Source organism: Triticum dicoccoides, chromosome 1A (assembly GCF_002162155.2).
Source record: "Triticum dicoccoides isolate Atlit2015 ecotype Zavitan chromosome 1A, WEW_v2.0, whole genome shotgun sequence".
In the NCBI taxonomy this organism is placed as follows: domain Eukaryota; kingdom Viridiplantae; phylum Streptophyta; class Magnoliopsida; order Poales; family Poaceae; genus Triticum; species Triticum dicoccoides.
The window spans coordinates 589087681-589139210 of NC_041380.1; the positions used below are offsets into that span (position 1 = coordinate 589087681).

At 42.4% G+C, this 51530-nt stretch overlaps 1 long non-coding RNA gene and 1 pseudogene across 3 annotated transcripts; one reads left to right on the forward strand and one right to left on the reverse strand.

Annotated features, from left to right (window-relative positions):
- Nucleotides 1-18755: 18755 nt before the first annotated feature.
- On the forward strand, nucleotides 18756-22033 carry LOC119293217. 3 transcript variants are annotated; one of them, XR_005142989.1, is made up of 4 exons: nucleotides 18756-19218; nucleotides 19318-19440; nucleotides 19539-21431; nucleotides 21733-22033. It is a non-coding gene; the product is annotated as an uncharacterized LOC119293217 (long non-coding RNA). The 3 variants fall into 3 exon arrangements; XR_005142983.1 differs by having other exon boundaries at nucleotides 19539-22033; XR_005142985.1 differs by having other exon boundaries at nucleotides 18756-19209; nucleotides 19539-22033.
- A 21411-nt stretch (nucleotides 22034-43444) lies between these two features.
- On the reverse strand, nucleotides 43445-46235 carry LOC119356396 (annotated as a pseudogene).
- Nucleotides 46236-51530: the final 5295 nt, after the last annotated feature.

The following is a 51530-nucleotide window of genomic DNA, read 5'->3' on the forward strand; positions in this document are numbered from 1 at the left end:
CGATCGGCTTCAGTTAGCAGCAGTAGCGAAGGAATCACTCGATCGGGTTCAGTTAACAGCCATCGATCGATCGCTCGGGTCCAGTAACGCGTAGCCTGCAGTGCAATCGCTCGGGTTCAGTTAGAGCCCAATGCCTCGCTCGGGTTCAGTTAGAGCCAATGCCTCGCACACACGCGCGTACATGTACGAGAGAAACACGCATCGCTCGGCCCCCGACCTCCCATCGTAATCGGGAACTCCCCGAAATTTTCCTCGCCCTCGCTTCTACCACGGTTTTTTCCGTCATGGACGGCCCAAAGAATGTCATGCAGCTGCGTCTCCGGCCCGCCCAAGACGAAAAGCCGATTTTATGTCATGATTTTTTGTCATAGAAGTAGGAGCCCACCACATCTATGATGATACCGGGTTTTGTCACAATTATTATCACAGAAGTGTCATATGTACGACAGAAAAAAATTGTTCGGCCCAAAATGTCACGGATGTGTCTTTTTTTGTAGTGGTGGTGGTGCATGAAAGGAGGCAAGGCGAGATGGCGGCTCGCCGGGGAGCTGGCACGACGAGGCGGCGCCGTGCTTTGTGATCTTTCGTATGACCAGGAAACGAGCTGAGGGAAAATTCATCCTAACAAATATGTGTTGAATGACTGGACGTGCAAAAGAAGGAAAAACATCAATTCATGGTATTTTGTCCAGCCATTAGTCAAAGGCGTGGTATATAGTCCAATATAGTATTATAAAAAGAAAGGTGCTATAGGACACTAGTACAGTGCCCGGGCGTTGCTACGAGCTAGAATGCATATAAATAAATCGAATAAATGATTAAATCAGTTCTAAGGTCGAAACTCATTTACTCCTCATATGTTCGTGCGTGTTCATATAAACTTGTGCCCAACTAGCTCCTCAAAATTCAACCATCTATACAATATGAGCTCCCCCAAATCCAGCCCATATGTGTGTGGGGGGGAGGGGGTGTCCATACTATCCACCATGTTATCTCCAACATGTGGTCCTAACACAAAACCCTTCCATTTTTCTGTCAGACCCTCCCCTTCCTGCTCGGTTTCCTGTGATAGCAGGACAATTCTCGCTTGAGCCCTCTCCCTTTAAACCGATGTTACGTACCTCACATTTGCCATGGCACCCTCACTTCTTCACTTCACACTTCCCCACGGATCATCCAGGAGGAGTCTTCTACCAACCGCCCCTCTATCCGCTCTAATCCCTTCCATCCGTATTCGTGTCGACCTGGCACCGCCATCAAGGGGGGCGAAGCATCCATCACTCGTGACGCCTTCGAGCCAAGAAGACACATCCGATGTCTCCTGAGCCATTGCCACGTTGTAACATGAAGTTGAATGTCGTCCATGACCACGAAACAAAAATATAATGTCCATTGTCAGGCATGCAACTGATACACCGGTGTGTCCATTATTGACTCTTGAAGTAACCAACCAATGAATTGAACCTTCTACCCTAAACAAAAATTCTACGACTTGATGGAAAAAAACCCACTCGCTCATGCAATTTGTTGCAAAGCAATCTCTAATGAAATGTATTTGCTACATTTTTAAATAGGAAAATTATGCTGATCAGCCAGCCATAACTCAACAGACCAATCCGAACCCACATTTTCTAAAGTAAAGAAATTATTTTCCTTGATCGATCAAGATGCCAAAGTGTCGTTTGTCCGACTGCTATGTTCCTACACACGCAGAGAAAATTATTTTTCAAATCAAGGAACTAAGAAAAGGAAGAATATCATGATGTTCATGACACTTACCAGGTCTGCCATGCTACCATGGCATCATTTTTTTACTCTCTACCCACATGCCGAGTTGAGAAATAATCTTCAGATATACCCACTGCTGACACACTCACGTACATAATGGCCCTTGGATGATTGATTTGGCTGGCTGTTAACATAAGCACACAACACATAAAATCAGTCAATGGCCACACATATGCATTGTTTACTTTATTCCAATTGTGATGCAATCGTGACACCTACTCGCCCCGTGCGCTCGCCCGTCACGGTAATTGCCTACTCGCCGCTGGTGCCAACCGCTCGACCTCGCCACCGCCGCTCACCACTCAGTCTCCACCTGCTGCCCATTGCCTCTTGCGCCACCCGCACGCTCGCTCGGCCCAATGTTGTGATTGGAATGCGGGACTGAAGGTAATCCATGGACAGGTTTTAGTCCTACTTGGCATCAATCTTTGGTACTTGTCAATCCATCTAACGCACAAAAAAATCGACTCTCAGACAGAAAAGTGATCTAACTCATTTGTCAAGTACCCTGCTCTAAAAACTCTATGACAAATGAATCTAGTAGAAGTAAAAATGGTAAGAAGCCCTATAACATCCCAAATTTTCAATTTGGAATGTTATACATTGGATCATCATTACATATCATATTTTATTTGCTTTTGGTTTCGATCCTAGAAAATTCTACGCAACTCAAGGACCCATGGAGAGAGTTGGGGATTTCATTATTTTCATATTTGAGTTTTCTTAAATTTTGAGAATAGGATCTTTTGATTTTATTTATTTTATCATCAATTATTTCTATTACAAAAATATGAGAGGGGGAATAAAATGACTTTCCCAAAATAAAGAAATATTGAGGATTTAATAAAAAATCAAATAAGATTTTATTTCAGAGTTTTTCGCTATTTTATTTGAATTTAGGAAAAATATGCGTTTTTCAAAATTGCATTTAGGCCCCAAATAAATGTTCACTTTGTCCGGCTTGATTTTAGAAGTCGCGAAAAATTTATTTCAGGATTTTTGGAGTCCGTTTAGTATTTCTTTTTATTTTTCTTCTGTGCCTTATTATTTAAAAAAAAACACGCCACCGACCTACGGGCCGTGTCCGACCGGGACACCGGCCCGACTAGCCTTTATAAGCCGGCCCACCCCCAGGCCAAACCCTAGCCCCAGCCTAGCCCCACACCTGCCGCCGCCGCCCGCGCCGCCAGCAGCGCCGCCCGCCGCCCGAGGTTCGCCTCGAAATCCGCGCCGCCATTTTTTTTAGAAAAACCGTTCGGTTTTTCCGTCGGTTTTCTTTAGTTTCCGTTTTTTTATTTAGATCGGTTTTTTTCAGTTTAGGTTAAATAGCGAGCGTTCGCTCGTTCGTTCGTTTTAACGAACGTATTCGTCGTTTAGATCCGGTTAACGAACGTTCGTTCGTTAATCCGTTCGTCGTTTTTCTTTTTCTCGGATTTTTCCGCAATTATTTTTGATCGCGATTTCTGATTCGATTTTCCTTTTAGTATAACTTTTCGCTCGTTTATCGGAATCAGGCGATTCAAACGCCTGGAGTTTCGTCTCGAAACCCTCTATCCGTTTAATCAACTCAAACAAGTTTTTGCTTCTGTAAAATTTGACTTAGGTCTAGATTAGTAAAACGAAGTTGTTTTCTTTTGCCCTTTGACTTTCGTTGCTTCGTTCGATTTGATTCTTTTTGCAAACCGGGGTTCTTAAGTTGAACTTTCTGGTTAGATCTCTTATTTGAGTTTTACCTGTGCATTAGATGAGTACTTATTGTATACTTGTTTGTTTGTCTGTGATATAATACCCGGAGTGCGCCGCCTGTTACTTCGAATCTCTAGGTTTCGCGGATCATCAGCAAGGCAAGTAACACTTTGATCATACCTCTTTTACTACCCAGTTTTACTACATTAGATCAATCCTCAAACATTGCATGATTAGGATCTAATCAAATTGTGGGATGGGATGTAGTTGAGGTAGTACCTATTACCTACTTTTATTATCAAACCTTTGGGAGTTACTTCTACGTTTGCTTATTATGCCATGCTATGCTAGTAGACGTGGATTGGGTGAGTGATATCCATGACAGATGTGAGATTGTTAAATTAATGGTTTATCTAAGGTGGCAACTTAAACACACATCTGGGTGGATTGAGGTACCTGGGTATTCCAGGATTGCCTGTTGTTTTTTTCTTCATGGACCGCCACCCAGGCTCAAAGGGATCATGAGATTATTCATACTAGAAACTTCCGTGTGCAGCCACAAGCCCATAGTTGACTAAGTCATGCAAACTCTTACAATGGTAGACTAGCAGATGTAGGGGATGTAGTTGGTACGGTCTATCACATCGTAAGGTGCTAGCGCTTCTGAAAGACTATGTCTCGGTCATCCGTTTCTCAAACACCATGTAGTGCGAGAAATCCAACGGAGGCGATCGAGTCTTGTGGGGAAAAGTGCGCAAACCTCTGCAGAGTGTACAAACTAATCATGGTTAGCCGTGTCCCCGGTTATGGACGTTTTGAGTATCTAGTACTTGGATATCATGTGAATCTCATCATGTTACTCTAAATTAATGTCGTTGGGTTTAATGATGATTACTTAATTGGGATTGAGGATGCTGTCAACCATTCTCAATGTTTAACAACCACCATGATAGTTAAATAAATTTATTCCTTTGCAGTAGGGAAAATTTGGCTTTATGCAAAACTGTAACCATAGAGCTTTCCACCAGCCATATATGCATGTAGTATAGGCTTTATCATTCATTACTCTCTATGTGTTACATTGCCAGCATATTCCATGTGTTGACCCGTTTTTGGCCTGCAACGTTTCATGTTGCAGACTTTTCAGACGACGAGTAAGGTGCCTATTAGGTCGTGGTTCTATACTCAGTGATGTCGTTGGAGTTGATGGACTCGCTTATCTTCCAAGCCTTCCGCTGTTATCGTTATTAGATGGCCTTAACCCATATTTATTGTAATAAGTTATCTTTTGAGATATTCGATGCAATAAGTGTGTGATTGCTACTCTGTTATAAATCCTTCGAAGTACTGTGTGGTGTCAGCATTACTGATCCAGGGATGACACCTGAGCACAGAGATCAGACTGTTTGAGGTCTGGTCGCTACAGAGATGGTATCAGAGCACACGCTGACTGTAGGACACGACCACTAAGATAAAGCCCTAGATCACTACTCCCTTCTCATTTCTGACTCCTCATCTTTTCTACTCTTTTAAGATGACGGAAGCGAGGATCAAGTTCACGCAACCGGATGAAGATACACCTTTTGGACGACACCTCAAGGAAGTCACTAAGTACCTGAACATCGGAATACCAAGCTTCACCGGGACCTACAACGCCACTTTACCTGAAGAGGAGCGCTGGAAGATTCAAGCTCAAGTTTCAGGAAGGACGTTCGCGCCAGTCACGGAGCCCATAGAGTGTGTTTTCAATGCACCAACCTGGAGTCTGGGAAAGAGCATGGCAGCTCACATAACCATGGGACGCATTGGAGAAGTTTATCAAGAAGACCTCAAGGACACTATCTACCAGATTTGCAGACGCCGAGATGAACAATGGGAGATAGTTAGCACCAAGAAGGATAGATCCATTGCAGATTTCATCCAAGAGTTAAACCAGCACATTCGACGCCAGGAAAACCAGATGTGCGCAGACATGATGGAGTTGAAGAAAGCAAAAGCCAAGATTATCGAGCTAGAAGGAGAGTTGAAGGCCACTCGCAAGGACTACATGGATGAGATCGTAACCCTAGTAAGAAAAAACGGCGATCTTAAGGAGAAGATTGAAGAACTCATGGGAAATCCAGCACCCGGAGGAGAAGATGAAGATTGCACCTGTCCAGAGAACTACATCATCATCGATGACACCGATTCCGATCCTAGTGATGATGATTTTGAAGACGAAGCTGGAGCAGATATCATGGAGTCTTCATCAGAGCAGTTTTTCTAGTAGACTACCATAAACGGTAGTAGTGTTCCACCATGTACATAGTATAGTCCATGCACTTTTGTGATAGTTCTAGACCGATTGTATGCCCTTGTTTGTTTGAATGAAGTGATTTATGTGCATTTGCCTCATGTGCATTTGGGTAGTGTTTTCTCTTTAGACCTCATTCTATTCTTAATTCTCATATTTTCTAAACCCTCAGATGCCTCCGAGACGTGACAATGGATTTGCTTTCCCACCGGAGCTTACTCAGTTGATCCAGCAGCAGAATGCTTTGATGCAGTTGTTAGTCCAGAACCAGAACAACAACAACAACAACAACAACAACAACAACAACAACAACAACAACAACAACAACAACAACAACAACAACAACAACAACCCACCACCGCCACCACCAGTTGATCACTTAACCCGTTTTCTTAGGCTGAATCCGCCGGTGTTCTCCAGTAGCACCGAGCAGATAGTAGCAGATGATTGGCTCCGCAAGACAGGGAGGGAGTTGACCACTGCAGGATGTACAGATGGGGAAAAGGTGAAATTTGCAACACATCAGCTTGAAGGACCCGCAGCAGCATGGTGGAAGAATTTTACAGCCACTTACCCTGTAGACACTATCACATGGGATCAGTTTCAGCAAGCTTTCCGCACTGCCCATGTTTCAGCAGGAGCTATGGCCATGAAGAAGCGTGAGTTTCGTAACTTGCGCCAAGGAGGACGGACAGTTGGCCAGTATGTGGATGACTTTAGTAAGCTAGCACGTTATGCCCCAGATGACATTGCTACGGATGCAGCAAAGCAGGAGAAGTTTCTGGAAGGACTGAATGACGAGCTGAGTATGCAGTTGATGGTAGCAAGTTTCAACAACTACCAGGAATTGGTAGATCATGCTCTTATGATTGAGGGGAAGCAGCAGCTGATTGAAAACCGCAAGAGGAAGTATGGATAGGGGAGGTATAATTCTGGAGCTCAGCAGAAGCCCCGTCTTACCCCTAAACCGGGAGTTCATTTTCAGCATACCCATGGAGGAGGTAGCTCGCACAACCATAATGGCCACAAGAATGGTAATGGGGATGGAGGAAGCAATGGCCAGAACCGTACCACCCCATCAACCCCAGCCAAGAGAGACCTGAGCCAAGTCACCTGTTTCAAGTGTTCAAAGACCGGACATTATGCCAATGAATGTCCTGAAGGCCAGAATGGCAATGGAAGCTCTGGAAAGAAGCCTAACCCTTTCAACAGGGGACAGGTGAACCACATTAACGTGGAGGAGGTTGAAGCTCAGCCTGATGCAGTAATCGGTAAGTTTTTGGTTAAGTCATTTACTGCACTCGTTCTTTTTGATACTGGTGCATCACATTCATACATCTCAAGGGGATTTGTGGATAAGTATAACCTGCCAACCCAAGCCCTTAGGTCACCCATCTTAGTAACCTCGCCTGGAGCAGAGTATATGGCTAGTCAATGGTGTGATCGGTTACCATTAAGGATTGGTAACTATGTGTTTCCCTCAGACCTAATAGTATTGGAATCTCAAGGATTGGATGTGATATTAGGCATGGATTGGTTATCAAAGTATGAAGGGAACATTGAATGTGCTAGTAAGACAATCTTGCTTACGACGCCAGAAGGAAGAAGGATCAAGTATGTATCATGGCATGTGCCGAAAAGGATTCAAGTAAATTCCTTAACAGGAGTTGTGCAGGAGGAAGTACCAGTGGTAAAGGATTTTCCGGACGTATTTCCAGAAGAGTTGCCAGGCATGCCACCGGACAGAGATATTGAGTTTTTGATTGAGCTTTTACCAGGCACCGGGCCCATATTGAAGCGACCATACAGGATGCCCGCAAAGGATTTGGTGGAGATTAAGAAGCAAATTAAGGAGTTACTGGATAAAGGTTACATTCGCCCAAGTTCTTCGCCTTGGGGATCACCAGTACTTCTAGTGGAAAAGAAGGATAGATCGTTAAGAATGGTTGTTGATTACCGCGGATTGAATGAAGTAACGATCAAGAACAAGTACCCACTACCGATGATTAATGATCTGTTTGATCGGTTGCAAGGAGCTAAAGTGTTTTCCAAAATCGATTTGCAATGAGGGTACCATCAGTTGAAGATTCGAGAGCAGGACATACCTAAGACAGTTTTCACCACAAGATATGGGCTGTATGAGTACACCGTTATGTCATTTGGTCTGACTAACGCACCTGCCTATTTCATGAACATGATGAACAAAGTGTTTATGGAGTTTTTGGATAAGTTCGTCGTAGTGTTCATTGATGATATTCTGGTTTACTCGAAGAATGAAGAGGAACATAAGGAACATTTGTGATTAGTACTTGAGAAGCTCAGAGAACATCAGTTATATGCCAAGTTCAGCAAATTGAGTTTTGGTTGAAGGAAGTAGGATTCCTCGGACACGTTATATCCGGAGAAGGAATAGCGGTTGACCCCACAAAGGTTATCACTGTGACCAATTGGGAAGCACCAACAACAGTTGGAGAGATCCGGGGTTTTCTTGGACTCGCAGGATACTACCGGAGATTTATTGAGAACTTCTCAAAGATTGCAAAGCCTATGACGGAGTTGCTGAAAAAGGATACCAAGTTCATATGGACTGAGGAGTGTGAGGCTAGTTTCCAGGAGTTGAAGAAATAATTGGTTACCTCACCAGTGTTGATTTTGCCAGACCAGACCAAGGATTATGAGGTGTATTGCGACGCTTCACGTCGAGGACTTGGAGCAGTGCTTATGCAGGAGGGAAGAGTTGTTTCGTATGCTTCACGACAACTGAAGCCTCACGAATTAAATTATGCCACGCATGATTTGGAGTTAGCAGCCGTAGTGCATGCATTGAAAACGTGGAGACATTTCCTCTTTGGAAACCATTGTGAGTTGTACACGGATCACAAGAGTTTGAAGTACATTTTCATGCAGAAGGAGTTAAACCTCAGGCAAAGGAGATGGTTGGAGCTCATCAAGGATTATGATATGAGGTTGCATTATCATTCCGGAAAGGCTAATGTAGTAGCTGACGCATTGAGCCGTAAGAGCCATGTCAATAACCTAATGACGGGAGAAATACCAAAGGAGTTAGCCGAGGATCTTCATGAGCTATGTTTGGAAATAGTTCCGAGAGGCTATGTAGCAGCATTGGAGGTTCAGTCAACTTTGATGGATAGAATCAGAGAAGCTCAGAAGACTGACAAGGAGATTGCTTCTATAAAGGAGAAAATGAGCGAAGGAAAAGCTAAAGGATTTCGTGAGGATGAGCACGACACCCTATGGTTTGAAGATCGTGTCTATGTGCCCAATGACCCGGAGATCAGGAAGTTAATTCTGCAAGAGGCACATGATTCACCCTATTCGATTCACCCAGGAAATACCAAGATGTATTTGGACTTGAAGGATACATTCTGGTGGACCGGAATGAAGAAGGATATTGCGGAGTATGTAGCAGTTTGTGATGTATGTCAGAGAGTAAAGGCAGAGCATCAGAAGCCAGCAGGATTGCTACAGCCATTGCCGATACCCGAATGGAAATGGGATAAGTTAGGCATGGATTTTATCATGGGATTACCCAGGACTCGTTCAGGCTATGACTCGATTTGGATTGTAGTTGATCGATTGACGAAGGTAGCTCATTTCATCCAGTAAAGACCACTTACACTAGTGCTAAGTTGGCAAAGGTATACATGACCAGGATCGTATGCCTGCATGGAGTTCCGAGGAGTATCGTATCAGATAGAGGAACCCAGTTTACCTCAAAGTTCTGGAAGCAGTTGCACGAAACTTTGGGTACTAGGCTAGAGTTCAGTACAGCTTTTCATCCATAGACGGATGGACAGACCGAGAGAGTCAACCAGATTTTGGAGGATATGCTGAGAGCTTGTGCGCTAGATTACGGATCTAGTTGGGACGAAAATTTACCATATGCAGAGTTCTCTTACAACAATAGCTATCAAACCAGTTTGAAGATGGCCCCTTTCGAAGCCTTGTATGGAAGGAGGTGCAGGACACCGTTGTCGTGGGACGAAGATGGAGACCACCAGTTGTTTGGACCTGACTTGATTAAAGAGTCTGAACAGAAGGTGAAGTTGATTCGCGATAGGCTCAAGGTAGCACAGTCTAGGCAGAAGAGCTACGCAGATTCTAAGCGCAAGGAGGCAGTTTACGAAGTCGGAGACAGAGTTTATCTTCGAGTATCTCCACTTCGAGGAATTAAGCATTTTGGAGTTAAGGGAAAGTTAGCGCCACGTTTTGTAGGACCATACCGAGTTTTGGAGTGTATGGGAGAAGTGGCCTACAAGTTGGAATTGCCCGAAGGATTGTCAGGAGTTCATGATGTATTCCACGTTTCTCAGTTGAAGAAGTGCCATGCGGAGATGGCTGACAAACCGCTGAGAGATACAATGCCATTGGAAGCAATTCATTTGGATAACAATTTGACCTATGAGGAGAAACCAGTTAAGATTCTCGAGTTTGCCAGCCGAGTCACCCGCAGCAAGGTTATAAAGTTTTGCAAAGTTCAGTGGAGTCACCACACGGAGGATGAATCCACCTGGGAACGAGAGGAGGATTTGCTGAAAGACCACCCTCACCTATTTTCTAGCCAGCCCGAATCTCGTGGGCGAGATTCATCTTAAGGGGGGTACGTTTGTAACATTCCAAATTTTCAATTTGGAATGTTATACATTAGATCATCATTGCATATCATATTTTATTTGCTTTTGGTTCCGATCCTAGAAAATTCTATGCAACTTAAGGACCCACGGAGAGAGTTGGGGATTTCGTTATTTTCATATTTGAGTTTTCTCAAATTTTGAGAATAGGATCTTTTGATTTTATTTATTTTATCATCAATTATTTATATTACAAAAATATGAGAGAGGGAATAAAATGACTTTCCCAAAATAAAGAAATATTGAGGATTTAATAAAAAATCAAATAAGATTTTATTTCGGAGTTTTTCGCTATTTTATTTGAATTTAGGAAAAATATGTGTTTTTCAAAATTGCATTTAGGCCCCAAATAAATGTTCACTTTGTCCGGCTTGATTTTAGAAGTCTGGGAAAATTTATTTCGGGATTTTTGGAGTCCGTTTAGTATTTCTTTTTATTTTTCTTCTGCGCGTTATTATTTAAAAAAACGCGCCACCGACCTACGGGCCGTGTCCGACCGGGACTCCGGCCCGACTAGCCTTTATAATCCGGCCCACCCCCGGGCCAAACCCTAGCCCCAGCCCCGCCCCGCACCCGCCGCCGCCGCTCGCCGCCCGAGGTTCGCCTCAAAATCCGCGCCGCTGTTTTTTTAGAAAAACCGTTCGGTTTTTCCGTCGGTTTTTTTAGTTTCCGTTTTTTTATTTAGATCAGTTTTTTCGGTTTAGGTTAAATAGCAAGTGTTCGCTCGTTCGTTCATTTTAACGAACGAATTCGTCGTTTAGATCCGGTTAACGAACGTTCGTTCGTTAATCCGTTCGTCGTTTTTCTTTTTCTCGGATTTTTCCGCGATTATTTCTGATCGCGATTTCTGATCCGATTTTCGTTTTAGTATAACTATTCGCTCGTTTATCGGAATCAGGCGATTCAAACGCCTGGAGTTTCGTCTCGAAACCCTCTATCCGTTTAATCAACTTAAACAAGTTTTTGCTTCTGTAAAATTTGACTTAGGTCAAGATTAGTAAAACAAAGTTATTTTCTTTCGCCGTTTGACTTTTGTTGCTTCGTTCGATTTGATTCTTTTTGCAAACCGGAGTTCTTAAGTTGAACTTTCTGGTTAGATCTCTTATTTGAGTTTTACCTGTGCATTAGATGAGTACTTATTGTATACTTGTTTGTTTGTCTGCGATATAATACCCGGAGTGCGCCGCCTGTTACTTCGAATCTCTAGGTTTCGCGGATCATCAGCAAGGCAAGTAACACTTTGATCATACCTCTTTTACTACCCAGTTTTACTGCATTAGATCAATCCTCAAACATTGCATGATTAGGATCTAATCAAATTGTGGGATGGGATGTAGTTGAGGTAGTACCTATTACCTGCTTTTATTATCAAACCTTTGGGAGTTACTTATACGTTTGCTTATTATGCCATGCTATGCTAGTAGACGTGGATTGGGTGAGTGATATCCATGACAGATGTGAGATTGTTAAATTAATGGTTTATCTAAGGTGGCAACTTAAACACACATCTGGGTGGATTGAGATACCTGGGTATTCCAGGATTGCCTGTTGTTTTTTTCTTCATGGACCGCCACCCAGGCTCAAAGGGATCATGAGATTATTCATACTAGAAACTTCCGTGTGCAGCCACAAGCCATTATGGGCTCTGGCATAGTTGACTAAGTCGTGCGAACTCTTACAGTGGTAGACTAGCAGATGTAGGGGATGTAGGTGGTACGGTCTATCACATCGTAAGGTGCTAGCGCTTCTGAAAGACTGTGTCTCGGTCATCCATTTCTCAAACACCATGTAGTGCGAGAAATCCAACGGAGGCGATCGAGTCTTGTGGGGAAAAGTGCGCAAACCTCTGCAGAGTGTACAAACTAATCATGGTTAGCCGTGTCCCCGGTTATGGACGTTTTGAGTATCTAGTACTTGGATATCATGTGAATCTCATCATGTTACTCTAAATTGACGTCGTTGGGTTTAATGATGATTACTTTAATTGGGATTGAGGATGCTGTCTACCATTCTCAATGTTTAACAACCACCATGATAGTTAAATAAATTTATTCCTTTGCAGTAGGGAAAAATTGGCTTTACACAAAACTGTAACCATAGAGCTTTCCACCAGCCATATATGCATGTAGTATAGGCTTTATCATTCATTACTCTCTATGTGTTATATTGCCAGCATATTCCATGTGTTGACCCGTTTTCGGGCTGCAACGTTTCATGTTGCAGACTTTTCAGATGACGAGTAAGGTGCCTATTAGGTCGTGGTTCTATACTCAGTGATGCTGTTGGAGTTGATGGACTCGCTTATCTTCCAAGCCTTCCGTTGTTATCGTTATTAGATGGCCTTAAGCCATATTTATTGTAATAAGTTCTCTTTTGAGACATTCGATGTAATAAGTGTGTGATTGCTACTCTGTTATAAATCCTTCGAAGTACTGTGTGGTGTCAGCATTACTAATCCAGGGATGACACCTAAGCACAAAGATCAGACTGTTTGAGGTCTGGTCGCTACAAGCCCTCAGCTCAAACTATAACATAGCTAAAATTAATTAATTTAACAATTGTGCTTCAATAGTTGGAACACTACAGTTTTCTTTATATGGACTTATACTAAAGACAATTTAGGCATGGAAGAGAAAAACATCACCTCCAATCATTAATATCCCAATATTTTGACATAGATTTGGCACTGACTTCTCTAGATGAACAATGATCCCAATGTCCCTCTTGGTGGATAGCAAGTCCAGTGTCAACGGCAATACGCAATAGGGAGCGACATCTGAAATCTTGGTGTCCATAGCAATTAGAGTCCTTCTCAAGAACTTATCATGCTTCGATAACCACATATGAACCAACCATACAAGCGTGAAAAGTGAATGCGTTATTGGTGCATATAGAGGACTACATATCACATTCTCTTGCCATCTCTCAAACTTAACGGTCACATGTCGTTTCTTCTGATTCCACACTGTTCTCTCTCAAATTAATTAGTGATTGCATCACAACACATCGGATTATCTTGATCAACTCCTAACAGGATTCAAGTCAGCATTGAAATCTATAGGGAGACCATGGATCAGTAATATGAGAAAGGAAAGTCATGACAGAAATAATGAAGATATTATAATCACTTGATATATAAGCGTGCTGATTACATAGTAGTGTAAAAACAACTGATTGGAACAATACAAACAGAACTGAAAATTTCCTATTAAGTGAGGAAATCAAAAATATTGTCTAGCTTACTAAAAATCATGCTTCATTTAACAACATAAGAGCTCAAACTAAGTTCATGTGGCTTCTGTTCAAGAAAGAGTTCAGTGGTATAGTGATCATGAATTGTTCAGCACAAGAAAAAGAAGTGCATGGCGGTTTTACCAGACAACGCGACAGCAACGGCACAACCGCACACACACGCTGAGCAGTAGCAGCAAGCACATAGCGTCACAGCGATACACAGCGGGAATGGCATACCACGCACACATGCGCAGCAGCAACAACCACACGCGCACATCAGCAAGCAAGCGCGCATGCCAGCGGATATAAAAATCTTAATGGCGGCCTGTCTCCCTCAAACCTCCTCAGCAACCCCACTGAACTTGTCACCTCATGCCCCTCCTGTCTCTCTCACTCTCCCTTCCATCCAACAACGCCCTGCCTTCCAGCCATCGTTCTCGTCTTTCTCGGATTGATACAAAAAATAGGGTAAATAATTGGATGCTTACTTAGCATTTTGTAGCAACCTTGTAAGTGACTCAATGGGACAAGGGCTTATATATATTTGGACGTACATAGAAATTAGATATTTCCTAGTTGTTTGCATAACAAAAAACATACTGGCTGCAAGAGAATGAAAGACTAACCTATTGATGAGCACAACAGTACATACCATCCCATCATGATGTTGCCACCATCTCTCACACTTGATGATTACATCTTGTTATTTCTAACATGTACACCATCGGGCGATTGCTTTATTAGAAATATATTTACACAATATGATCAGAGCAACATCAAGGAGTCGGATGCTGGTGCAAAGATTCTCCTCAAATTCCACATGCAACCCTTGTAGAGAAGAACGACATATTTTTCTTAGGTGATTTTTGATTGAGCTCCTACAGAAAAACTCAAAGAAATCATGAGGAGCATGGAGCCATGCAAACTAATTATAGTAAATCATGAGAGAAGAAGCCTCTCAACCTACTACAGGGAATCGAGTCAACATTAATTCGTGTAAGAATTAAACCGTAATGTAGATCAACAACCCAGTAGTTGATAAAAATAACCCTGACACAACCCATTAATACAATATATAGTCACGTGAAGTAGACTGAGATTGTGTAGATATCATGATCTACGAACCGTATCTATGAATATTGATTGCAAAGTCACAAACAGAACCTCCTGACATTACAAAACAAATGTTTCATCAACAGAAACTATAGCGAATGCCAATTGGATTATATAAGTAAGACAGAGACATCGAAAAAAAGAAAAGATAATTCAAAGAGCATATATTCTATTATCTTACTTGACATCACAGAGAATGCAAGTCAAAGATATTGCGATACATCTTACCCTTCTATAAATTGACTGCAAGGCACAATCCCCAGCAAAATATACATAATGAATTGCTCCTATGGTCCAAGTATTGCATAAATAGTTATATATAGACTATTCAACAGTGAGCAAAAACTTGGCATGTACTACCAAAATCCCTTTGCTATGGAGCTTAGTCTGCATGTCTATTCGTCTTTCTGTAAATCAGTTGTGGCCAAGGTGTGCTGACAGCTCACCAGCCTCTCCCCGTTTACCAATAAAATCAAAGCAGCTCAAAGCAATAAAAAAATAACATAGATATATCTACCTGATGTAATTGTTTGTAACTCCAGAGTGTTGGTAGAGTCGAGAAGAGAACACCCAGCCAGTGTTGGTAGAGTCAAGAAGAGAACACCCAGCCAATGTTACAGCAGATCGATCTGCAATTGTAAATCATTAGAGGTCGTTGTAAATCAATCTGCAAGAGATGGAGATGCGACTGGAAGCTTACGGATTAGATGCATCAGAACAGCCATGGCGACGGTGGGCGGGCAGAAGCGATAATAAAACCAGTGGGAGGGGGACGAATAAAAACCCGATGAAAAAACCGACAAAACTGGGTGGTGGGATCGTTACTGGGGGAATTGGGAGGTGGGAGGGAGGACGAAATAAACCCAGAGGAGGTGGGACGAAAATTAACCGTGGAACGAAGACTACCAACTGAGACATTAGGAATAGAGATCGGTAGGGGCTTCTTCCCCCTATTGGTCTAGACCTGATAAACACAAGCGGTGAAAGGATGAGAAAATTGTGAATCAACCAGACATTTGAACAATCTGGCTAACCCATAAAACTAACAAATCTAAGCTGGAACTGCAAGCTAAGCTGAGACAATCAAAAGTGTGAAGATGGACTGATGAAGGTAAAGTAACCACTTGAGAAAGAAAATAATAAAGCAACAGGGACAACAACGATGCCGCTCTACAATCGTCTCTCTAATTCCATTCCCCTAGCTTGCCCTCTCATTTCCTTGCACATCAACCAGAATATCTGACCAAGATCAGAGAGAAGCAGCCGTGGGAGGGCGATGCAAGGTGATGAGTTGTGGCACGTTCGATCAGGCGTCGCTGTACTAACAGCGAGGGAGCTCCGCGGTGAAACCACCTATCAGCCGTACCTTGATAAGGACCTGAAGAAGCCTTCGGTTCAGGGTCCGAAGAAGAATACATGTACATGGAAGGTGGAGCATAGGGTGTTGTCCGCTCTTTTGCGATTTATTGCCTCATGGCAAGGGATCGAGAAGGATGCGACACCATTGACCACAACAAAGGCGAACAAAGAAATCAGCCATCAACCTTATCCTCTCCAACCACGTTGGGTGTCCCATGGTGCTGAGTGCAACTGTCGTCCCCCTTATCCTCTCCAACCACTGAACCCCGTGATGCCCAGCCGCTATCTCACTCCTGCTCTCAAATAGCCGCCGTCGCGCTCCTGCTCCCGAACGACCGTCGTCGCTGGACTGTGCTCCAAGTCACCGCCACCGCCTGACTGCTCTCTCCTCATCAACCCCCTCTCACTTGATCTCAATCTAGAATCCCCCCTTAGCTCCATCGACCGATGAGAGAACATCTCTCACTGATTTTGCCACTGATCCTTGAGAAAAGGACAACATAATGATTTGGTGGAGATCCTCAATGTTTTGGCCGAAAAGGATAGTATAATGAATTTTTTAGACACCAAAAGGAGAGCCCACACATAATATGCTTTTCTTAGGGAATGATGCAGATAATATGTAAGGAAATACTAACAAAGAACATGTCATAGGGTTGAGCTGAAACTTCACAAAACCTAATGCATGAACGGTACAGGAGTAGTACTATAGTAGGGCCAAGTAGCATAGCTACAAGTTTCACCAAAGACACCGCCTGAATGGTATCTGTACAACAAGAGCATCTACTAACAGAATGAGGGTATAAAACATACCTCCAGCAGACATGTGGGCTGTGACCCAAGAGCCTCCAGCATCCTGATCACAGGAACCGGCTCTTTCGCCGCGCCAGCAAGTTCTGGGTCACCACCCCTCATGGTACCTCCATGTACAATACTGAGAAGCACACATAAACGAACCTGCAACGCTCAAATCGAACACACAAATTTACTAAACTACAGCTGCACACCTCGTCAAGCATCTCAACGGTACAAGGCTTACTGGAATGCCATGCGCTGCGTGCAGAAGAAAGGATGTGGCATCCACATATAGTGTGTCATCGGTGGCAAAGTCTCTACTGTGGAATTTAAGCAGACAATTAAGATGCAGTTGTGATATTTCCAATTCAATGCATACACAAATTTGGGTTTAATCTCTCTAACTGAAATAATGATTAATTGTATGAAACAACATTCAGCTAGAAACGTTATATCTCAAACAAAACCCATGTTTAATCATAGATGGCATGCTCCTTTGTCCTTTAGATGTACATGTAGTAAGAGAATATCTATTACTCCCTATTAGATAACAGAAAAGAACAGAAAGAGAAATAATCAACAATAATGGTAACCAGCAAGATATAAGGAGCATAGGGATGTCCATATGAGTGCAGTCATCGCCAACCAAAAACAATTTGCTCTACCCAGATTATAAACCTGCAGCCACTTAAAATAAAATTAAGATTTGCATCAATCAAGGGTTTTTACCAACTCAAAATCAGCACCCAAGAAATTGGCAGTATCGAACCAGCCAAGTCCCTTTGAAATCCGGGTTGGGCACTCCATGGGTTTGTGTTGAGAAGGACACCAACGTCCAGTGGGCATCCCCAACGTCTCCCATTGCAGCCTCGCAGCTGCAGCCTCCCCCTCCTCCTTCCTTCCCCACCCCTCTCTCCCTCCACCGTCTCCTCCTTCAATCACCGCATCCCCGGCGACCCCGAGAATCCGAGGCGTGATCCCCCCAAATCGCACCCCATCTCCCTCGACAAAATCCCAACAAATCTCGCGTCACATCATGGGTGCAAGAATCATGAATCCCCAAGTATATTCATCAACAATCCGGGAAGAAACCCCCTGCCCGCTCTGGTCCGGCCACAGACCTACTGCTCCCCATCACCGCGCCACAGCCCCTCCACCCGCTGCCGGACCCCACCACCCGTCGCTGCTGCTCCCACCGCCGCCACCGCCTCCCTCCCAACTGCCGCCGAACCACTACCACCGCGACCTCGATCCAAATAAGAGGCACGGGAGCAGGAAGAATGGCCACCGACGACGGATGGCCGGAGAAGAAGACCGTCGGTGGCGCCCTACCCGGACGGACCGAGCGAACCCGTGCTCGTGTGTAGGCCTCCAAGCCGATGCTCGACCCGGCACGGGGGAGGGGCTGGCCCCAAGGAGCGGGGAGCCGGCGAATCTGTAGGTCAGGTGCTGGGCGGCGCCCTCCATCATCGTCGTCGTTTGGGGAGGGGCGCGGTCTCGGTCGAGGCGGTGTGGGGCGGGCGTCACGGGGCAGGAGGTGGCGGCGGAATGGAGGTGGAGATAGGATCGAGGGGGGCGAATAAAAACCCGATGAAAAAAACCGACGAAACTGGGAGGTGGGATCGTTACTGCGGGGGAATTGGGAGGTGGGAGGGAGGACGAAAAAACCCAGGGAAGGTGGGACGAAAATTAACCGCGGAGACTATCAACTGAGACATTAGGAGTAGAGATAGCAGCAAAGTCCCGGAAAAGATGTGGCATTTACTCAAATTGCCCTCATTTGATCAAAAAAATAAATAATCAAATTGCTCTCTTTACTGCTGGAGTATGTGCTATCCGCCCACAGCCCATGCGTTCGTCTCTTCCTTCCTTTCCGTCCTACCCCTATATTGCCCGAAGCCGCCGAATCTCGCCGCCGGCGCTCCCCAGTCGCCACTGCGCCACTCCCTCCCTCCCTACGTTCCTCCAGACTGCTCCGTGCTGTCTCACGCGCCTCCCTGTATTCTCATCTCCAGGCGCCACCGTCTCGATCGACCGTCGGCGCCGCCGTCTCGATCCACCGCCGGCGCCACCTCTCGATCGACAGCCGGCGCCACCTCTAGATCTACCGTCAGCGCCACCGTCTCGATCGACCGCCTGCGCCACCTCTCGATCGACCGCCGGCGCCATCGTGTCCTACCGCCTCGACCGACTGCCGATCTCAAAGATCAAGTTTTTCCCACGGCCAGACGGAACCTCCTCTTCCTGATACCACACACGGGGAGGGGAGGATGCGCACCCGAGTGATTGGTAATTGCGGTACCCATCTTCCCTTCTCATCCTCTAAACCCCTCTTCTACAAACAAACAAACAAAAATCTGAGTTCTGGTGACACTCTATTTATGTCTTATTCTTCAGGATCCCAAGGATGGAGTGGTTTATTGGTTCTCTAGGCTCCGACCTATATTTTCTTTCTCAAAATTGTTTCTCACAACTCAGATGAGATAGCTTGTTGGCTAGTAGCTTGGGGTTTCCCCATAGGTAATTGATATAGGACATGATAATTTCACATTTGATATTGATAGTACTTGATACATGCTCGCTTCAGTTTATGCATCTGAATCTTCTTCTATGTGTAGTTGCTTTCAAGATGGTTTCCATTTATCACAGGAACCAACAAGTAAAGAGGAATGCATCTTGCCCAAAGCAGCGGCTAATTCTTACTGGCGCATGTATGCAGGCATAAGTACAAGCTAGAAACAATGCAGCGATCCATAAATGTTGAGTCTGAACCTGTGTCGTTAACTGACTTGCTGAGGTATGATCAATGCATAGGTTAAGTTGGGTAATGCCGAGTTACATGTGACTTTTCCTCACCTTCCTCTTGATACATTCACATGATATCTAGTACAAGTGTTGTACCCAGTTATGTGTAATATGCTTACTGCCTATTTCTTATTATACATGTACAGGAAGTTAGTAACCTCAAATAGTTAATTTTGTAGAAAATTTGGTAGCCTCGAATAATGATTTTTGTCACCTTAGCCAATGTGCTTTTTGCCACACCACTGTGACAAGATTCCCTTTGGCTTGCCAACTTGTGGCTTCATTTGTATTGAACTAACCTTAGGCAAGTTAGGCAAATAATGTGTAGCAAAATGGGGCATTGCAAGGCATATGCACTGCTTTTTTACAGAAAAGAATATCAGCTTCCCACTAGGAATTTTACAAGCATTTAGCTGCTCACATGTTATTTGTTTTATACACAAGAGTGTTTGACTAAGTTCCCCAGACATGTATCTGACCCTTCGCTGTCCCAGTAATTATCTCCATAGATTCCTGTTCATAAAAAATGCTTTGAACATGTGCTAAGGCTTCAGCTATTGAGCTTCTGATGGGCTTCTGTTGCGGAAGACCTACTGCCCTAACTGCATTTGTATCTTCTGAAATTTCTGTAATAGTTGCCGCATTTGCTAGGTTTATAATCTTCATTCTGCCAATCTTTTCACCTGCAATGAATAATACCCCTATTAAGTCAGGCGAAACGATTGGAAGAATGAAGATTATAAACTTGTATCAACCGCAGCTAATGAATGAAATAATACCTGTTCTTGTGTCATGTGATGTCAAATAGGATATTAGTACATCGGATGCTTCGTCGATTGTATAACAGTGTAGCCTCCATGAAGGCAGGAACCTGATTCGCCTCAGCAGTTCTCCCTTATCATCAAACAAGGAAACCTGATTTCTATATCTCACCAATAATAGTAGCTCATCTTCAGTCTGTAGGATGTGTATCCCCCTTGGATTACTCTTACAAACTGATTTAGCCACAGAAGGCTCTTCTTTGAGCTGGATCATAATTCAGGAGGAGCAAACACTTGTAAGTTGAGATCAAGGTTTCATAATAATAAAATCTAGTTACTTGTATGTAATAAACCTACATCTGTGATTCGGACTCGCATATTTTCCTCTTGTAGCACCACTTTAGTTGAAATAGATTGTATGAATCTAACTTCACTGTAATTCTTGAGAGGAACATAACACCTTTCTGTCAGGCCTCCGGTTTTGAGAGAGTGTGTTTGGATAGGAAAGAGGCCCTTCAGGTCAGGTCTGTGGCTTGTCACTAAGATATTATTGCTGCAATACGTATAAGTTGTCAGTATGCAACAGTGAAAACAAATGCTGCCTTTTGAAGCCTAGACTAGTACCTCAGATTGTAGCACTCCATGCCTGGCATTGTGATCTGATGAAGTAAACTGCCGTTCCTTGTGCTAAAAATTCTCATAACGCTGATGGGAAAAATGTTTGTTTATTTTATTAGATTAGACAACAATAAATAAATAAAATACAAACAAATATTGGAAAGTGTTCAATTTATGTGTACCTAGTTTTTTTAGAAAATACCACTGCCTTTTCAGCACCGGCAGATAATTTCACATGTTCCGGATTCGTAATTTCAGATACAGAAAACATTCTTATCTGTTGGGGCACGCGGATCGCCATCCTTATAGACCTAGAAATGAAACCAGGTAGGATCAAAATGCACAATTCTTTTGTTTCAAGTTATGTAGCTGATAGAATGCTAAATATTTGTTAGAATGCTAAATGTTCTATTATAAGAAAGGAGGCATAACAATGTCATATATATGCACAGGAGAAGTTTTATGTGGTAGCTTTCCAATATGCAACCATTCTGTCCTCCAATCCTGTTTTATGTTATGTTCTTTTTAAAGCACCATATATATCTGTTAAACTGCAGCCTTGTAACTAGGTTTGGTTCTGAAATATCATATTGATATTGATTTCTACTGAATATCCCCTTCTCTACAGGTAACTTGGGCCGTCTTGACAGCGAGGCTCCACCGTTCCTCTACTTGCTGCAGCTGCCCACGCCCCTCTCTACTTGCTCCACCTGTGATTAGTTGAATCTTTTTGTCGTTGTCATTAACAGCTGCTACTCTAACAATGTTTCGACACTATTGTTGTGCTGGTCCTTCTACTGTTGTTTTCTTTCATTCAACAGTATAACAACAGTACTGTTTTGAACTTGTAAGTTTTGTGATGTTGCTTGTTTAGTTCTGCAGAAATACAACAACAAGCAGTACTTAAGAGTAATACTGATGCTCATGAATACAGTAATAAAACTTACTCGAGTGGTACTTTGGCGCATCTTATATCAATCGACCTCGAGAGCGTGAACTGTGAGACGCATATAATCCAGTTTGCATTTTTGTTCCAGAGAAGAGACAATATCTTCTGATCTACTTGGTTATTCAAAGCGCATAGACGCTTGCCGTTTCTCCTGTTGAAGGCAATGCAGAGCCCTGATCTGGCCAAAGCAATGAGGATTCTGTCAACTTGGAACACCATCTTGATATCTCTTTCTTCAGAAACTTGCAGTTGCCTGAACTTCGTGGCAAACTTTGAATGATAAGCTTTGTATTCCTCCTACATTCAGTACACACAATCTTGATTAGAATCCAGACGCGCATAATCTCATTGATCAGAAGCATAATCTAACTATCACATTGATAAATATACAGAAACGAGGGAAAGAAATGAAACCAGCGCAATCTTGATCAGAATTCAGACGAAATATAATCTCATTGTTCAGAACATTGCCACATTGATGAATTGCAGAAACGAGGGGAACGAATCAAAGCAGCGAAGTGACAAACTATACCTGTAGGCACATGTTCCCCCTCAATAACCGTGCGTCTCCTAGCCGGGTGACGAATCCTAGCTGACGTTGATCCAGTTTTTGAACGAAGTTCTGCTGTCGTTCTGTCGTTGCAGGTGGCCCGGCTGCAGCGGCGCCTCCATTCTGCCGGCGCCCGGCAATCAGCCGCTCATCGGAGGCGACTCCCCCGTTCGACGGCGCAGCCGCACCGCCGCGCTGGGGCCCGCGAGTGCTGCTGTCTCCCGCGGTTCCCGATGCCACGGCGAGTACGTTGCCGCCGGCCCTCGTGAACGCGTCAGTTGTTCTTGGCCACTCGCCAATTAAGTGGCCGCCGCCGCAGTGCTGCAGCCCATGGCCGTCCGTGGACGCGGCCGCCCCGGCGCCCCGGCGGTCGCGGGTGGTGCTGCGACGGTGCCTCGTCGTCCGGTGCGCCGTCGTCTCCGCTGTCCCCTCGCGGCCGCCATACCGAGGCCGAGGGCGCCCTCTCTCTGCTCCCTCCCTGTCTCCCTCCATTGACATCGTGAAGATAACTGAAGCAGAGGCGCAGCGAATCAAGAACCGAAAGAACTGGGAAAGAGGTAGGGTGAAATTTTTACAGAACAAGAACTCCAAGAAAATGAAAGAAAACGGTGGCCAAGAAACAGAATCGAAGACTACATTGCCTTTTTCGATTTGGACGCAGCCGGGGGTCTCCGGGAAGAACGTCGACAAGAACGTCGCCGCGGGTCTCCGGGGGTCTTCGACAAGAACGTCGCCGGGGACTGCGACAAGATGGACGCAGCGGGAAGAAGACGACCTATTTTTTTTGGCTGTTTTCTTGGGCTTTTGCTCTGTGATCGAACGGGATTAATACGCCGGAGAACGGGCCACACCCACCCCATAGCTATATCAGCGGGCCACGGCCCAGTTGCACAGCTCAGGCCTGACCCCCTTTATTTTTTCCCATGCGCTAACCTTGAAAAAACACGCTTCCAATGGTTCAGGGAAAGTCTGACTGCGAGTTTTTTTTACCAAAAAAGATATATATTTAAAATAATTTTCATAAATTAAAAATTGCACCAACGTGAAAAATGTTCAAGACTTGGAAAAATTCTGTAAATTTGGAAAAAGTTCAAGAATTTTAGAAAGTTTGTGGATTTTTAATAAAAAATTCAAGGATTGATAAAAATGTTTGCCGATTTGAAAAAATCTCATGAATTTTCAAATGTTCATGAAGTTTAAAAAATGTTTGTGAATTTTAAAAAATCATGAATATAAAAAATATTTACTAAAATGGGCTACAATAGGATATGCAACTCATGGTGGTCAGTTTGCTTCTATGCAAGGATGGGGTTGGGGACGTGGAAGAGCGGGGCGTGGGCATTACGCACCCAGGAAGAGATCGTCTCGGGTGTCAATCTGGCTACTAGAGAGGAGCTGAAAGATACAACATGGAGTCTGCTAAAACATACTCCATCCGTCCCAAAATTCTTGTCTTAGATTTGTCTAAATACGGATATATGTAGTTACGTTTTAGTGTTAGATACATCCGTATCTAGACAAATATAAGACAAGAATTTTGGGACGGAGGGAGTATTGAGCATCCGGATGGAGGGGGGACAGTCAGTATAAAAAAGAAAACTTCCCAGAAGCTTGACATGCAACAACAAGAGGGGTCATGCAAGGGAATCATGTTGACGAGATGAAGGGGAAGTAGGGTGAGAAGGTAGCTGTGTCAATAACCGAGGTAGGTGCTAGCCTGGTGCTACCTCCACCGCCATAGCACATGCTACATAAAGAGTGTAAGCATGCGAAGAAGGGGCAATCACCAAGCAAGGCTAGTATATCTGAAAATCGGCAACCTCCCTCGAGGAGGACCGTCAGGAACAATGAATACACTTTGTTGGAATCACCGCGGACTTGGCAATGTCGCGACAATTCTAGAACTTTACAACCTTACGAAGGATTTTTTGCCGAGCTACTCTTTACGTGGTTGAAACGTAGATTTCTAAATAGCGGGTGCAGGGAATGGCTAATACTTTGGGTTTCCATGGAGGTTTTGCGGGTAATTGTGATGGAAGGAGTGGTGGTCTGTGTAACAACTCAAGAAAATCTACCTTGTTTGTAGTACTTATGGCATGAATGTTTATGTGATGGAGTTATTTTAATTTTAATAATGGCTTGAAAGTTTCACCTGAAACTTAAATTCTTGATCACTTCCAAAAAGCCAATTCATAGCTTCCCAAAAATTCCAACTTCACTTTCAACTTCTCTCATTAAAGGCTTCTAAATTTGAGTTGCAAATTAAACCTTCAAACCACAACCATAAATCACATTCACTGCCTAATAACACTTCCTAAAATTTGAACACGGTTGGAGTTGGTTTGGTTTAGATTTTGAATTTAAACTAGCGAAAGAGCCCGTGCGTTGCAACGGGAGAGAAAACATAACACACGCCCTTAACCCAACAACCATCACTCAAGACCACAATACGTCCATCTCCTTTATTTTAGCAAGGCATTATATTTGTGTTGCCGCTTATCCTCCTTCTCACCCTCGCCGGCGATGGCTTCGGTGTTCACACAAAACAAAACAAAACAAAACAAAACAACACGTGTTTGAATATCGTTAATCCTAAGGCGGATCGCCGCCGGTACGAAAGAAAAAGGATCATGCGCTATAAGTTAAAGTTTGATTCTAAAACAATATTTTAAAAATAACAGGTAAAATTAACATCATATTCATATTCCACAGATTTTTCTAATCAAATTTTATATATAACATGTTAAAATCGGAGTTACGGTTTAAAAGATACGTATAATTTAGAAAATCATTTGTTTAACTTAAGTATCTTCCAAAATAATATTTAAAATACTTAATAGGTAAAAATAATCTCATATTCATATTCTACGTATTTTTCTAATCAAATATCATATATAATATGTTCAAATCAGAGTTACGGTTTAAAAGATATGGATAATATAGAAAAGCATTTGTTTGACTTAAATATGATCCGCGGATGAATTACCTAAAAGATCAAGGTTTTTTTCGAAAAATGTAAAATAACTGTTCGGCTGTGACTTAAAACAGGACTGCGGGTTGAATTCTCTGAAATAGAGGGACTTTTCTGAAAAATGCCATGACGGATGATACGTGTCCAACGTATCTATAATTTTTTATTGTTCCATGCTATATTATATTCTGTTTTGGACATTATTGGGCTTTATTATACACTTTTATATCACTTCTGGGACTAACCTATTAACCGGAGGCCCAGCCCCAGAATTGTTGGTTTTTGTCCGTTTCAGTGTTTCGCAGAAAAAGAATATCAAACGGAATGAAACCTTCGGGAACGTGATTTTCTGAACGAACGTGATCCAGAGGACTTGGAGTCTACGCAAAAGCAACGAACGAGGAAGGCACGAGGTATGGGGGCGCGCCTACCCCCCCAGGCGCGCCCTCCACCCTCGTGGGCCCCTTGTTGCTCCACCGACGTACTTCTTCCTCCTATATATACCTACGTACCTCCAAATTACCAGATACGGAGCCAAAAACCTATTTCCACCGCCGCAACTTTCTGTACCCGAGAGATCCCATCTTGGGGCCTTTTCCGGAGCTCCGCCGGAGGGGGCATTGATCAGGGAGGGCCTCTACATCATCTCCAAGGCCTCTCCGATGAAGTGTGAGTAGTTTACCTCAGACCTTCGGGTCCATAGTTATTAGCTGGATGACTTCTTCTCTCTTTTTTGATCTCAATACAATATTCTCCCCCTCTCTTGTGGAGATCTATTCGATGTAATCTTCTTTTGCGGTGTGTTTGTCGAGATCCAATGAATTGTGGGTTTATGATCAAGATTATCTATGAACAATATTTGAATCTCCTCTGAATTCTTTTATGTATGATTGGTTATCTTTGCAAGTCTCTTTGAATTATCAGTTTGGTTTGGCCTACTAGATTGATCTTTCTTGCAATGGGAGAAGTGCTTAGCTTTGGGTTCAATCTTGCGGTGTCCTTTCCCAGTGACAGTAGGGGGCAGCAAGGCACGTATTGTATTGTTGCCATCAAGGATAAAAAGATGGGGTTTATATCATATTGCATGAGTTTATCCCTCCACATCATGTCATCTTTCTTAATGCGTTACTCTGTTCTTCATGAACTTAATACTCTAGATGCATGCTGGATAGCGGTCGATGTGTGGAGTAATAGTAGTAGATGCAGGCAGGAGTCGGTCTACTTGTCTCGGACGTGATGCCTATATACATGATCATACCTAGATATTCTCATAACTATGCTCAATTCTATCAATTGCTCGACAGTAATTTGTTTACCCATCGCAAATACTTATGCTCTTGAGAGAAGCCACTAGTGAAACCTATGGCCCCGGGGTCTATTTTCCATCATATTAATCTTCCAACACTTTGCTATTTTTATTGCCTTGTATTTTACTTTGCATCTTTATCACAAAAATACCAAAAATATTATCTTATCATCTCTATCAGATCTCACTCTCGTAAGTGACCGTGAAGGGATTGACAACCCCTTTATCATGTTGGTTGCGAGGTTCTTGTTTGTTTGTGTAGGTGCGAGGGACTCGCGCGTGGCCTCCTACTGGATTGATACCTTGGTTCTCAAAAACTGAGGGAAATACTTACGCTACTTCACTGCATCACCCTTTCCTCTTCAAGGGAAACCAACGCAGTGCTCAAGAGGTAGCAACGGACGACCAAAAATCCAATTTGATTTATTATTAGGTAGAGATAGTTTGAAATTAATTTAAACTTTCTAAAATTTCCCAAACGAGTTTATAAAATCTAGCACTAAAAACCATTCACATAAATGCCTCCATTCCATTTTTCTCCTTCCCTTAACTTCCCCTGCATTTCTCCCTTTCTCTCTTTATTTTTGTAGAATATGAGAGTGGCATAAAGTCTGAAATAGTCAAAAACCAAGAGAGTTCATGACCGTACATCCCGTGGTGTTTAACACACATGGCAAAGTTATGAGTGATATTTTTACACTCATTCACTTTTTTTTAAACCGAGATATTTCATCTAAAAAGAGATATTCGCTCTGATATTGCTACTAATGACTAATGAATGCAAATGATTACACAAATCGTCTCTCTGATGTGTTTCCACAGGAAATGGGCAAAAAAGGGAAGAAATCGCGTACGGGAATGGAATGGAAGGAAAATGGAGGAAGAAAGAATCAACAAGAAGCGTCTGCGCGAAGACAAAGCAAAATACGACGTTCCATATGGGCGCGCGCACCTGTATGATTGTCCGTTTGGCATGGATTTCGAGGCAAGTTGTCCACCTGTGCAACTTCTATTAAAGGGACCCCATCGAAATGTCAACATAACAACGAGCATGGATTCCAGAACCTCTTCATCATCATCTTCATCCACAAACCCTAGCCGCTAACATTTCCCTCTCCATAGCCATCTCCACCACCATAGTGGTCTCTCATCTAGTTCATACTTGTAATCGTGCATCACACAAAGCATCCGCTGTAAGGCATATTTGTGATAGCCTGGCTTGTTAGGGATCATAGACTACTGATATCAATAAGGAATTCCTTCTTTTCTGGGAGCCCATTCAGACAGAACTCCAAAGTTAAGCGTGCTCAGCTTGGAGTAGTTTCAGGATAGGTGACCGACCGGGAAGTTGCCCCCGGGTGCGCACGAGTGAGGACAAAGTGCGCAGAAAAGACTAGTATTGGTCTGTGGGGGCTAGTCTAGATCACGTCAGGAGTAACAACCACCGGCAGGTGTGTCTGGGGCGTTACAAGTTGGTATCAGAGCCGACCCTCACGGTTACACGGATGTTTGCGGACAGGTGCGCGGTCATGTTGTGCATGACATTTGTGACCCGTCGTGGCACACGACATGGCACATGTGCTAGACTGGATGCACAGACGTATGTGCCAAGAGGGAACGTTCTTGTAGCCCGACGAGGACGTCGGTTCCTCTAAGTGGGGGTGTATGTGATAGCCTGGCTTATTAGGGATCATATACTACTCATATCAATATTTTCTTCTCACAAGTGTGTGTAGTTGGGGCATGAGCCTTCCAACCCAAGGTATTTGTTGAGCGGATCAATGGAAGACTTGGACATAACGTCCCGTATGTGTGAAATAAAATTGTTCCGTGAAGATGTCTCTTGTCTTGTCTGCGATCTTCATCCCTGCAGGTACCCAGGATCATGGAGATCGAGCACCGATGATGCTAGGAGTGAGGAGACCGTGAAGTGTTATACCAAACACCAGTGATAGTAAAGTTCATTAGGGTAACATGGATCGTATCCTTGGCGATAAATGAGGTGTAGTCATTAAACACCCAAAATGTTGGAACTATGCCCTAGAGGCAACAATATTTGTATTATTATATTTCCATATTTATAATTAAGTGTTTATATTTCATGCTATAACTGCTATGATCCTGAAATACGCGATTCAGTGGAAAACTCATATGCACGTGTGAAATGATAACCAGATAAAATAAAGGTTTCTAGTCTCGCCTCTAATATTAGCTCAAGTGTTGTTGATGATCACGTTTTTTGAATCTTAGGATATCGTTAAGTGTAATATAGCCCTAAAACAACATTTAGATTATGACTTTGGAAGAGCGATCATATTGAATCGAGCCAAACTTGTTTGTTATGAATTGAGATAATATATATCGCATGTAATAAATTGTACTAACACAGAGTGTTAATGTGTGATTTTGCTCCTTAGACCATGAGAAAAGTATTGTAGTCACTTTTTACCGTACCATGGGCTTTGGGGTTGCTCAAACGTCACTTGTAACACGGTGATAATAGCGACAACTTATAGGTTCATCGAAAAGTTTGACAAGGGACTAGATAGCTCGAGAGTGGGACTTGCTCCTCCGATGATGGAGAGATATTCCTAGGGCCCTCTCGGTGCGATGACATCCATCATCGTCTGTCCAGACACAAGTGACTCCTTCATGGGGATGCTGAAACACAATAGCGAGAAAGAAGAACAAAATCGGTAACGAGGATTTTGGTATAGTGAGCATGGCGATGACTCAGGAGGATACCGATGCATCCAGTGTTTTGTAAAGTATCACAAAGCAAAGGGGACATCACATGATAACCAAAGGTTCACTCGAATATCATATTCGTGTTCTCATAGGGATCTACATGGACATCACAGTTCTGTTGTCGGTCATTGAGCAAACGGTTTCATTCATGTCTATGATTTACCGAACCTACGGGGTCACAAGTTTAAGGCAATCACGACTTGCTGAGTATTAATAGGATGAGAGTGATGAGAATATATTTTTGGAAATTATTTCATTAATATTCTGAATAGTTCTGAGAGGACCTGGAAGCGTTTCGGGGTCACTAGAAGGGTGTCGGTGAATATCGGGTAATACAGATAAATATATATGGGTGGAAAATGTTTTCAGTGATGTTAAATTATATATATATAATGGTCTGAAAATATTTAGAACTATTTTATATTTAATTTAATATCAACGGGCCTTAAAAGGCCAAGAGGTGGAAGGCAACTTGGGCTAAAAGGCCCAAGTGGGAAGGTGCCCCCTTCTCCTATGGAAGGAGGCCGAATTGGGGACGGGGACAAGTCAGACTCCTCCCTCCCTAGGCCGGATCACCAAGGGGGACTCCTTCCCCCTTGGTGGCAGACCTCCCTCTCTCTCCCCCTCCAACCTATATATACTAGGGGATTTTGCTCTTTTGTATACACAAGTTTTGGAGCCTCCTCTCATTTTTTCTAGTTCTTGTTGGTCCTAGTTGACTACTTAGAGCTAGGCTAATCCTCTTGTCCTCATAATTAGAAGCCATGTGTGGTTCTAATCTCCTCCCTCTAATTCTCCGGTGACAATCCGCTCTGGATGGTGAAGCGCTGCCGGATCATGAAGGCTTCACGCTTCCAACAAAGTAGAGAGGCCGTGCTTTCGGTCTTCAGTTCGAGGGATTGTTCGTGGGTGGTATGCGGGATTGTTCATCGATGGTTCGAGGAACTCCAAGTATGATCTACATTGTCACATTCATCTTACGCTACAACTTGGTGACGGTAATGATCGTGATCAGAACCCCTTATGCATCTTCATACTAATCTTGGGTGATCGCATGCGTGATTTTTTTTGTTTTCTACTACGTTTCCCAACAGTGGCATCAAGAGCAGTTATATGAGTAGGTGCAGGTTGCGATCTAGATCACATGTGATTGTGAGGGTTGATGTTCTTGCTATGCTTCCCTCGAGTGTTGCTTTGGTTCAATTCATCAACGATATGGTGTCTATTTTTACAAGTTCTAACAATCAATTGGCTCTGGCTGTTGACGATCTGCTAACAGTTCCTTGGGCTTCACCATAGTTGAGAATAGTGAACTGTCATGTACACAAGAGTGTGCCGAAGATAAATGATCTGCTAGGGGGTCACATGTATTTGATGGAGTTTAGTACGGGACTAGAGATTTTAATTAAGTCTATCGTTTCACACACCCCGAAACTTAATCTAGCATCAAGGATCATCGGCAAAATTATGGACGTAGGTAGCTAGTATTACTTGTTAAAACTGGTTAACCACGAACTAAAATTTTGCTAAAACCTATTAGAGGACGTCTAACTTGGTTTTGCAGGGTATGCATATGATGTGGTATAGCCTTCGTCATGATAATGAGTTTATGTACGAGATGGTTATATGTTGTATGTTAAGTGGCCTGCGCGCCTCAGGATGATGGCTGGGGCCACGAGATTGCCACGTTAATGTAAATATCATAGAGATAACCTACAGACTACAGATGACGATGGCAAATGTACACAGAGGACCCTGACGTGGAGAAGGTCTACTTGGCGCGGGACGAGGAGCTATAATTTCGTGCCAGAACGGAATTTCTGAATGGTGCCACAACAACGTTTTCTGAAATGGTCGCCATGACAACATTTCCTGAAATTGCCGCCACGGCAACGTTTTTGAAACGGTTGCGACGGCAAAGAAAGATTGGCCGTCACGACGCTTCAACAGGAGATTCAAGATGATCACGGAGATTCACGATGCCCATGGCTATACCATATCATGCTTTTATTGTTTGCCTGAGATTTTTATCCCTTTGTTGTTTGTACCCTTTAATTGCGTGTAGTCAATTATTAGGGTGATCTCTCACAGTAAATATCAAGTTAAAAGATGTTCTTCCCAGTGTTGCAACCATCTATAACATGTGGCTTTCCGGAGTACGTCATGTCCACATGGGTACAAACAGATCATGAAGTGTAAGACGGGCGAGGTCAGACCAAGCAAGCAGATAACACTCGACTGTCTTGAAGTTCTAGCGGAATCATTTTGAGCTCGGAGTATGAAGCATCGAAAGATGAACAAGAGTCCTATGGTGATATGATCGGCAATAGTTTGCCCACCAGTCAAAATTCTCATCATCAGTGATGTCCACATCATTGGCTGAGAACTAGATTTGGATCTTGAATCACTTAAAATCAATTATGAGAGATATTGATTTGAGTGGGAGCACAATTATGTACTATTAGTTTAGTTTAATCACTAGTGCAAATTATTTATGAACAATGTCTATGTGTAGTTTGTATTATAGTTGTAGAATTATGGCTCACAGTTCCACCTTTTTTATTCAAATTGATTAGCTGTTATTTATCTAGTTGAATCTTTATTATTGAGAGGATCGTCCTCTAAAACTACCAAGAAGGACTTTGTCCTACTGCGTGCTTACAATACTCTCTTGCTAATGCTATGGATGATGAGACTCATGTCCTTCGATCCAACAGTTAGAATTGCATTATGGTCTAATTGCTTCCGAGAAACCCGAACTTAAAAATGTTTGGGATAGTTATGTTTGGAACCGCAAATTGTTTTAAAAAATAAACAAGGATTAAAAGATATATGATATCTAAAGAAATGTTTTGTTTGCAAGATCTAGTGAAGCATTCAACTATGTTTAAGACTAAAATGTGTAATATCCAGAAGAACACCAGTCATGAGTTGACGGCGAGAACTTAAAGATAAAGAAGAGAACCAAATGATGTATTGAGACTTACATACCTAGGGAAGTTCAGGGCTCATGCCACTCTTAAAAGTTAGATGATTCTTCTGTTGAGTGGGATAAATATTGAAAGTAAAACTATGAGAAGTTTAGATGCGGAAGGAAAAGAAGACTGGAATGTACAGCTCATGTATGAATTTCATACAAGTTATAAGATGTAGAGAAAGTCGATCAAGTAAAGTGTGATTCTTTAGAATTGTGATTAAATTGTTAAACACTAAATTCTTCAGGAATTGCTGTTAAAAGTTGATCACAAATATACCGACTCGATTTCATGTTGTTGCGAATCAATGCAAGAATTATTACAGCCTAATATGACCAACAAATAAATGATGTTAAAATATGTGTTGAAAATTTTGTAATAGTTATGATACTTTTTCATCGACATATTATCTATGAATTATCATGATAATTAATTTTAGAGTTTTGTACACTCTAGCCCATTGAATAGAAGTTGCAAGGAGGTTGTTCATAAGAGAACAATAGTTGTTCGATGTAATGAACAAAATGGCCCTACTGTGAATATGATTTGAGTTATGAATATTGATGATAAAAAATGAACATCCATAAAACTGACGCTAAATGTCGCAATACTAAAAGAACAACACATATGCGTGGCACTACATTTAGTCACATTGAAGAACCCCGCATGGAGAAATTCCATAGTGATGGATTTTGAAGTCATATGATTTGCAACTTTTGTCCAAATAGTGAAGTAAACTAAAATACCGTTGACATGCCATAAAGAACGAGCAACAAAATAAACTGGAAATGTGCATATTGATGTTTGTAGTCGAATAAGTGTTGTTGCAAGTAGTGGATTTATCTATCTTCAAGGATGACTCAAGTAGATATTTATTTTTACTAATTGAGACATAAATTTGTATCTTTTGAAATAAAAATTATTGTAACAAGAAAATTATGTTTGTACAATTGGATTGTATAAAAGAATATTTGAGTTACAAATTTAGCGAATGTTTGATGAGCTATAAAAGAATTTTAGAGCTTTCACCTCCTAGAAACACCACTAAGAGTAGAGTGTTTTGAGTAGATGTAGTCTAGCTATGTATGGCATGGTGAAATCAGAGATGACATTGAATATTCCGCTAATATACTTTTAAATGTGATGCTTTAGAGACTATGGCTTTTACATGGAAAAGAGTGCCATCAAATTTGTTGAAATAAGTGTTACATTGTAGGTTATCCCAAATGCTTGGGTGTTCCTCTATCACTACGCCGGGGCAAAGTGTTTTGTAACAGAGTGAGGAAACTTTGAAGAAAATGTTTTCTACAAAAGAGTCAGTGGGAGGACAGCGCAATTTGACGAGATTATAGAATCTTCGTAAACATGTCAAATAAAAGAAACACTAGAAGTGGTTCTAAATTTTCTTACCGCGACTGATACAGAAGTCTCTACATGGGATAGAGACTTCTGTCGAACATGCAACTGAACTATATAGGTTTGGCGAATTCGTGCAGACCTGTGTGGTGTGCAGACAAAATATTGCTGAACAAACAATGAACCTATAATTCAAAGAGAAGCGTTGATGGACCTTGACTCCGGAATTGGTTGTACGCCAAAATAATTCGAGATAGTATCCATACACGTAATTCAAGTTTAGAACTTGATAGACCCTCTGAAAGACTTAAAGTCTAAAGTGTAGTGATGGATCTATAGATTGAGAAAGATAAAAATGTTTTATAATGCTTGACTTGTTGCAAATAGTTTATGACAAGATCAAGGACTTGATTATGACGAGATTGTCTCATCATAATAATACTTAAAGTCAGTTCAAATTAAACTAGCAATTACTAAATATTCCAGTTATGAGATATAACAGATGGATGTCAAAATGATTCCCACGAGATGGAAATAGAACCAAGGTTGTATATCTGACACTGTCCACAATAATCTTCTCGATCAAGATGATGCTAGTAAGTGTGCAAACATGAAGAGCCTGTAATGATCGGAAGCAAGCATAGTGGAGCTTAAATATTTGTTTTGATGAATTGATCAAATAATATGATTTCATTGATAGAAACAAAGACATTTGTATTTACAAAAAAATAAGTGGGAGCGTGATAATATTTCTAAACACTATCTGTGCATGACATAGTGTTGATTGGAAATTATATAATTTTTGACGCAGTTTAAGATTTTATTTAAAATAGTTTTTCAATTAAGTACTTAGGCAATGTAGTCTTTGTATTAGACATAATAATATATGGAGATAGTAGTGTCTAATCGGACTTAGCCAAAATATATATTAACAAAATACCAGTTTAGTATGAAAAACGCCAAGAGTTTTTTATCAGTCACATGGAAGGAGTTCTTAGCAAGAATTGGTCCCTTTAAATACTGATGAGTGAAATACATAATTTCAATCACACTTGTGTTAAATCCATGGTATGTAAATAACCAGAGATGTCCAGCACTCCAAGTAAGTTGTGCGTAAAGTTACTGGAATGGTCAAATTATTGATCATATGACAACAGTAAAAATGTCTTTGAGTACTAACAACATGTTTATCGCATATGGAGAAAATGAAGAGATAGTTATAAGGAGTTACATCAATACATGCTTGATGTAAGTAGTACATCAACAAAAATCTTCAATCTGTGCTCCAAGCAAATTTCAATTTAAATTAAATAATTTATGGTGGCATAGTAAGTTGGAATTGACCCAAGAAAGTTAATGTGGTGAATTCTATAACAGAAGGCTGAGTATATTGTCGCTTTAGAAGCAACAAGAGGGTGATGAATCAAAGGTTCATTTATGAACTTGGTATGGTTTCTAGATGATTGTGCAAATAGAACACTGTTCCCAAATAGTGGTTCTATAGCTCAATCTAAGGAATCAAAGGTCTTACCGGTGATTCCGTATGTACCAAGCTTGTTTCACACAAATTATGAAGTTATGTGAAAGCATGATGGATGCATTGAAATAAAAATGATACAGACGAATCTGAAGTTGTTAGATTTGATAGGACGAAGTCTATACCACAAGCAAAGCATGGACTGACATCGGATTGCCATTGGTGTAAAAGTTGAAAGTGCTAACTAGATTATTGACTCTAGTGCAAGTAGGAGACTGTTGGAAATATGCCCTAGAGGCAATAATATTTGTATTACTATATTTCCATATTCATAATTAAGTGTTTATATTTCATGCTATAACTGCTATGATCCCGGAATATGAGATTCAATGAAAAACTCATATGCACGTGTGAAATGATAAACGAATAAAATAAAGGTTCCTAGTCTCGCCTCTGAGACTAGCTCAAGTGTTGTTGATGATCATGTTTTCTGGATCTTAGGATATCGCTAAGTGTAACGATAGTCCTAAAACAACATTGAGATTATGACATTGGAAGAACGATCATATTGAATCGCTCCAAACTTGTTTGTTATGAATTGAGATAATATCATCTGTAATCAATTGTAATAACACAGAGTGTTAACGTGTGATTTTGCTCCCTAGACCATGAGAGTATCGTAGTCACTTATTACCATACGATGGTCTTTGGGGTTGCTCAAATGTTACTTGTAACACGGTGATCATAATGACAAGTAACAGGTTCATCGGAAAGTTTGACAAGCGACTAGATAGCTCGAGAGTGGGATTTGCGCCTCCGACGATGGAGAGATATTCTTAGGGCCCTCTTGGTGTGATGACACCCATCATCGTCTGGCCAGGCATAGGTGACTACGTCACGGGGATGCCAGAACACAATAACGAGAAAGAAGAACAAAATCTACACAGGTAACACATATTGTTTAGGGAATCTATGACCTCTGACGTGAAAGGTGAAGATATTTATGAGGACCGAAGACAATATGAGATAATGGCGATCCATTGAACTTAATGCTTGGTTCTGGTCCAAGGACCTTGATTATGGAAACGACCACTCTGTGGCAACGGAGAAGCAGGACCATTGAATGAAATATAATCCTCCGTGGAGGAGTTTCAAAACTTTAGGGAGAACCGCCTACAGAACACTTATATAAAATCCTATGAGTACACTACAAGGTAACTGGTATTACTGTCGGACTGACACACTTTATGTATTCTTACCATGAGCTGAAATCTTTCCACACATAATCTCTTCATTGCAGGCAATCAACCTTAATCTAGTTCATGCTATTTACTTTTATTAGTTCTCTTAGTTGTTACTACAATTCTCTTTATATTTGTCAAACTGGTTTATTCGTGGCTTAGGACAGTAACGATATTTGCAGAAGCACCATCAGTTACTTCACATAAGAACCGTGACGCCTTGTGTGTGATAGAAACACTACTGTATATACTCTCCTCCACTCTTCGTTAGGACGATTATTCATTGATATACTTCTGCGAAAGTGGTACACCACCCTGTTTGGCTTGCAGGCATCAAAGCATTTTTTGGCGCCGTTGTCGGGGAGCTAAGCGCGGAGTATTTGCTTTGTAACTGCCTGTGCAGGTGTTGTTATTGTAGATGCTTCCTGTAACTCACAGGGGATCTACTCGTTTGGGAAAATCGTATTTACCAGATTATGTTGCTCGTTTTTCTCAGGAGCAACAAGCTTCATTAATAGAAAAATACAAAAAAAAGGTGAAACTATTGAGCTTAATACTTTGTTTGCAGAAATGTCGATTACTCGGAAGCATAAGAAGACTATTAGGGATCATTGTGCTTCAGCATTGTTTCTAGATCTCCTATAGTATATCCTACTAATTATGCTAAAGAGTACTCAGGTTGACTGTGATCTTATTGCAGAAGTTAGAAAGCACGCCTTTGCAAAAACGCAACATGACCAATCTCCTCCGCAAGGTCACGCTCCGGCGTCAGAGGCGGCGCCCACGCTGACGTTGTTGCTAGGGAAGCTCTGCGACACCATGCGCCCGTCGTAGCACTGCTCCTTGTGGAACGACACGACGCGGGCGTCCTCACGCCCCTATAAGTTTGTGGCTGGTGTATGATTGCAAAGTTGCCTTTTTCGTGGAGAAATTTCTCCACTACTCCAGATGAAGGAGGAGACGACGACAAGGACGGCTCCAGCCCCAACCCTTTGATCGGCGGGTTGATCAGAATGGAGTGGAAGGAGACTGAGTACGAGTCAATTAGATTCAAAGTTCTAGTCTAAATTCTGAATTTCTTTTTAGTAAGTTTTATGTAAAATATTTTGAATTTGTGTAGAATTTCGTTTTAGTAAGTTTTATGTAAAATATTTCAAATTTAGCACTGAATTTAGCCCCAACATGCCACCGAATTGTTGTTGCTTCATTAAGTTTTGGGTTTTGGTTAGAATGATAATTTTTTAGTCGAGCAAATGTGCTGCTTTAAAGGATGCTCAGTTGTTTACTCCTTCAAAATTTAGGAGATCGGTTAGAGTTGCTTTTTTTAACACATTATAGACGCAAGCACTCATACATACGCGTATGCACACCCTACCCCTGTGAGCACCTCCGAGAGACTGGGCCGGCATATCATCTTGAGATTTACGTCTACGGGAACGTCTCCTCCGACTGAAAGCACATCGCCGAAAATATGTCTCCTCCCACTGAAAGCGCATCGCTGAAAATCCTGAAATAAATTCAGGAATAATGCGAGCACCAGGACTTGAACCCTGGTGGGCTGTGGATACCACTGTCCTTCTAACTATCCAACCACAGGTTGGTTCATGGTTAGAGTTTCTTTTACGTTACTCTTTCCTGTAGTAGAGCTTTGCATTGTGGGGCCCAACATATTGCCATCTGGAGAAATTAATTAGCAATACAAAATTAGTACAAAATTGAGTCACTTATTTTGGGACGGAGAGAGTACATGGCAACCGGTTATGGATTTGAATTGACCCAACATCTGTGGTTAAAGCTCTCAACTTTTGACTTATGAAAAAACTAGACCTCCACTAGTAGAAAAAGGGTTAAACGTGAAGCACATTAGTGCCGGTTTGCATTAGAGCCGGCACTAATGTGTATATTAGTGCCGGTTCGTGGCAGCGATCAATAGTACCGGTTCATGGCGAACCTGTAGTACCGGTTCGTACCACGAACCGGTACTAAAGAGGCTGTGTCAGCCTGCGGTCAGGCTATGGCCCCACCATCACCATTTAGTGCCGGTTCGTACCACGAACCGGTACTAATGACGTTGTGGCAGGCTGTTTTTAGTCCCACCTTGCTCCCCTTACAAGCCTTTTACCACCTTAAATATGTTATTTCTCAAACTATCACAAGCATTTGGTCTTCATTGAACTCTATGTGTAGAATTTGTGGCCGCAATATGAGTCTTCATCGGTTTATAAATCGTTGATGACTCATATTGACAATTCAGATTATACACACAAAGATCATTGATGATCAAAGTACTTTTTATGTTATAAGATCATATTGACAATTTAGACTGTAAAGAAATATAAGATCATGATGTAAATGCTCTTATATTTTTTCCGTTCAGTATGCACCATTCAAAGCGACGCCATCAACTTTCAACCATTTCTGCCTTCATTTGCTATTTTCCATGCATTCAATGATTTGTTTTGAGAACTAAATGACCTGGAAATTGAAAAGCACTACAAATGAACTCTGAAAAAGTTGAAACTTGGCATGGTATCATCATTTCACCCACATAGCATGTGCAAGAAAGTAGAGAGGCTTACGGCTAAAACTGGATGCACTTCGTTTACAAACTGAACAATCTTTTCCGAAGTAGTCAGGTTTTTGACGAAATTAAACTCATCTGTTGCAAAGGCATTTCATTTTTTTAAACTTATTACAACTCCAGAATTTTTGTGCCTTCAGTATGCACCATTCAAAGCGACGCCATCAACTTTCAACCATTTCTGCCTTCATTTGCTATTTTTCATGCATTCAATGATTTGTTTTGAACTAAATGACACTGAATTTTGTGCAGGCATAGCACCACCTTTAGTACCGGTTGGTGGCTCCAACCGGTACTAAAGGGTGACCAGTACTACATATTCTTAAGTTGTTTTTTAGTCCCATCTCGCCAAGAGAGAGGGACTAGGAGTGGTTTATAAGCCCTGAGTGCAGAGACGATGAAGAAGAGGCTTAATGCACACGTTGCTTAGCTTCAAGACTTCAGGAATATGGTAGATTGCACGGAGCTACGCGCAGTGCAGTTTACACTATTCCGAAAGGCTTGAAGCAAATTAACGAAGCATTGCACCTCTTTTTTATTTTTAATAACTTATTACAACTCCGGACTTATTACACTACACGTCGGCATTTCTTTTTTTAAAACTTTGGTTATAACTCCAAACTTTGACCATCAAGTTTTGCAGAAAAGAAAAAATAGCAAACAAGAAAAAAATTATATAAAAAAACTACTCAGAAATAAATAGAAGAAAATAAATATAGCAGAAAAGAAAAAACTACTCAGAAATAAATAGAAGAAAAAATAAAGCAGAAAAGAAACTTCTTATATTTGCTATTTTTCAATCGTTCACAAAATGACCGTGAAATTGAAAATCACTACAAAATAAACTCTGAAAATGTTGATTTTTGGCAAACTAGATGAAAAACTACTCACAAATAAATATAACAGAAAAGAAAAAACTATACAAAAAACTACGAAGAAATAAATAGAAGAAACAGAAAAGAAAAAAATATAAAAAAAATTGGGGCGCTGCCCTGTGGGCCTGCTACGCCACAGGCGTGCAATTACAGGCCCTAAAGGCCCAGCAGACTCACAGGGCAGCGCGCAGAAATTAGGCCCACAAGCCTGCTATATAGAGGAGTTCAAAGAGGCAGCCGCGGCTGGGCTTATAAACCAGTGCGGCTGCCCTTCACCCGGCGAGGTGGGACTAAACTTTGCGAACTGCGGGGTGGCAGCGCAAGGCCTTTAGTACCGACTGGTGGCTCCAATCGGTACTAAAGGGTCTTCCCGCCTCTTGGCCTGGCCAAAGTTGGCCTTTAGTACCGGTTGGTGGCTTCAACCGGTACTAAAGGCCTCTCCTATATATATAGCACTTACGAAAATTTCAGTTACATCTTCCCACTTCTTCGCGTCTCCAACCTCTCGCGCGTCGCTCCCGTCGTCGCCGCCCGTCGCCCGTCGTCGTCGTTGTCGTCCCCGCCGCCGCCCCGAACGCCGCGCGCCGCCGTCCGCCGTCGTCCCGCGCCACGGTCCCGTATACGTATGTATCTCGCTCTCCTCGCGTACCCGCCGCGCCGCGCGCCGTCCGTCATCTCGTCGCGCGCACCCAGCCGGCCGGCACGTACGCCGCTGCCCCCGCCCCGTACGCCGGCGCCTCCGCTCGTACGTACGGGGCGGCGGCGTACGGGGCCGCACACACACACACATACCACACACGCATACACACACACATGCGTACACACATAATATACGTATATATACACACACATACACACACACACACATTTTTTTACTTATTTTCTATTTTTTAGAAAAGTTAATTAGATGATCAAATGTTAGATTAATTTCGAATGTTAGATGAATTAGCTAGCTAGATAGAAAACTTGTCGAACTAGAGATTAGAACTATAGTTGAATAATTAATATAACTAGTTTATTTTTAGTTAGAAAATTGTGGAACTAGTTTATTTAGGTATATGAGATTTGAACTAGTTCAATAATTAATACAACTAGTTTATTTTTAGTAAGAAAATTTAGGTATCTGAGATTTGATGATCTAATTAAAATATTATTTATTAATGAGTTTTTCTGTTTATTTAATTTTTTATATATTTTGAGTTTATATAAATGTTAGATTAATGTTGAATGTTAGATGAATTAGATAGAAAAGTTAAATATATAGTAATTTCAATTGTTAGAGATGAATATAGTTAGATATATTAATGTCAAATGTTAGATGAATATATATTTGGCTAGATATATGTGTTTAATGTTTCACCTATATGAACATAGGAAATGTCATCTGACGACGAAAAAGATTTCATTATGTGCGAACACTGTGAAGACCAGCGCGGCCTGTGCGACAAAAATTTCCTTGTTGATGGTAGGCGCTTCAGCATCAAGCTGGATGAGACATTCGAAGTTGATACAGTAAGTCACTTTGTCAATTATTATTTGAATGCAAAACTTATGCTTCATTTGCTTCAACTTATAATTTTAAATTTTCACTATTCTACTAGCGCATCTCCTGCCATGCAAGAATTTTTGTCTTGGATAAGATAGGTGTTAGTGCTATAGATGATATGGTGGTAAAGAGAGTTTACTTGAAGACGGAGCATGGGTATACTTTCAACGTCAAATTATATAATGGAGATACATACACTCATTTTGAATGCAAAACTTGGCAAGCACTATGCAAGGCTTATGCATTTGAGCCTGATATGGTTATCACCTTTGATATTCGTCCGGAAGATGATACTGAAGGTAATATAGACATCTGGGTCGATGTGCGAACGCCTCTAGTTCTACCATTTGGTGAGTTTTTCTCAACTATGCATGCATATGTTTATGTCTTTGATACAGTTTATTCAAAAATAGTTGACAACTAATTTGTATTGTCAGCTTATTTCGGTTCAAGCAAACATGTCCAGCGCTTGGTAGACAGGACCTACTACTGCCCCGGGGCTCAATTAAACTGCGAGAAGATAAGTCATTATGTTTCATGGCTTGAGGATCTTAATACTGTCAAGACAAATTTTTTTCCTGAACTTAGAAATGTTAGTACTCAAAACGTGCGACCAATGGTGATCGTATTGAACTACGGTCACATCTATAATCGAAAGATGGTAAGATTTTAAATATTTGTCCTTAATTAGTGCATCTTTTGCATAAATTATTTTTGAAGCTAAACTTTCATTGCTTAGTATATTAATTACTATACGATGTTCTTCAACAGGGACTTTCGATGACAGTTGTGCCTCAGTGGATCAAGACAAAATGTCGCATGTCAATGGTTAGCTTACGACCAAGATTTCCTACATTGCACATGAGTGCATTCAGGATTTCTGAAAGCGAAGAATGCTTAATAGTGAAAGATTGGAGCAAAATTGTTAACGATCGCAGAGAAGTACTAGGGGGCAGCAAGGAAAAGCGCAACCCAAGATTAGGAGACAGATTCATCTGCATGCTCCAGTATGATGAATCAGGAGAGCTATACATGTTCTATGCTATTCTACCTGAGAGGGAGTAGCAGGATCAGTAGCTACTAGTTCATGCTCTTAATTAGTACTTGTCTCATGTCCGTGTCCTGAACTTCGATGTTGGTGATGATTATGTTGAACTTGATGATATCTTTGCTTCTGTTACAAAGTGAATGTTTCCTCTTTAAGCTAGCCAGCGTTGATGATGATTAGATAGCTAGCGGTAATGACTATGATGATTAAATAGTGGTAATTAGACGACTATGATGATTTTTAGCTAGCTAGAGTTTATTTATTTATTAATATGCGATGATGATGATGATGACGACGACTACAACTCATTATAACGTAAAACAATCCTAAATTAAATTGATAACACAAATTTAATTGAAAAATACAAAATAAAACAAAAATTCACAACCATTTAGTATCGGTTGGTGTTACCAACCGGTACTAAAGGGCTCCCGGCCCCCGGAGCTGGCTCGTGCCACGTGGTTTCCCTTTAACACCGGTTCGTGCTGAACCGGTACTAAAGGGGGGGGGGGGCTTTAGTGCCCACACTTTAGTGCCGGTTTCTAAACCGGCACTAAAAGGCCTTACGAACCGGTGCTATTGCCCGGTTCTGCACTAGTGCTCTGTAGTACATTGATGCAAATTTTTGGGTTTGCAATCAGCTGAAATGTATTTCGGGCCAGCAGAGCCTACCAACATCGAGCTATATCATGCATAGAACTCTCCATTCAGTCACAGCTATCGTTGACTTGGAGAGAATAGCCACGGGAAGCATTTTAACGGCCGCACCGGCGTTTCCAGCAAAAACTGTGACCGCCGCAACCTCATGTCGTACACGTTACAGTAGAAGAAGTCGGACACCCCAGCCCATTAAATCATCCTTTCGGTCCTATTTTCTTCGATTCCATCACTTATTCCCCTTGCTTTGAATCCACATCCTTCTCCTCCACCGTCGTTGCTGTGTCTCTCCGTCCGCCACACAGGCATTGCCAGACCTCCGCAACCAGCACCAACATGCCCGCTCATCTTTTGCGATGGCGTCGTCCAGCCAAGACTCGTCCGTAGCCAGGTACACTCATCCTCCCCAGTCCATGGCGGACACCACACCCGACAGGTGTTCGGTCAAATGCCATTGAGCTAATTTTCAAACGCCATATCGTTCTTTCAGAGTACGAAAGATGACGGGGTACTCGACCATGGAGGATGAGTTGTTGTGTGGTGCGTGGTTGACTGTATCCGCGGACTTCATAGGCAGGAGCAGAGAGGGGATCTATTGGCAACACGTGCATGATTCGTTTCACGGTGAAAGCACATTGCGTCCTACGACATGCACATCATCATCAACGCAATGTGATGTCGTTATCGTAACGATGGTACGCCATCCAGACCTCCATCACCAAGTTTTGTGATGCGGTTGGTTGGCTGGAGGCAAGATGGCCATTGCGCGTGGTAGATGAGTAGATCATAAGTTTTGCTTCTTATTGCTCAATTTTTTGAGTGAATCGTTCACTCAATGCTAGTCTACACATTATCTAGTCCGCACGTGCTGCTGTGATGCACAATGTGTCGGAGGGACGACCATTTACACACATACACTGTTGGGTGAAGCTAAAGAGACATTATGTGTGGGACGAGACGATCCGTCCATGAAAACTTGTTGGATATCCGGTTGATCTCGCTAAATTCGAACTATTGTTGTACTAGATTTATTTGCATGTTATGTATAGATGATTTGTGCTATTTTCTATCCGAACTTTGATAAAACCCGTCATATTTGCATGAGTTTCAGTCGGTTAGTTGGAACAATGTGTGAAATGTAATCGGACATATGCGAACAGTTTGGGATGGTCGGCTTCCGTATCCTTGTCCATGGACTGCCCCCTGTTCGCGGACGGATGCCAGAGCGAATTTGCAGATCGGCATAGGAGATGCCCTTACAAAATAATCTAAACAAGTATTTCAGACCAGCAGAAAGTCTACAAACATCGAGCTAGATCTCATACATAGAACTCTCCATTCAGTCGAGTCGCAGCTATCCCTCGTTGGAGTTACCAGGGTCAACATAGCACAAGTTTGAGCCACAAAAATTAGGAGAAGATGATCATACCTTGATCCAATGGTGCAGCCATCTTCCCTCCTTAGTCCTTCACCACCTAGAGATTGACCTGCTGTGTGTTTGGTTTGGTCCTTCTTGATGCTTCAGTTCTTGAGCTTGATCGGTAGCCTTAGCTTCAGTGTTTGGTCCTTCACCACCGGGAAGCCTTTTAACGGCCGCACGGGGAAGAAGGGGCTCTCAACATCCGACCATCGTACTACGAGTTATCTTCTGCTTGGAAAGGCATACGCAAGCTATTTAACATATGTTAGCCGTATAAATTCAAATGATTCAAAATTTTCTGGCGATATTTGATTTTTTCGCTAGGTAACGGAAGGGCCGGTTTTTGACCGGTTTCCGAAAATCTCGGCCAAGAAAAAAAACCTGTCGTCCTCCGTGAAGAAAATACGGTCCCGGTGTAGTCGGTCCTGCTCGCCGGCGGCGGTAACATGAACAGCTCGGGAGCACCATGGCCCGACGAACAGCAGCCGGTCGTCGCCCACGCTCCTCAGACTCGCCCATCGCGACCGTGCCAAGTCCGCCTCGAACACCTTAAACTTTGTCTTCATCTGCAGCTCGAGCCCATTCCACAGTACAACCGCCGAGTCGCTCCAACACTCCCTGCTTCGCCTTGTTCTCAGGATCCTCTCTGCAAACGAACAACAACGTGCCGCTGGATTCTAGCAGGTATCGCGGCGAGTCGTCGAGGACACCACGGGAGCTACCCATGAGGTGCTCGACCCGTGACACGGTGGGATTGCTGGTGCGCCTGTCCGTGCCGATGGAGACAGAGAAGAGCCCGTCCCGGCTGTCGAGGGCGAGGAGCTTTCCCTCGCATGAGAGTATGAGACAATGTCTTGGAGGTGGCGAAGCTCGTCGGATGTGGTCAACCGCCACGAGGACGCCCCTGGCCGGCACAAGGCAAGCTTGCTATATATACGTCCATGCCTCGTTATTCATCAACGATCGCGGCGACGAGGTCGTGGGACGGTGGGAGCACACCACGAGCTTCAGCATGTTCGGCACTGGCTGGTCGTTCGCGACAAGGAGAGGCACGTTGGGGGCGCATGCGTTGGAGAGGCCAGGGAGCAGGATGGTGGTGGACATGAAGAAGGGGCTGACCAGTGTGTAGGCGCCGTCGAAGCGCTCGCCGCAGGAGCTCTGCGCGTGCGGCAGCTGCCGGTGGCGGTCGAGGTGGAGCGGCAGCGGCCGGAAGGCGGAGCCGGCCAGGCTGTAGAATGTCCGGTCAGGCAAGGGGAGCCACGGGTAGTGCGGGGGCGGAGAGGTCTGCCGCGCAGAGGCGCGCCACTGTTTGCAGACGGCGGCGAAGCGGACCCGGTCGGCATGGCAAGGCAGGCGGCGGAGCACGACGCCCGCGAGCTCGGTGGGGATGCTCGACCAGCAACTTGGTGCGCGGCGTGCTACCGACGACATATCGGATCGACCAACGAGATAGCCTGCGGCGTGTGTGCCTCTGTAGGTCCATGATCCATGCCGTGGGCGCCGTATGTATATACGCGGTTGGCACGGCACGTCGGCACGAGAGTCCGAGACTGTCTCGAAAACACTTTCCTGTTTTTTCTGAACCAGTTGAGAAGTTTCCCACGCTGCGACGCGTAAGGAGCCAAATACTTCTATTTTCTTAGGCAGCTTTTGTTTTGGAAAAGGATTGAAATCACCCGGCTGATCACGCTCTTTTCGTCCGCCCTCTCGTGCACACGACACATGTCAGTGGGCTCGCACGTCTCCACCTTCCCGAAACAACTACCAGATCCAATCATTCTTCATGATAATCCTATCTTTCTTTTGCATCTCTCCTTCATCCAGACGAGGTGCTGCAGCCGCGCCACCGCCAAACACCCCAGCTGCACCGCCGCGGACGCCGGCGAGCACGCGCTCTGTCGTTGCGGTCGCCGGCCGCCTCCACCACCACCATCTTTCCTCCTCCCTCTTCTCGATTGATGGCGCCCGCTCCTACTGCTATTGGGTAATGAAGAAAATGACCTCCCCTCGCTACCGTCCATGGCAAGGCCGCCGTCCACTTCTGCAACATCACTTCTGTTGCAAAAAATAAATCCGCAACATGAACTCCGTTGCAAAAAATCAGCAACAAGAACTCTGTTGCAATAAAAAAACCCGCAACAAGACGTTTGTTGAAAAAAAAATCTGCAACAAGACCTCTGTTGCAAAAAAAATTCGCAACAAGACCTCTGTTGCAAAAATATTCCGCAACAAGAGCTCTGTTACGAATGTTTCTACAACAACCTCTTTGTTGCAAAGCAGTGAAAAGACGTCCGCCCGCTAAATTTGTGTCAGACCCGACGGCTCGCGAGCCGGCGGATCTTTTTAAAAGATCCGCCCGCCGACGCGTAGCATCCCCTTTTTTTAGGCAACCTCACGAAATTTTTATTAATTCGTCACAATGTTTACAGAGACGGATGATAAATTCCCGGGATGTCCTAACCAAACATGGCGGCCACCACCGAGAGATAAAGTATACTTCGCTAAGTTGTGAGCTTCAAAGTTTGAGCTCCTAAACTCATGACTGAAATTACAAAAAGCAAAGGCTAAAGAATGTTCAACTATCTCATGAATAACTGCTCCATAGCTTGCCAAATTCTCCTTATGTATGTCCTGCACCACCGTCGACCGTGGGCAAGCCTGTGTAGCGTTTCATTGTGCACATCGGAAACGCCTAAAAAAACCAGTTATCGGAAACTTCTGGATGTTCGAGGTCTGGTTTTTCTTTTTCCTAATTGTTTTATGCTTTCCTTTTGTTTAGATTATCTTTATTTTTACAAATTCATGAACATTTTTCTAATTTGTAATAAATTTAAAATAGTGCCAATTTTTTGAATTCATGAACAATTTTTTCACATCTGCGAACGTTTTTTCTAATGCGTGAACATTTTCTTAATTCACGAGATTTCTTATTTTTTTGCACAAACACAAGATTTTTTCCAAATTAATTATTTCTTAAAATTCATGGACATTTTTCAAATTCATGAACATTTTAAAATTTAGGATGAGTTTTTGAATGTATGATTTCTATTATTTGTTTATTTTTTTATTTTGACATGGAACACCTAGCATTCCATTAACCTATGGTCACGGCGGAATCGCCGGCCCCTGCACAGATTACATTGGTAGGAAAATTCGTGATCCACAAAATATGGTCACTACGAATTTCCCTAGCACCATGACCTGGAAGCATATGCGCTGGAGTGTTACAAATTCTAGGCGAAAACTCAACTCGGTACTTTTATTTGGTAAAACAGCTAGTAGTCCGTTTCCCCCCTGAATCAGTAGGTGCCTTTTCACTGGAGCGAGCCTGTGAGCAAAAGCAAAAGACTAGGCGCAAATCAAACTGTTGCAGCACTATGCTAAATGGGCCAATCGATACATCGCGGCAAGCTGACGCCTAAAGCGCTATATAGGAGCTCCATGTTTTTTTCGGGGTACTAGTAAGCATGCACATGTAACACGTCTTCTATTAACTCCATAATGCTTTGTTTTTGTGCTCAATCCTACTCTCATGTTTGATAAATCCATATTGTCATGGTATCTCCTGAAATCACCAAACCTCTTGTAGTGATATCAGACCGGCTTGCAATCGTGCTAAAGTTGTGCCTCTCATGATGGGCCAAGCAAGTGGAGTGGCAACTCGGCACCAGTCACCGGCACCAATCCTCATGCCTGGCATGGTTTATAACCACTCTAATTCGTTTGTAAAACCAGAGAGACAACAAAACCAACATAGGGACTCCCAAGTGATGGCAACAGGCCGACATCGGTAAGAGAGCAGTGACAACGACGCGTCACCGTCTCGTTTCTGGCGGCGGCAATGGTCGTTTGGTGATCCATAGACCTTGATGTATTATATATATATTTGAGATGCTTTGTACTTTCCGTGAATCTTCATAATATATCTGATCTTTTTTCCAAAAGTGATGCCAAAGTCACACCAGAAAAGCTACAGAATTTTCCCTCCTTTGCATGACAGCTTCAAACAAAACCCAAAAGAAGCAACCAGCTTAACATTGTTGTCTTCGCACCACGTTCAACTTCTCCACGATCATCTGGAAGAATTGTTGTGTCTCTCTACTGTACTACAAAGCAAGAAGGTAATATGCATTTCTTGGAAATTAGTAGGTTGCCCAATGATTTTCTTCTCAAAAACCAAATGAATGGGAATTCTCCAAAGCTCGCACCAAATGACCACAACCCCATCATCGGCATGACCTCATTCGTGTGCTTCCTGTGCAAAAACTACAGAACCAATGCTTCTTCCGTAGAAATGCGTAACAAAATTCAACATACCATCGAAGGCTCTCCTAAACCACTATGATTTCAATAGCTTAATAATACTCCTTGCAAGATATCACAATGAATTTCAATCCTAGTTGTAAAATAGGTTGGCAAATGAAGCATAAATAACCAGCCTACATATAACTAAAAATTTCTTTGATATTGGACAATATCATTTACGAACATGTAAGCAAGCCATTTGTACATAGAATAAAACACATCCCAGTTTACATAACTTTATTGATAATCAATGTGCAAACACCACTCTTACAAGCGTAACGATAGACATGCAAATACCATTACTGTAGGAAGGCCTAACAGTGACGCGCAGCAAAAGCCCAACAGTGGCAGGCCAGGCTCTCAGGGCTGCACACCACTGCTATCATGATATCTTCCGGTGGCAATGCGACTGTTTGTGCCCGCCAATGATACATGACACAAGGCAAAAAGAAAAACATGTTGCCGTGGTAGCGTTTTTGGCTGCCGTGGTAGCGTTTTCGGCTTAGAAGTAATATTAGTATAGGAAAGTCATAAAAAGCACACTTTAAACGCGCACTTTAGTTTAACAACTATCTAATCTATAATACTTACACATGACAATATAATAAGTGCATACAATGTACATATATGTTCAATAAAGTGCTAGTACGATACAAGCTTGCGTACAACATTGAGATGACCATGGAAACAACTATGGTGACTGTGGAACATCGTACCACGGATAGATTTTGTTGCACTCCTCTAATTCGTGAAGAAATAATAAGAACTTTTTCCAAATTTGCATGGCTAATTCTGTGGCAATCTGCATCCAATTTGATCCTCTGGAATACGTTATGCCTGCCTTTTTGGTGACACTAAGGGTCAAGTCTATGCCATTTTTTAACAGCGCCATGTTAAACTGAACTATGCCCTCTACATCGATTGGTAGGCTCGCCACATGCATGAACTCGACCCAGACTAGGAATGCGCTAAGCACAACTAAAACAAGACATCAATTAACGAATTGTGGATGCAACTTTATATATGTAACCAAATGATAAGCCACAACAATAATTGAATGAAAACATACTGCCCACTCAAGAAAGTCATCTTGAAGATCTACACGGATTTCATTGCAAGTGAGGCCAACCTTGTTGCACGCACCTACCCTGGTGTCACCACACCAATGGCATGCTTCGTTATTGGTTGCCTAATAAGTTCATGTTATAGAACAGTTCAATGCGTTATGGAATATATTAAAGAGTATGGATGGATGAAAAAATTGGGCATGACTTGTGCTAAAAAATGTCAACATTGATTGTCAGAAATTTTGCGAAATGGAACTAATCAACGTTTCGCAATAATTTCGACACTCTTTTGAAGCCTTGCATAGTTCGAGCACTCCAAATAAATACACATATGAGACACCATATGGATAAGAGGCGACTGGATTAAAAGGCTACAGCATATTTACATATATGAAACATCAACCAAGATCAAATAATATGGATGGACGAAAAAATTGGGCTTGACTTGTGCTAAAAAGTGTAAACATTGAGTGCTAGAAAATTTGCGAATTTAAAATTAGTTGACGTTTCTCCTTAATTTCATCACTCTTTTGACGCCCTACATAGTTTGAATACTCCAAACAAATATGCATGCATATGAGACCCCATATAGATAAGAGATGACTTGAATAAAATGCTACAAAGTATTTACATATACGAAACATCAACCAATATTAAAGAATACTGATGGACAGAAAAATTGGGCTTGACTTGTGCTAAAAAATGTAAACATTGAGTGTCAGAAATTTTGCGAAACATAAATTAATTAATGTTTCGCCTTAATTTGGACACTCTTTTCAGGCCCTGCATAGCTTGAACACTCCAAATAAATATGCATACATCTGAGACTCTGTATGGATAAGAGAAGACTGGAATAAAAGGCTACAAAATATTTACATATATGAACTATCAATCAATTTTAAAGAATATGGATGGACGAATGGAATAAAAGGATACCAATCAACAATTGAATCTAAAATTCATCTATAATCTATAAATATGTGAATCTATAAACATGCTAATTAAATCTAAGGTTCATCTATAATCTATAAACATGAGAATCAAATCTAAAATACATCTACAATATATTAATATGTGGATCTAATATAAATGTTCGTCTACTATCTATACATATGTGAATCTAATACAAATGTTCATCTACAATTTATTCACGTTTACTTACCTGTACACTGCTGGAGCGCGAGGAGGAGGGATCGGTGTTAGAAGGGATAGAGAGGGATTTGGTGGAATAGTTGTTTTTGTATTGTTTGAGCCCCGTGGGCATATATATAGGAGTACAATGATCAACTTGGAGTACAAGACAAGACAAGAACAAATCCTAGTCTATCTCGTTTTTCCTAATAATCAATATACT